This window comes from Macrobrachium nipponense, chromosome 2 (assembly GCF_015104395.2).
Source record: "Macrobrachium nipponense isolate FS-2020 chromosome 2, ASM1510439v2, whole genome shotgun sequence".
NCBI lineage: Eukaryota > Metazoa > Arthropoda > Malacostraca > Decapoda > Palaemonidae > Macrobrachium > Macrobrachium nipponense.
The window spans coordinates 98186367-98258455 of record NC_087201.1 but is presented as its reverse complement, the minus strand read 5'-3'; the positions used below and the strand labels follow the sequence as shown (position 1 = coordinate 98258455).

The window sequence follows — 72089 nt, the reverse complement described above, 5'->3', positions numbered from 1 at the left end:
GAGAGTAATAACAGTTAGTGCACATATTATATAACTTAAATTTCAACTATTGACCTTAGGTGGTTACAGTAGTCAGGTCCAGAGGGGTAAACACAAAAATTGAATGTAAAAAAACTTTAGCTTGATAGTAATCACAGTAATAATAAAAAATTAAAATATCAGCAATAAATGTAATAATGACAAAATCTGCAGATGACATCTTGCCAATACAGAGATTAAGTCCTTTAGTGGACAAAGGCCTCATTTTCCCATCTTTCCCACAATTTAGATTTTCTTGCTTCACTCCTTAGGATGCTTTGTATGAGCGAGTTGCTGCTGTTTCTCACTCAGGTTACCAGACTGGACATTGTTCGCCTAACAATGATTCTTAAATTGCCTAGGTGGTTTTCTATGAACATCTGTGAGGCAGAGTGGTAGTGGGGAGTGTTTGTGAGGCGTCTCAGAATGTTATTGAGCACAACAGTGATGCGTCTCATGGTCTCTCGGGTATAGTTCGTCCAGAGGGAACACCCATAGATACTGTAGCAGTACGAGCGGAAGAGCAGCAGTTTCAAGTCTCGGTGACAGAAGGCAAACCTCCTTGCAATCATGTTGCCACTTGCACATAGTTTACAACGACTTTGTTCAATGTCTGCCGTATCTTTTAGGTCGTCGGTGATAATGTGACCCAAATACAGAAATTTGTGCACAAATTCCAACCGATGGTTTCCGAGGAAAATTTGTGGTTCTGCTGCATATTGCACTGGGTCTTGGTTTCGTTGTAGATTATATCAAATTCCTCTGCATATTGGCGGCAAGTGTCGATGAGTCGTTGGAGACCTTGCACTGATGGGGGAATCAGAACCATATCGTCGGCGTAACAGAGGTTGTTTATAGTTGTTTCATTGACGGTGCATCCAATTGGGAGTGAGTTCAGTTTGACATTCAAGGCATCTGTGTACGTATTAAACAGCTATGGAGAGAGAATGCCCCCTTGCCGAAGCCCGTTTAGGGAGCCGAAGGTGTACGATAATACGTTACCCCATTTGACACAGAATTGCTGTGTGGAGAACCAGCAATGTAAAATGCCAATTAGATACAGGGGTTTGCCCCTTTTATGCAGCTTCAGGAGAGGCTGATGATAGGCAGTAGTTCAGCAATTCTTTCAGTATGTAGGTGCAGGTGTCGGATGAGTGGTTTGCTTTAAACCCGAACTGGTTGTCAGTGGTGTGTAGAAAGGGGAGAAGTCTCACTAGAAGAACTGACTCAAGTATCTTCAATATGATCATTGTGATTGCAATCGGCCAGTAGTTGCCAGGGTCAGCTGCATCCTTTAGCTTGTTTTTGATTAATGGTATCAAGTGAACTAAGAGTAGGGAGTCTGGAAGAAACCGGTGAATTATGCACGCATTGAAAAGGGCAGCTAGAAAAATGTAAATTGTCGGATGGCAGAATTTGAAAGCCTCTGCAGGAAGACCATCACCGCCGGGCGATTTATTATTAGGTAGGCTGTTTATGGCATCGCAGATGTTACCTGGCGTAATACGGTCTGCAAAATGAAATTGAATGATGTCAGTAAAGAGGTTATCTACATCCCTTCAGGAATCTTGATCATTTATGCAATTCAGGATATTGTTGAAGTGATCGCCCCACATACTTGCGATAGCTCCGTTCTTCGACTGCTTCCCCTACTCTCTGTGATAGCTTTTTAGTTTTGGGATTTAAGGACTGGATATCTTTCCAAAGACGAGGATAATCACCAGATTCTAAGTTTCTAGACATTGCATTGGCTCTTAGTTGTTTTTTATTTAACCTGCAGTGCTCAAGAGCAAGTTTGTTTGTTTGTATGGTGTTTTTACTTTGCATGGAACCAGTGGTTATTCACCAACGGGACCAACGGCTTTACATGACTTCCGAACCACGTCAAGAGTGAACTTCTATCACCATAAATGGCCAAGAATTGAACCCGCGACCACCGAGGTGGAACACTAATACCATACCAACCACGCCGCTGAGGCGTTAAGAGACTGCACTCTCACCTGTCTCATTAGTAATGCAGTGTGTCCTTCCCTGGGGCTACCATTTTGCCTCCACAGTAAAAACATTTCTCGTGAGTATGTATACAGATCTTTAACCAAGTCATTCCATCCAGGTATATTACGAGAATTACCTTGACGAAATCTATAGGCAGTCCTGTCCGAAGCAAGCATAGCGGAGATTATGTTCGAATAGAATTCATTCAGATCCCTCCTGTGGTGGTTATTTCTACAATTTGTGTTAGTACAAAGTAAGGTGTCTGCCGATTGAACTATTGACCGCAACCTGGTTTCCGTGGTTGCCCTAAAGTATCTGGTTTTCTGTTGGTTTTCAAAATCCCAGTTTACCACTGGTGGACGATCAGTTAGGGGGTTCACGGTAGGGAGGGATGGGGTACTGAATGACACCTGTAATGAGATGTGATCGTAGCCCGTTGCAAGATCATAGTGAATATTGCAGGTCATAACAGAATCATGAAGTTGTGGAGATGTGATGCAGTGGTCCAGCCAGGAGGTTGTAATAGCGTCTGCTCTATTATGTACATATGAATAGGAGGAGGGAGGGAAGAGCATTACATCACTAATTTGGAGAGCATGATTTTGACAGAAGCGAGTAAGTTCATTATAAAATTGTTTTGTGGGGTAAGAATAAAGGTCCCCAATTATACAAATATGATCAGCAGGAGAATCATGAATAATACTGTGTAACTCCCCTAGGATCATGCAGTAGTGATCAAAATTATTGTTATTTTTCCAAGGCATATAAACATTAATTATTAGGATTTTAGAGTTCCCTACTGTCACTTGAAGCCCCAGCAATCTGTCACTCCTGTAGGTCATCACCTTTATCATATCGTCTAACGATTTGTGCCACAGGAAAGAAAGGACCCCTTTCGGGCGACCGGCTATGATTTGATCTGTAACTTGCATCGATGAAGTCGAGAAGGTTCTGAAGTCTTCATGAATTGAATCGCAGATGGCAAGGTCATGTGGCCAGAGGAGCGTTTCTTGCAATGCAATGATGCCTTTGAAGTTTTTGCAGAACATGTTTAGGAGAGGAATGTTCCACTTGAGGCCGAAATTATTCCAAGAGATTATGTTTAATGTATCCATGGCTACTAATGAAGATGGGAGATGAATGCGCTGATCATTTGGGTGGATGGGGGGTTAGCCAGGGGGAGTGGGCAGTCACTCGCCATGGGGGGTTGACTGGCACTTGCGGTGGAAATGACCCTGGTTGGAGTGTCAGTAAGTTCCCCTGGGGGTGGTTGGTCCCGGATTAGTTTATATCTTGAAACTAATATATTAGGACCAAAATTTCGCCTTTAAAAACGTCAAGGTGTTGAAATAGGCAGGTAAACCTGTAAGCCACTTTATGTTTACTTATGCATGGAAGTTCGTGAGAGATGAGTGGGTCAGAGCCAGTGAGAAACTTGACTCTCTCCACTATGGCATCTAGTGTCACCGATGAGCGGAGATTGTGAATTACTACGTGACATCTCTTCTTTTCAGGTGTCGGGCGAGGTGACACAAATGTTGGGCTCCAGTCCAGCGGCCAAACGAGAGGTTCTTCTCTTCTTTCTGCTTGTTTGCATCTGCCAGCCGCCAGACCCCTCATGATCACTCATCTTCATCTACGATGGGGGTTTTGGGGGGGAGAGATAGGGTGGGGAGGATTACGAGGGCTGGTAATCATCACCGGACCAGCATCACCGGAGATATATCTTCCACCGGAGGCATTGGGGAGGGAGAAGAGGTTGGGAGATCAACAGTCCCCTCAGAATGGTCTACAGGTGACGGGGGCACTTCCGTGTTGCTGGGAGGAGAGGAAAAACTGGATGCTGCATTCATAGGAATCTGGTGGCTATCTGTGCGATTGTCTATCGATCCCTGCACTCCTTTGATCGCACCCCAGATCCGTGTGAGGTTATTTGTTTCTTGCCACGCCTATTTATGCCTTATAAATAATTTTGCCTTTTACCATTTGTCCTAATCTCGCCAGTGGTCATGAATGTAGAGCACTGGTATTCGAAATACGTGGTTGCAACCTGTATTTCGAGTTCGTATGGGGCTTTTCATCTTCCTGTAACTACTCGTACAAAAGAGACACTAGAATCTGCTAGCATCAATGAAAGTGACGGTAAGAATTCGCCAGGACACTGGAAATTGGATTTCATGGGCTAGTTGTTTTAGGACCCATTTTCAAGCAGTTGTTCTAGCAGATACTAATAGCGGACACTCTTATCAGACTCGACCCAGGTGGGTTTAGCACCATCTATACTGTTTCACCGTGTTTGGTACTAGTCCCTTGCAGGTCAAATGTGTTTCGCTGTGTTTAGTACTAGCTCCTGCGGGATCAAATGCACTTAGGGATATTTGATCCCCTGTGGGGTAGTACTAAACACGGTGAAATATAATTGACTCTATAGGGGCTAGTATTAAATATGGCAAAATACATCTGACTCCCTAGGGGCTAGTGCTAAACTCAGCAAAATACATCTGACTCCCTAGGGGCTACTACTAAACACGGCGAAATAAATCCGACTACCTAGGGGTTAGTACTAAACACGGCGAAATACATTTGACTCCCCAAGGGCTTGTACTAAACACGGCAAAATACATTTGACTCCGCAGGGCTGGTACTAAACACAACAAAATACGTTTGACTCCTTTGGGGCTAGTACTAAACATGGCAAAATACATTTGACTCCCTAGGCACTAGTACTAAAAAAGGCAAAATAGATTTGACTCCCAAGGGCTAGTACTAAACACGGCTAAATACATTTGACTCCCCAGGGGCTATAATGATTTCACAGTAGTTATGCATTTGGTGCCCAGCCCCGTCCCTTATGACGTTCCTGATTGGCTGTTGATCAGCCAACCAAAGAGCTAGAAAGTTGCAAACTTGTCAGGGCCGTTCTTTAGACTACCATATTCCGCTTCGATGAAGAGGCTCTTCATGAAATCTCTTCATCTGGCAGTATTTTAAAAACAACAACGAAGCTCTTCTTCGAAGAGGCGTTGTTCAGGAAGGTTGGTATGCTGGAAAAGGTAAACAGACCAGTGCCTCCACATTAGGTAAAATGCCCTAATTTAGGGTAATCATACCTCTCTTAGGGCCATATTTTGAAACTACCACCTTCTTTGTTCCATGAAGACCCTGCTCGTGAAATCATGAAGCGGTATTTTAAAAACATCAGCGAAGGGCTTTCACAAAAAGCAACTCTGCGGGAGGGTTTGTATGCTGGAATGATACACGAACATTTCGCATCAGCAGACAGCTGTTCTCCTTCTATCTCACTTTATATTATATTATATATATATATATATACATATCTATATACTAATATAATATTATATATATAATATACATACATAATATATATATATATATATATATATATATATATATACTTTATCACTTACACAATTGTTTTGTGCATTAATACAATTACTACAGCAGAGTGCAGCTGGCTTTATATAAAGCTAAGCCCGCCCACTGATTACGTCACAACCATTCCTTGAAGCTGATTGGTTGGAAATGGTTTCGAAAAGTTCGTGAATCTGTGGTTCTTTTCATCTTCATTTATTTTGCAATGGTTGTTTTGTTGAACTAAAATAAATTGTGCTGATTATAATATAATCCAAGAGCCAGGAGGAGGTGAAAGACGATTCTGTTACAGCTTTCTGAAGTTCATAAACTGCCGACAGCTAGGAACTTGGAAACGTAAGGTCTTTTAAGTACAATGACAGTCTTTTACAAGAATGTAAATAAGACCATATATGCATTGAAGTACTGAAAAATATGGACCGCTAAAATATTTGGCATGTGTTATACATTCCAATACTTACATTAGCTATGCGGTTCTCTTTTAATTGTAAAAAAAAAAATATACGAAGAGGTTAGCGAAGGGATGGTCAAGACCGCCTCTTCGTTTCCAATAATTTTCAGGCTTCGATCATCTTTGCCTTTGGCATGAAGAAACGCTTCAGGGAACAATAATACCATTTCGGGGACGAAGCGCTTCTTCGTCGAAGGTGGTAGTTTAAAAATACAGCCCTCAGTCTCTGAAAACGTCATACAGTGAACATCTACTCTTCCAATTTCATCACTAAAGATCGTCAGGCCCGTAATTCAAGGATTTTAATTATATATGAATTATGAACTTCAATAAATTTAATGCTAAAATATGTATAGTGAAATGAACACGAAATTTTAAGATAAAACTATTCTTTCATTCCTTACATGACATCGCAGTGCATTCATCATTTTATCGCCTTGTGTTTCATACAGTATCATATCTTAAATCTCATGGATGACAATGCTACCAAAGAGTTAGAGGTAGGGCTATCCAAGGTATATAGAGAAAGATGATTTTTACCTGTTTGTTTTTAAGTTTCACTATAATAAAAATAGCTTCGTAAGCTTAAACGAAAGTTTAGATTTTTTTCATATTCCTGAAACTGATGCTGTTAATGATTAAAAAAAAAAACAATAAAAAACAAGCCATAATTGAAAACTTTTTCTTTGTCCTGACTGGCTAGCTATGAGTGACATTACTAAGCTCCTCCCCATTTATACTATGCTTGTCGTCTTTCAGTAGTCAAAGCGGGAAGGCGGTCTTTTTAACTATGATGACATTTTAGCATAGCTAAATTATAGTGTCTTGTGCCACAAAAATCAGACAAACAAAAGGAAATTTGTACATTTTCATTGCTTACCAAGAAAGATTTCCGCAAGTGACGTCATATCTGTAGTATGACGTCTTACTCCGTTTAGCTGACGAATTTCCGTCAGTCAGGCTTGGAGTAATGACATTATGCTTTATGTCAATTACAGTTACAATTATAATTACCAGTCCCAAATCACAATTACAACTACAATTAATATTAAATAGAAATAAAGAATTATATTACCATACAAATGTGTAATTAATTACATTTCAATTAAATTAAAATTACAACAAGCTTGCTGTCAAAGCACAGCCCTAGTGTAAAGGGGGCGTGGCCAGGCAGGCAAGAGATGCCGACTAGTAAATTACCTTCGCTCCAGAAGCAACCGCCTCACTTATAACAGACCTTGGGGCTATCAATATGAAAATAACAAGCAAAAGATTAAGAATATTAATCTCTCTCTTGATTGATTGATTGATTATGGAATTTAGGGCATAGCCCAAGCGCTGGGACCTGCAAAGGTCATTCAGCGCTGCAGTATTATATGATTAAATGAAATGAATTAGATGAATGAATACATGAATCAATTAAAACCTCTCACACAAATGACCAACTAAAACTGCTATTAAAAACACCGAACGACACACAACAACCAGGACCAAGACGATCTCACATCACATATCAACCAAACCAAAATCATTCACTCTCACTCAAAACCACTCATACTGCAACCAAAGAATCCCACAGCCGAAGTCACACAAACACACACAAAACCAAATACATAAATAAGAAGAAAAACAAAACAAAAAAAACTGACATGCATACATCCATTCAACATCATTTAACCTTTATTAAAAACAGCAAATAAAATTTTTAATAATAATCAGGTACTTAAAATGATGACTATGAACAAAAAATAAAAAAATAAAATCAATATAAAATAAAATTAAATCAACAAAATAAAATCAATGAGTTAAAATTTGCCATCAATTAAACTTCATAAAAAATTTCAATACATTTTAAAAAACTCACTAGTGCAGAAATATCTGCTTTGTCATCTAGAACATCGGCAAGAGATTTTCCATCAAGGTGGAATCTCTGCTTCTGTTCTCTGTAATTTACACAATGCACCAATATGTGCTCCACTGATAAGGTTGCATCACATCCAACACATACTGTGCACTGCCACCTTCTAAAATAAATTTATGGGTTATCCTAGTGTGCCCAATACGAAGTCGCCCCAAAACAATTTCTGTTCTCCTCTCTTTTTGAAAAGAAGAGGGCCATTTTTCAATGCTTTTCCTTATCTGCTTATATTTTTTTATATTATTAGGCTAAGAGAGGGGAAGACCATCTCTCTTGCCATTTCCTCATGATGTACGACTTGATGGATCTCTTCATATCTATATGTGGCACTTTGGTTATCTGATACAAATTACTCACAGCCGCTTCCTTTGCATATCTGTCTGCCTCCTCATTCCCACGAATTCCAACATGAGCCGGGATCCAGCAGAAACTACCAATTTCCTGCGACATGAAATCCAAAAGAGCCACTCCTGGGCTTTTTGTACCAGAGGATGAATTGTATACAGCTGCTTTAATGAATCTAATGCACTTTTTGAGTCACTATATATCACAAAATTTTTCTTATTCGAGTTATGAATAATTTCTAAAGCTTTAACTAAAGCAGTGAATATGGAAGCTGACTCGGGCAATTTTGCCTCGTAAATTTCATTACCCATGCACAAACTGCACACCCAACTCCACTATCAGACTTTTGATCCATCAGTGTAGATCTTCACTTGTCCATCATGTTTACGGTCATGCTCCAGAAAATTCGCTTTTACCTCTTCCTCAGAATGTTGTTTTTTGTCTATTTTCTTAGAGCATAAGGAAATCTTGGAATAAGCCATGGGGGTACAGAGGATGGTTTTACTTCTTCAACTTTTTGGCGCTGAATGACCATGTCATTTAAACATTCCAACTGCCTTATTTGAAAAGGTTTGGAAGATCTTTCACCAAATTTTTTAGAGTCACACTCCTCTAAAATTTTCCGTGTGGGGTTCTCTCGAGAGCTTTTTAGTCGCATGGTGTACCGCAGTAGGGGAAAAGGGCCCAAATCCCCTCAAAACCAAATCGCCTCAAAAACCAAATCGCCTCATTTCCGTACATTAGCCCTTTTGAGGGGCGGGTCATCCCAGATAAGAGTATCTCCTTACGCGGGGTATATCTACATATGGGCACAATAATGAGATGGTAATAGTTTATCTCCTTACATGGGGTATCTTTTAATTATTATTATGTACTTACATGAGGTGTTTTTTATTTTTTTTAAAGAGTCTGACCATGACGTCACCATATATAAAATGTTTTTTTCACTTGGTAAACGTAGCTCATGCACGTGTATAAGGTATAATTATCGTGCCACTTGACACCGGTATGTACTCTGCTTTTTTTCTGCTGTCTCTCTCCCTATCTCTCTTCACTCTCTCCTCCAGTGACCGCAAGCTGACTGCCTATCACAAAGTTCATGTTCAAACAGGAAGTATCTGTCGCACCGCCCTATCACTGCCCCCCCGGGGTAGAGGAGGGGGAGGGGAGGAGGAGGAGGAAGGGAGGGAGGGGAGGAGATGATGAGTCTTATTTGTTGTCAACGTACAGCATTAAAACGAGATGAGACGAAAATAAAACTCGATATGGCAATTACAACAGGATTTTATTTGCAGCATCACAACGAGATATAACATATTGGAAAAACGAAGTTCATGTTCTTATATCTGTTGGCAAGGTACATCAGCATCACAACGAGATATAACATATCGGAAAACTGGCGTACATTTCATGACAGCGTTTCCACATCTGACGATTATACTTCCCGCCCGTTTCATTACATCCAGGACATTCAAGCAATATTCCCGGAGGATGCTTCCGGACTCCTTACATCCAACCATCTGGCTCAGTTGATGTTACAGGGCAGTCGATAACTAACACACTGGAATAGAAATTGTAGGCGTATAAATTCCGGGATAATATCATTAGGATAATATTAGCAAAGTATTGTATAAAGTATCTGAATACTGTTGATATGTGCGCATAAAAAAAAAATAAAAAAAATTAAACGTATTATTCCTATATATGTTACCTTTCACGCCTGAACCGATAGTTAACGCGTCCGAAACTATAGAAGAATAGGGTATAGGATGTGGCACCTATCCTGGGAGCGTCTGTCCCCGCAGCTTTAAACATTCGTTATAAGTTATAGCTCTTTTACTACCCAACTTCCAATCTGAACATTTTGTCTTTTTGAAATATTTGAAATAGTATCTCGTTACCCACCGATCATTCCTGTGTAAATGGTGGGCGGAAAAAACTTCTTTCATTCTCGATAGTATATTCCTTATTCCATGGTGACTAACACAGTGTATGAAAAATAGAACGTAAAAGTCCACACTTATACGAAATATCCGGTTTGTACCTGTCTTTTAATTTCGTAAACGGAATATTGAGAATGATTACGTAGAAATCTGGAGAACCCTTGCGAATAAAATTGAGGCCTAATAGCGTAACTGTCAAAGAAGATAATCGTATTTCTTGGTGACCTGTCCACGTAGAAACACACCCAGGGCCTCTTATTATTAACATCGGAAGATGACTCTAAGGTGTTAGATATAAAGACTAAAGGTTTATTCCTACTTAACGGTAATATAAACCCCCCTACATCATCTGAAGCGAATATTCCTAAATATCTAATTAAAGGCCCTAACGTGTCTTTTAAAGACACTTCTAATTCTCTAGTCCCTCCATCCCTTATTTCAGCCTCTAACGTCGCACTGAATTATCCTATCTGAATCAATTGATAAAATACCTTTCGTATCCCCGAAAAGCATTACTACGTGAGGCGCTGCCACTGGTCTGTCAACCTAATGTTATCCTCATACTAGCGGAAATTTCAACGGTAGCGAATCTTCCATATCCTCGGTCGTGAAACTAAAACAGTAAATAGATCTCCCCCTTTTAAAAGCATCGTAAGAGATCATGTTTTCATGTCCGGCCCCGATTGCCTTCTGCGTCTCGTAAAATAATTGCGATATTCTCCCGGGGAATGTACTCTGAATATTATATATAGTATTCCCGTTGATAGTGATATGTATATTACTTAAATCACAGTGTTCGAAATATAGCCCATTCCTGGCATATTCTCCCGAAAAATTCCTCATATTTACCAATGCAATTGTTAACTTCTCGGGAATGCATGTTCCAAACGCTTGATCGATTATATAGATTGATTCATTCGTTCCGATTATATACGTTTTATACAATGTTTTATCGAATACATAATGTAACGGTTTAACTAATAAAGCCTCATTCAAAGCGGACATCGCGTTATAGTGCGGGGTAACCCTATCAATCCATAATTTCGCCTTCTCCACGTCCAACTGGTTCAAGCCTCCATTTATATCCGTACCCAAAATCCAGCTGTTACTAGCCATTTCTAACCTAATTCTCAAATCTACCGAATCTAGTAAATACATGTCAATACTCGCTAGATTCCATCTGATTTAAGAGTTGTCGTGACACCCGTTTCCCACCTAGCAGCGTCCTGGAAGGTATTAGCAGTGAATGCTCTAGTTATACCAAACGTCTCATCATAATCGTCATTAAGAAAATCCACTCATACCTAACGTAGTCATTGCACTGGGTTTTATATTTTTTAACAATTTAATATATGATTGATAATGAAATATGGGGCATGATTCCACCAACTTCTCATTCAAAAATACGGATACGGATTTGAAAAGTGTGTTACTTATTCCGTTGGCAAATGCTATATTTTGATCAGCTGCTAAATTCGCGCCCTGCCTAGACACTCTAAGACATAATTCTAATGCAATGCTAGAAAGGTCCAAGAAAGAACCTACTACACCGTTGATACGAAACTCGAGATACCTGTCAGATAGAACCTGGTTTACTGATACATTACTCGGCATGAAATCAACTCTCTCCTTTGAGTTAATTGAACTCTCGATAATTCTCCGTCTATTCACATTCGGATATAATTCAGATATTCCGGCGATGTATGAAGGTACAGGGATCTTATTACCGGTCCCCGGCACATTCGGGATGATACCTGCCATTCTCCACTGTATATATAATAACAGGGTGTGGGTGTTACAGACAGATGTACGTACGGGATCGCTACTGCTATACGAATGAATTAAATGAGGTCATATACATCCTTTTTAACAACCCGTCGACATGTCTTCCTCTTCTTCTTTTTATCATTCCTCCTTGAAGCTCTATGCCTCTTCCTACCAGCCCCATTCAATAATCGTAGACCCGCAGTTTTAACAGCCCTAACACCATTCCTCTTTAGAGACTCCTTTAACGGGATTCTTTCACTTAACACATCGGACAGGACTGACCTCCCAAATTCTTTAGCTGCTGGTTTTAACAGCGTTTGAAAAGGAAGGGTAGCACTCTCCGGGCGATGCCCGACACTGTGGAAAATATACCGGCTCCTTTTCTGTACCCAGGATAGAATACAGAAATATCTTCTAAACCTCCACCTTTCCTTAACGGGTCTGCTAAAAATAGTTTTTTAAAATCAGCCTCGGAAGGTGGGATAAAAGTCACTCTCATCTCTATTACGGGTATTTCCTAGATGATTACTGGAGAGGAGAAATTATGTTAAAGTCACAGTAAAAGGGTGTGTATTTATCTAACTACCTCCCCGTACAGCTGCCAGAATGCGAATAACGCAAACCGAGGAGGAAATTATAATTTATATCCATGCATGTATTCACCGGGGTCTCACATGAAGCACGCAGTGACACTCGTCCCGTCGCTGAAGTGAATATCCCGGCCGTTCTGATCGGTAATGATAATCGAAATCTGGTCTAGAAAATTTGTATTCAAGGGTTTATATATCGTGTTATGTATACCTTTTCCTCTTCCATTCTCTAGACTGAAACAGTCCAGTATATTTACTAGATTACTTGCAAAGGGACTCGGTTGGATGACATCTGAATAAACGTACATATAGTCCACCCCGCAGTTGTCGAGTGGAGAGACGCGCGACTCGTGTCCTTTGCTTGTTCCCGACCCGTAAATCATACACACGTGCGAACCGAACCTTGTATTGTAACCGAGTTCTTGTAACAAAAACGCAAGTGTGGACGGTTCCTCGAACCCAACCCGAACCCCGAACCCGCGAGTTCGAGGCTCGGTTCGCCCTCCGTCCCGCCAATTGTCGGTTTTTGGGCCCAGCATCAAAGGGCGGTCTCTTTGAACGTTACGCCATGTGTGGACGGGACCTGTATGACACGCGTAACAACAGAGCGGTTGCTGAACTTGTTAACACCGACTATGAACAAGAACAAGACCGTCCATAGTAGAGTCCCTTGTATTGGTCAGTCAGTACGTATATGTCTACCATGGCTGATTGAAGTGATGAAGAGGTCCTTCAATTTATTAGCTATTACGAAGAAAAGACTTCACTGTGGCCAGAAACTTCTTGGAATCTCAAGTCAGCGAGTAATTCCCGACCACTGTATTCTACCCTTCTAGTATATAACCTTGATTGCCTCCATCTTCTTTTATTTCGCTTCATCTTCGTTAAATAATGTGTATAAATGTACGCGGCAGCTGCTACTTGCATGGTGGCCATCGTCGGTAAACAACCCGGACAGAGACAGACTGGTGATCGCAGTGGATTGAAATGAAGTTACGTGCTTAACGTGGTTACGGTTCGTCCTCTACATTTTGTACACCTTGTAACCGTATATGCGTAACTCGGTTACGCATACAAGGTTCGGCTCTCACGTGTGTACACACATTCAACCGTACTTACTCGAGCTGCTTTGCCTACTGAATGTGATGTGTACGAAAAGAATATCTCCCACCTTCGCGTCTCCACCTTTTACTCGATTAATGAGTATCCTCTTCCGATTATCATCCCACTCGAATATCCCACCATTTTTAATAACGGTTTTAAACCTTCTGTCCATAATACACTTCCAACTGGTCTGTAATATCACTATTAAGACCTGTACTAATTTCCCCATATCCCCCGCCAGAATCCCTGTCAACGGTCTATAAGTGAAGTCATGTTTACGACTCGTTAGAATTCCGCGATATACTGTGGTGAAATGTATAGTAAACTCGCTATCTCTCGATAATATAGCGTAATAAAGACTGGGGAACATGATGGAGACTAATCCCATTTCATATTCTACTCCATTTTTGAGAACTATAGGCGATGGTAGCCTGTTTATAAATCTGCACGGTGAGTTTTCTGGGTACGTGTCTAGGCACCCTATACTGCTCACATATAACGTGTGATCGCTAGCCATGTTCAACGTGAACTAGAGCCGTTACACTCATTACCTGATATATATGCATATAGACAAAATCTTGAGGAGTAATGAAAAAATATAATTTCGACAAACTGTTTATTCAATATTACATACATGTTAGAACATGGTATGATTAACAGGTTTAAAATTATAATAAATGATAATAATATTCTATTTAGAATCTGATAGGTTACAGTATACATCTCTATTGGCACCGCAAACATCCTTACTCACTTCCACATTTCTCGTGAAAGGAGATTCTCCCATCAAATCCAGCTGTTTTAACCGGGCGATTGACTTCTTCATATGCACATCATTCACGTTTCTATTTTCGAGTTCACTTAACACCTCTTTCCTGATCAAAATACAGGTTGTTTTTCCACACAGTTTCATCTCTCCGCTAAACGATAATAACGTTGACAAGTAATAATCCAGCCACACTCCATCGACTCTCCCACTCCTCGCTATTCCTGCGGGAAAGAGGATATATTGTATATGTTTATGCTCTTCCTTGCATAACTCATCTTTTAACCTCCTCATTGACGTAAAGAAGTTGATGATTCGCTGATCTTCCGTATCCTTGCGAAGCTTTTCCACGTGTTCCTTCTCTTGACAATGTTTAATACTACATTGGGCATATTCGTTCATTTCCACCGGTTTGCCGATGCCATATTGCGTTACCAGCGTAGCGACGAGTGGCAAATCAACTTCCTGTGTTTTTTCTCCTGCAATGAACGTCGGTGGCAGGTTTAATATGACCGTACCTTCCTCACTCCGGTCCCTGGCAGCGGCGTAACTCGCTCCCGGTTTAGAATACCTAAGTCCTGCAACATCTCCGTAGGGATACATCTCAGCAATGTCCTTCGCTAGTCCATAATTTCGACATGTTACAGAATTTGTGGCGGTAACCAGGCAGACTGACCCCGTCTTGAATTGAGGATCGGATAAAGAACCGAGGATGAGTTTACACGCTGATCCTTCCTCCATCTCGAATGAGTGCTAGCTATCACACGTCTACTTGGCAAAGTCGGATGATATTCTATCTCCTCCTATCCTCTCGACGGCTGTATATATACAGGTTCTCGCAGACTCATACCTTACCATGCTGAAGCATGTTAAAAGTAGCGTGTGTTGACATGTTATTAATCTCCTTCCTCCTCCACATTCTGACTCATCTGTTTACGCGAATGTACGGAACGCCGGGCGCACTGATCGGACATGTGCCAACCGGTTTCTTCCCGCGCGCATCGGCCGCATCCCTACCACCCGCGTGTACATATCCGAACATACGTTGACCGTTTTCATGCTATAACTCGTTTTTTTTTTCCTCGCGGTATTATACTCTAAAGTTCCTAATAAGAAGTCCATAAAATATTTTCTAATCCCCTCCCACACTCCATACCCTTTATTTTTCCCGCACCTCGTTTATACCCTTGTCGGATATTCAATTGTTTTTTTAAAGCGTTATTTCTTATCATCCACTCCTTGATACCTGCTATGTCAATCAAGTATTGATATTCCTCTATGTTTACTGCGTTAGTTCTTCTAGTTCCTAAAAAGTCTTTTACAATTTTAAGAATGTTCGATCCGCTAAGAGGGGGAGGTAGTAAAATTCCCTTCAATGTCCACTTGACAGTTCCTGAGTCCCGTAGATGTTCGATTATACCAGTAGCATAAGGGATCTGGCTCTCATTAAACGATATTTGAAATGATATTGCTTAAGGAAGGATTTCCGGGATCCTGCGTGACGTGTTTAATCGCGTTTAATGGTACAACAGCTCTCTCGTTTTAACTGGCTGGAGGAGGAGGTATAACTGATTTAACCACCATTGGAGCTTGATGTGTATCTCCCGTGTCATAAATACTGAGAGGAATCGGTTTGCGAGTTTCGCTCCTTACACTTATATCACTATCACCACCTGTACTATTTCTACTATTATTACCGATCACTTCCAACCTTCCTCCTCCCGCTCCTCTTTCTTTCATCAACCTTTCGAAAGTTATCCTCGGGAGTAGATAGAATTCCTTCATGCTATTTATTTGAAGAGATTCGCTATTAATCCTGCGGCTATGGGGAGTAACACGGATAAAATCGCACCACCTTTTCTACTTTTAAGTATTCCCTTCTTCTTCTGCAACGGAGTCTTCTTCAAGGAAACTTCGCGTATCTCCTTCTTACACCTTCTGAGCTTTTTCACATAGATTTTATCCTGCGTTAGATTCCCCTGAAGGAAGTTTCTAAAGATCTCGGAAATAGTACTAATAAATTCTTTTCCTAATGTGGGTATCACTCTATTTCTATCTAGAGGTGAAAGACGTGATAAAAATAGGAGGAAATCCTTATTTTTATATATTAATGCTCTTTTGCTAGGATGGTTCATACCCGAACAAGGTGAGATTCATCCAACCAGGAATTAAATTGTTTCGGGTATCCCCTCCACTTAACGTAGTACTGCGTCTTATTACCTCTTTTCCTCTTTTTCAAAATATCGATATCGTAGAGCTCCGGTAGATCAGAGGGGATTATCTCTTCTCTATAGAATAATCCTTTAAATAGGTTCCCCTTGCAAGTCCTCTAAATAATATATTGTAGGATTCTGTTTCCTGTCAACTTTCCTTATTTTAAATAATTCATAAGTGTTCTGCACAGTATATCCTTTCCTGAAGAATACATTCCTATTCTCATCTGCTATACGTATTACGCTACCGACTTTCAAAAGGGAACTGATAGATTCTTTCCGTGGTGATCTGTTTTTATACATCCTAGAAAACTGCTGGCTTATTTCCTCTCTGTCTACTAGCGTGTGAACGCGATTCGGGGTCTGTCCACCTCCTAATCCTCTGTGTGGTGTATTATTATTATAGCTGGGTAACAAGGTTTCCTGTAGCACATTAATGTATTTATTTGTATTGTTGTGAGTTAAGTATCTATATATTTTACTTTTAAGGGTTCTGATAACTCTTTCAGCTATTGCCGCTTTAATTTCTCTTGAGTGTACACTATATAATTTTATATTTCTGTTGTTTAGGTATTCCCTCACCTGCTTGTTATAGAATTCCCTACCTTCATCCGTATTCAAACGTGATACCCCCGAAAAAGCTTCTGATTCGAGAACCTTCTTCAAGGCTCGTTGCATAGTATTCCCATCCTTTTTCTTTATAGGGATAACCTGTAAATACCTCGAAAACTGATCGATGACTATTAAAAGATATTTATAACCTTCGTTATAAGGGGCAAGTTTAGTCATGTCAGCCAGATCACTGCTAACGATGACCCGAGGTTTCGGGGAAATCACCTTTCTTCGAAGAAATTTCTTCAGTGTAACTTTATGTAGAGTATAAGAGGGTTGACTCTGTAGGAAATTTTTGACATCATCTCTAGTTATATTCTTCTCAACCTTTCTCGCTCCTTGAATAGTGTATCGTATACCACTAACTGCTGGGGTATTTAACATTTTCGTATAACTTCTTCAACAATCGCAGCTGCTTCTTAGTCACCATTGATAAATAACTTGATATTCGGTTTCACCTATTATATTAGTCCTGAGTTGTAAGCTGTCGGGTGTGCTAGCTGCGAGGTCAACCAGTAGATAACCGTACTGGTTACGAGATAATGCTTTCTTATATATCTCAGAGAATTCTCCACCCTTCTGGCGTCCAAATAACTGACGACCCAAAGTTTCAATTTGACCTATGTCCCTATTCTTCATTAGAATGTAATGGGAACAGTTGAGACTGATGCTTCTACTGAATTTACCTGAATGGAATACATTCTGCGTTATGAATATAACGGAGATTAACGAATGACGTCCGGCGGTAAACGCCTCTGTGACGTGTTTATTATCACTTGCTTCTAGAAAACAGTCATCAAGAATATATAACAAACCCTTGCCAGTCGTCCCTTCATCTATATATTCAAAGGGGTTTAATATTTCTTTACTAACCCTGATCTTGTTCGCTATAGATGAGTGCTTCTGTAGTGGATGTTCATTCACCCCGCAGTAGAGTATAGTATGAAATTTATCTTCATACTCTTCAATTATTTTCTGGCAAATCACACTCTTTCCCGAATTACTGTACCCTGCTATGATTATTCGGGACGGATTTGCGAATAGATCTATCGCTTCTGCGGTGAAAGGGGTTGCTTGCATCTCAAAGGTTCCAATGACACTACATCGTAAACACTATTCACACATAATATAAAAACGCACACACACACATACACACACAAACACACACACACACACGCGCACACACACACACGGGTAAGGAAAAGAAAGGAGGAATGTGTAAAATAGTGTTAGCATATATTTTATTCACTTAGGATGGATATTACAAATGAATACATTTTTATATACACTGAATAGTCATCACATAATAAATTTATTTACATAGGATACAAAAGTACAAAGAGAATGGATGTAAAGTAATTAGTAAATATTTTTATTTACTTAGGACATACATTACAAAAAGCAAATTTTTTTTTTATAAACACTGAAATAAACATCACGTAATAAATTCATTTACATACAAAATGCTAGTGAATACTTTATTTACATAGAATATCCATGGCAGGAGGGTATATCACCAGGATAAACATCACGTGATGCTTCTCTTGTTTTACCAAGTAAAACCGTCATCTATAAGATCTTCAAGATCAGTATCGGTCTCATTGTCATCCTCACTGTCAGTACCATTCACACAAGCTTCGGATATGATAAAGGCACAACGCTTCTTCTTAACAGGTCCCATTTTACTATTTGACTTACGTTTTCTGGAATAACCCTTTCCCATGGGTATCCTGGGGGTTTCGGACATGATAAAGGCGCAACGTTTCTTCGTAACGGGCCCCATTTTACTATTTGACTTACGTTTTCTGGAACAACCCTTCCTCGTAGGTATCCTGGGGAAACGCGATACCTGAGGGGTTGGGATACGTGACGGGCCCGGAACAGGTTGAGGAGATGAACATGTGGTAATAGGAGGAGAGGGAGAGAGTAGAGTGGTGGGTCTCTATTCTCCTCAACCTCTGTACTATCTTATCGAGTTCACCTCCCCTTAATCGCATTGCGGGAGCTGAAGGTGTTGTATCTCTGTTAAATGGATTACTCATCTCCTCCTCCTCCCCCTCCTCTACCTCGAGCTCCTCACCCTCGTCTACGTTATCGGGGGTTATGACCTCGTATCGCTGTCTTCGAGGTGTAACTGCTTCTATATCAGGATGGCCATATGCGTATGAGTTATACGCGTCAACGTAGAAACGTTTATCCTCTAACGGACACAGCGGGCAGGTTTTTTTACTGCCTTTGTTAGGCAACCCAATTGTCCCTTTAATATTTTGTAAATTGTACAATTAGCGGTGTAGGTTATTTCATTCTCATCAACTACATCTTTTATAACTGATCGTGACTTATGCTTTTTTTGTTTGGACCTTTGCACACCTTTCAGAGTATTACAACGCTTTGTCTCGGTCAGGTATGAGTATACCTTAGGTTTTACTCCAATGAATTCTTTGATATATTCCGCCCCTGTTTCTATTTTCACTTAACCGAGATTTCCTTTCCTGGAGGAGTCATGTAACGGGTGAGATTTAGGGAAGTTACTGAAATCCATATGAGGACGCAATGGACCCTTCAACTCATGAGTGAGGTCTTCGGTTTCTAAAGTGAAAAAGAAACTATCGGTGTCCATATACAGCAGTTGTACCCTGTCTTTGTAATGCGCTCGTAGTACATCATAGTAGAATTTATACATTTTATCTTTAGCGAGATCTAGTACGCTGAATCCGATGTAAATGGGAGAGTCTGCTAGTACGGTCTCGCGGTTGTGGTTGATGATGAACCGTTCCTCGTTAATCATATCGAGCGACTTATACGTATGTTTGGACACGTTTCTAAACAAACTGGCTTCATTCGTTACTACAACATTTCTATTAGCGTAATTCAGGGAATTTTTTATGGTAACACCAAAAAGTCCGTTCATAAGGATTTTAATTGTATTCCGCTTATCCGGGTCACTTTCCTTGGCTCTTTGCGCTGCATTCTTCATTATGTAATCCCTAAGGTAAGTGTCCTGTCTGAACTTATAAACTTTTTTTATACATTCTATTTCAAGGCCCAGCTTCATGAGAGTCTGTAATAGTGGGAGGCATATTAGGTGATTCTTCATGGGCAGGTGCGTACCTACAAGTTTAACATTCTTTTTGGGGAGTTTTACGTTAAATTTTTTTAATAACATTCTCGTATATTGGGATACATGCTCATCTCCTATATTCATGTGATGTAATGCGAGGGGGAAAGCATCTGTATCTCTCGCTACATCATCCCGCACCTTTTTGGTATCTAAAAGTATAAAGTATCCATATTCCCCTTGCGAATCAATCGTGGTAATATCTCTTCCAATAAACTCTTCTAATTCGGGAGGCGCGAGTTCTGTTATCTCGTCCAAGGGCATCTTATATTCGACCATTGTTGTCGGGTACAATGATGTGAAGTCCACGTAGAGAATATACTTATCTCTAGCATTCTTATCTTTGAGGTGCGGGTTAACGTGCGGATTCGAGGCAATAGCATGTCTGTTTACTAGACTGCAAAACCCTCCCCTGATATTGGAAGTAATTAACTGGTATAACTCCCCATCGCTGATGAGTGGGAGCCGCACCTTCGATGAATGTAAAAAAGCATCTAAGGAGAGGGAAGTGGAAGTCAGGTAGTGCACAGGATCTAGTCCAAACTGTTCGTATGCGGCGTTCCGCCATGATAGGTATATGTCAGCGAGCAAGCCGACATCCATCAATAGGTAAAGGATGCTGTAATCCAGCAAGTTCTTACATTGGGAATTTTTTCCATACCTTCTTTACATGTTCATAACCCTCGACAGTTATTTCCTCACCTGAAAGTTTAGAATTGAAGGCATGCATTGGAGGAATTCTCGGCTCATTTAAAATTTCATAACCCGTCACGTAGTCATATGGATAATATTGTTTTCCTGTATTTAATACCAAGTCCTTACCCTCGTCGGGGTAGCTGGATAATAATGAACGCGTGATTTCCAGAGATCCGTTTTGAGCGATGTGGGTTGAGGATAAACTGGCCAGACTCCCCCTAATCATATTCCCGCTATCGGTGAATTTAATGCACCCCGTCCGTGCTGAGTAATATTTTCCTCCATCCCTCTTTAGTATATCGAAGTGTATTTTCGGGCAGGACTCTTTGAGGATGAGACATATGTCATATGAGAGGTTATGAACGAGAACGGTTAAAGTCTGGTTTATTTTTGGCTATTTTGAGGTTGCAATCTTACACAAAGCAGCCACGTAATTATCTCACGGAGATGATGCGCATGATGTCTGACTTTTATAACTTGCCCTCCAAATTTTACGTTACACACTTGACAGTGGGAGGTTTCTTGATATTTCTGCCAAGAGCGCGCAGTCATCTTGATCTCGTACATAGGAATATTATTACGTATCTCAGCCCAGTCCTTCTTTAATTGCCGCAACATCGTGTTAATGCAGTCATCTCCATGACCTATCCTGTGCATACAATAATCCCCACTTCTACCATCCACAATGGTGTAGCAATAGGCATATGCCTTCTGCTTAGCGGTAATTCTTGGATCCTCGTCCGCGTCAGGGTAGACATTATACGCTTCAAGATCGAGGAACGCTACATGAGATGTCTTATGCAGTGCACTAAGATTTCTAAAATATTTACATTTACCCGGGTCGGGGTATTTCACCGTAGTTTTGGCACTGCAGGTAGCAGTGTGAGCCTGCTTAATTTGAGGGCTAGTGAATAATGTCAAACAATTATAACATAAACCTAGCACCGGTTTTTTTGAAGTTCTTAATTTATGACAGAATGAATTCACAAATGAGATCATATCTCTCACTAGGACGACGTGATCATTATTAATGAGAAGTAGAGTGACTAGGTGTGAACTAGTTGGGTTCCCTCCCCTTCTAGCGAGGTGAATTGCCCACTTATCTCCGCTACCTGACTCCGCGCGGACCTCACTTAATTTATAGATGAAAATGTTGAGTTCATTCATCTTCTCTATATTTCTCACGGTCCTCATATCTATTTCTGTCTCGGGATCATACTTTACGTTAATCTTCCCATTCGCAATAGCGGTTAACACTGCTCGGGTGAGGTTATCCTTCCGTATATCGGGTTTCTTTGTGAGAATTTTATAAGCTAGGAGGCATGTTATAAGACAGTTATACCCTGAACGTATATTCACGATCTGATGATTACCGCGTAATCCTTTAGGATAATCTGTATAATTACGGATATTAGCTAACCCGCGCTGTGTGTGTTATCGCTAATTTATCTAAGGCATTGATACGCCATCCTGATCCTTCACAAGCACCGAGACGTTCTTCTAAAACGTTGGGGAGGTAATTAAGGACCGTGTCGAATAACTCATGAATCCTCTCTCTTTCTATGAGGACCACCCCGGAGTATTTATGTAAAAACGATTGGTTTCAGAACCGTTGACTGTTAGTTTTTCGAGACTTATTGTGAGGGATAGGTAAACGTTGCCAGAGTATGTACCTAATTCATTAAACATATTATTCACGTCCCGCGTGATCCTATCCTCACTTTGTTGTATCACTGTCATCACGTCAACGTGCGACCCTACAGGCGCGGAATAATCTAAAATATGTATCACTCTATTACCTTGGCGTCTTTGTAGTTTCACTGTAAGGGTCCTGTTTCCACTTCCCACTTGCTGCTTATTCATGTCCTGTCCCGATGATGCTTCCCGGTTTCCGATACGTTCCTGGGCTAACACTTCACCTGTAGGGGCTCGATCATCGACAATTTCTTGGGTTGGTATTCCGTGAAAAATATCTTCGAAAGGGTCCTCTTCCTCGTGAACATCTGTAAAGTAAGTAAAAGAATGAGTCGAGTGCCGGTAACGGAACTAGCTAAGGAGAGAATGTGATATATAAATGTTGGTATGTTATTTCACGTGTATTGGAGAATATATTAACTACTAAAAACATACCAGGATTTAATGCTTGTTCGTCAGGGAGTTCCAGAGTATCCAGTGCATGAAGGAATTCTTCATATACCCTTTCGTCGTCTCGTAGAGCCGGGGGAATCACTGTATCCGGGTTAGGATCATCATTATTAGATCTGTTGGCCACATCACGGATTTGATAGTGCGGAGACTTGATGGATACCATGATTCTACCCAAGCTTTCATCAAACATCTCATCGTCATCGTATTCATCACTGGGACTCGTTTTCGTCATCGACGGGGTTTTCGGGCGTTGATGTATCTAGTAAAAAAGAAAAATAAATAAATAGATAAATAAATAAAAAAATAAGTAAATAAAATAAATAAATAAAATAAATAAATAAATAGATAATTAAGTGAAATAAATAAATAAGAAATAAATAAATAAAAGTTTAGATATAAACTAAAACGAAGAAATAAATATCAGGAGTTGATGCTAACATTGCTATGAGAGACACTGTCACTGATATTACCATCATCGGTGGGAGTAGTTAGAGTTATATAAATACTTACATTGATAGTCCGGGGACTTAACGGCAATCATAAATCGACCCAAGCTCGCATTAAAAACATCATCTTCATATTCATTATCGTTGACAGGTTCGGTTCGGTTGAATTGATCATTGATCTCCAAAAAAAAAAAAAATAAATAAATTAAAAAATAAAAAAAGTTTAGTTCAACCTATACATCGTAAGCAGGTCTTATAAAGGTTGCTAAGTTTATTATTACTGATAATGTTATTACCAATATATTCAAAACGGGAGTTTATATAGATACTTACAGAGGGGTTTCATAAACTCGTCGGGTACAGAAGTTTCTTCAAGGTTAACATCATGCACCTCCTCATTGTTGTTGGGACCTTGGTAGAGGTGTACTTAAATCGGGTATGTCACGATTCTCCATTTGAAATGAATGAACAACCCGCTGCATGCTAGGGTGTACGGAGTATATACAGATCCCAGTCAAGTCCTGTCACCAACTTTTATGCTTCTTGGAGAGAAGAGGGTGGGGTGGGTGGGGAGGGGGGTGGGGGTGGGGGGGGGGGTAGTGGTGGTGGTGGTGGTGGAAGTATAATCGTCAGATGTGGAAACGCTGTCATGAAATGTACGCCAGTTTTCCGATATGTTATATCTCGTTGTGATGCTGGATGTACCTTGCCAACAGATATAAGAACATGAACTTCGTTTTTCCAATATGTGATATCGTTGTGATGCTGCAAATAAAAATCCTGTTGTAATTGCCATATCGAGTTTTATTTTCGTCTCATCTCGTTTTAATGCTGTACGTTGACAACAAATAAGACTCATCATCTCCTCCTCCTCCTCCTCCTCCTCCTCCTCCCCCTCCTCTACCCCGGGGGGGCAGTGATAGGGCGGTGCGACAGATACTTCCTGTTGAACATGAACTTTGTGATAGGCAGTCAGCTTGCGGTCACTGGAGGCGAGAGAGAGAGAGATAGGGAGAGACAAACAGAAAAAGCAGAGTACATACCGGTGTCAAGTGGCACGATAATTATACCTTTATACACGTGCATGAGCTACGTTACAAGTGAAAAAAACATTTTATATATGGTGACGTCATGGTCAGACTCTTTAAAAAAAATAAAAAACACCTCATGTAAGTACATAATAATAATTAAAAGATACCCCATGTAAGGAGATAAACTATTACCATCTCATTATTGTGCCCATATGTAGATATACCCGCGTAAGGAGATACTCTTATCTGGGATGACCCGCCCCTCAAAAGGGCTAATGTACGGAAATGAGGCGATTTTGGTTTTTGAGGCGATTTGGTTTTGAGGGGATTTGGGCCCTTTTCCCCTACTTACCGCAACCCAAGCTCTTCTCTTCGCAGATCTCAAGGAAGTTCATGAGAGTCAATGTAGATACTCTCAACGGGAGATGTCCTAAAAGCACCTGTACACTATCCTTAATCCCATATTATGTACTACATCCAATTCCTTTAACCTGGACTTGCAGGCAGATGAATATACCTGACAGCCGTAGTCCAGTTTTGATTTACATAAGGAATCATACAGCTTCAATAAACTTTTCTTATCAGCTCCCCAGTCGAATCCCGATACCACCTTTAAAATATTGAGGGATTTTTTTAACTGTTTTTAGAGAGTCAATGTGACTACGCCACGTTAGCTTGCTGTCAAATATTATGCCCAAAAACTTTACTTCTTTTTTGTAAGGAATAAGACAATCCTTCAGTTTAAATTTCATTTGGGATAGTTTCATTGCGGGTACATCTGGTGAACCGAACGGCCACAGTTTTAGATGAAGAAAATCGGAAAACCATGTTCATCAAGCCCAATTTTACTGATGACATTTATTGTCTTTTGCAGGTAGTTACAGGCTGATACAGCGTCGTAGTGGTGACATAGATGGCAAAAGTCATCCACAAATAGCGAAGCCCTAACTGGAGCGGAAACAGATTTCACAATATTATCAATAGCAATGGCAAAGCAGGTAACACTCAATACGCTGCCTTGTGGGACACTTCTTCCGTCTCATAACAAGAAGAAAACTATTCCCGACTCTCACTCTAATATATTCGGTCCCTTAAAAAGGAGTTGATAAAGTTTAACATATTGCCCCTGATTCCCATTTCATTGAACCGTTAACAATGCCAAATCGCCATGTTGTATCATAGGCTTTCTCCAGATCAAAAAATACCCCTACTGTTTGGCATTGATTGGAAAATCCCTGCTGAATCTGATTTGATAGTCTCAGTAAAGGGTCCAAGGCTGAACGATTTTTCCTGTAGCCGAACTGAAACAGAGGATAACAATCTGTTTTTCTCTAAATGCCACATTAGACGAGAGTTCACCATTTCTCAAATAATTTACAGACACAGCTTGTTAGTGAAATTGGTCTGTAACTAGTGGGCTGATATGGATCTTTGTTTGGCTTTATGACTGGAACTACTATGGCTATCTTCCAAGATGGGGGAATGATGCCCGTTTCCCAGACCTTATTGAGTATTTTCATTAGATATATTTTAGCATGTTCTGGAAGATGTTTAATCATGTTGTAGGTTATGTTATCTGCACCAGGGGCTGTTGACTCACAAGATGAGAGAGCCTCTCGTAGTTCCCTTAGTGAGAACTTAGCATTATATGCTTCATTATTTTCAGTGTTAAATCTAATTGACACCTTGGCATTTCGAATCTTACTGAACTGTGGTGTGTAATTTTTGGAGCTTGATATGTCAGCAAAATGCTCACCAAATTTTTCTGCAACATCAGCTGGATTTGAAATAAGCACATCATTGATTTTTAGAGTAGGAGCAGGTGATGGAACAAATTTCCCACTTAGCTTTTTAATCTTTTTACCATACTAATCTTTCTGGTGTTTTAGAATTGATACCATTTATATAGTGGAGCCAAGATTCCTCTTTTTAGCTTTTCTAATATATTTTCTTTGTTTGGCTAAGGAAGGCCCGTTGGTATGTAGTTTTCGTTGTTCCTGAGGGTTTTGCCTTGAATTGCCTATAGCATTTTCTCACTATTCTTCGCAGTCTGCCACAGGTTTGGTCCCACCAGGGAACTGCAGGTCCTGCTTGGTTTACCCTTTGTTTTTGGGATATTTCTCGGCATTATCCAATATAGTTGCGGTCCAATATAATCATATGCATTCTAAGTGTGACTCAAATGACTCTACTTCCTGATGTAATTGAAAGCTTCCTTCAATACTTCCTCCAATCTGCTTCATTTTCTTTCCACTTTATAAGAGATTCAGAAGGTATGTTTCTAGCATACTTTAAAATGTATGGGAAAGTGATCACTTCCGTGCAAAAGTCATCTACAGACCAGTTGAAGCCCAAGTGGACTGCAGGTGAACAAATGCTTAAATCTATAGCTGAAAAGACATTGGTGTAGATGTTATGAAACGTCATTGAAACCATCATTGTAAAGAGAGAGATCATTATTTAAGATAAAATCATCGATGGTTCTACCTACAGCATTCAAGGTATCACCTCCCCATAGACTATTATGGGCATTAAAATCTCCCAGTAGTAAGAAAGGAGGAGGTAGTTGATTAGCTAGTGCCTGAATATCATTCAAAGTAATTTCTGACCTAGGGTGGGAGGTAAATAGAGCAAATAGTAATCTCTTTTTCAAAGCATGCTCGAATGGCGACTGCTTGTAGGTTTGTGTTCAAGGAACACTTTTATGTTGCAAAGACTTTTTTAACAATAATTGCAACCCCCCCCATGAGCTCGATCACCATCTCTGGGGTTCATCACAAACATTTTATAATTTAATCCTGGATTGTATAATGAGTTGCCTAACTTAGTTTCTTTGAAGGCAAACTACATCTGGATCATGATGGTTCAACAGTAATTTTAACTCTTCAGAACGAGTCCTAAGGCCTTTGCAATTCCATTGCAAGATATTAAATTGGAATTTTAACTTTGATTCTTGTGCCCAGCCAAGTCATTATTTAGCTGGGTTTTCAGAGTAACACAGCTGAATGTTTTTGGATTTGAAAGTCTCTTAAGTCTGGTGCCTGGGAGACTTTTATTTTTATTAGATGAGGGGAAGTTTGAACATTTTTCCTGCACATCCTGTTTATTCAGTTTGAGATTAGATTTATCTAAATTTTTAACTAATTTAGTGAGTCGGCATGTTTCCCTCCATTTCAGAAGTAGCTGTTTCTGCATATGATTGAGGGGAGAGGTCTGTCACACTTAAATTTGAGCAGGGACCGAGACATCTTTTCCAATGGCTTTGAGGTTTGATAATGGCTGGGAAGGGGTCATCAGTGATTGAATCTATTGGAAATTGGAGTTTTAAACTCTATAGGAGAGGCTGTTCTACATTTCTTTGACTTTGGGGTTGACTGAAAACTGTCATAAGATTTGTTAAGATTTCCTCTAGATTTTATTTTTTCTTTGGGCTTTACCGAGGAGCTCAACTCTGAGACAGCATTTGCTTGCAGGTCAGGGAGAGGTTCATCAATCACAGCTTTTACCACTTTACTTTGAAGTTCATTACATTCCACAGAAGTTGAAATATCCTGAAAGGGTGTGTTATTTTTAATGATGGTTTAGCATGCTGATGGAAGACATTATTTCCCATAACAGTGGAAGCAAATGAGGATCCAGCACTTTTGTTAGCACCTCGAACCAAGCGTTTGGCTTCTCCTATGTGATAAAGTTATTATGAGCAGTGTTTACAACTCCTTGTTGGAAAATATTGAGGACAGCCCCTCCAATTGGGAGAATAATTGCCAGCACAGTGGAGACAGTATTTATCAGCTGTGCAGGTTGTCCTTTACATGTTCACCAGAGCACACAAAGCACTTTCCTGGTTTTGTACAAGAGTTTGATAAGTGACCATATTCAAAGTATTTATAACACTGGGTTGGTCGATATTTGAATGGCTTAACCCAAACCCGAGAGTGTCTATATCAATATATTCCGGTAAGTAGGAGCAGGTGAAAGTCAATTCAATGGCATGCCGAGTGCCTTTCAATTTTCTCATTTTAATGACATAAGTAGGACACATTTTTAATATTTCCTCCTCTTCAAACTCATATAGGTCTCTGCTATAAACTATACCCCGTTTAATGTTAAATGATCTATGAGGAGATACATCTAAAATATTACCATCTTCAGTTGGTTGGAATTTTGAAAGCATCTTAATCTGAATATCGTTATTTGCTTTGATCAAGACTCCTTTACCATATCTTTTATATTGCCTTTAGGAATGGCACCAATCTTCCTCTGTAAATACTTGCATGCTGTTAAAAAGTTTTCTTTGCCCTGTTTGTAATTTGCAACATGCCAAATCAATTTTGGGTCATCTTTTGCCAGGTGTTTTTGGCTATCAACCTCAAATTTGCTGGGCACATAGTCTGTCTCCTCCTCTTCCAAATTGTTTATATTAAACAACTTCGCATGGCAAACTGAACCAAAGACATTTCACCATCAAGATTTTCTAGAGCTTTGGAGGCATATTCAGCTTTGCAAAAGGTTATGTAGCTTTCATAAGAGATGGGACTTTAACAATTCGTAATTTTATTCTATCTACCTTGCCAAACTGTTTCATGTAATTATGTAATATGTCAAAATCGACTCTTTATCACTTATATTACTACAATATACAACTCTTAGATTTTCATTTACACCACCAGTATTTACACCCTGGTGTCCCGGTGTTTGGTCGAGTGGAGAGCCTAATGCGGAATCCTTAATCAGGCGAGAGTCATCAACAGAGGGGGTTAAATAAAAATCCATCAGACTATGGTGTGAACATTCGTCCAGGTGGCCCCATACCCACCATCGAGCCACAACTTAGAGGGTGATATAGCACCCTAGGAGTCCTACCCAGATATACACCCCACACCCAGTGCCTTGAGGGTCGTCAGTCCGTCGAGATCAGACCCAGCACTGAGTGCAGAGTTTAACATAAAAGTTTCCCCTCGCTCGGACACGTCAGGTACTCCAGTTCTACGGGTGAGGAGGAATGCCGTCCAACCTCACCCTCCATCAAATCAGAAGGACTGTCAAAGCTTGGCCAAGTCCATTCCAAAAGTCGTCGACAAAAGCAGTCCAAAAAAAGTCAAAATTTAGAGGTTGGAGAGAAGGGTTCAGGAAAGAAAGAAAAGAGAGAAGGATTAAAAGTGAGAGAGAAAGGGTTGTAGGATGTTCCGTCAGGACCCGGGGCACCTATAGGAATGCATGAACATTCCCATAGAAGCCAGGGTCCCTTATCCCCTCACCACTAGAAGGAGTCCTACTCGAGGGGAATCTCTCTCTCACCTTCGTGTAGTCACTGCCTGGTCACGTGATCAGTCGATGACATCATCATCGTGATCACGATCCCTCGATAATTGAAATAGTCTTATGGGGAAAAAGAAAAATAAGGCGTCAATATCAACACTATCATTATCACTCTCACCCTCTTTCATCTCCATCCTATAATGGAAATCTCTACATTAAAAAAACTCATAATATATAATATATAAATATAAAGGAATAATGAGAGGGATATAGGAGAAAAATAGAAAAGATTGTATTGATAGGAAAACCGATGGGATGAATGAAGTTCTTCCATCAATATCTCTCTCTCTAAGTAACGATTTTTTTTTCCATGTAGAGATTTCCAATATAGGATGGATATGAGAGAGAGGGTGGTAGCGATAATGAAGTTTTATTTTTCCCCATTGGACTACTTCAAGTATCGAGGGATCGTGATCACGATGATGACGTCATCGACTGGTCACGTGACCTGGCCGTGACTAAACGACGATGAGAGAGAGAGAGATTAATATTCTTATTCTTTTGTTTGTTATTTCATATTGATAGCCCTACCTATTTCCTATTGATAGCCCTACCTATAACTCTTTGGTAGCATTGTCATCCATGAGATTTAAGCTTCGATACTGTATGAAACATAAGGCGATAAATGATGAATAGCACTACGATTTCATGTAAGGAATAAAAGTCGGCATCATCCCTATGGAATGATCTGAGACATGGCGCTCATTGCATTTGAAATTGAAAGAATTTCCAGCCACGAGGAACCATTCACACTCATGAAGCAAATTAATGTTATGTAGTACAATAATTTCAATATACTCTGTCAAACCACTTATTGCCTTTTGCTCCATTTTTTAAGACTCTCTGTACACCAAGAAACTGTCCCCTCCCTTTAACAACCAAACTATCCGCAGTCCATTACACATCGTATAACCAAAACCACCAAGATACAAGGCCTGTTCGATGTTTTGTGACGTAAGCAAGGAAGGTCCGAGCTGCTAGCACTGACTACGCTGCCACAACAATTATTCAACAAACGCTATGTTTTTCTGTACTATACCCTTCATTACTTATTAAGTTGCATATTTATTATTTAACCTTTGACCTTTGAACATTTACATTCATGACTGCTCACCACATGTAAAATTTTGACATTCTGCATCCTGAATAAAAAGGCACAGTGATTTTTTCCAAGAGTTAGTAAAACTTGAATGAGATACTCATTTAATATATGTAAAACTAAATGAACATTTTGTTGCTCAGAGGTGTAGGGAGATAACGCTTTTAAATGACAGTTTATATGAATGTTCAAAGAGTAAACATCTATATCATGAAGTTTTTCAAAGGGCTGAATGGTGCATAATGAATTTCGTTTTCCAAATTATTTACATAAAAAAATTAAATTGAGGGAACTTCATTGTTTTATTTATAATTTTCTGGCCATGCCAATTACTCCATTTACATTTTAGCAAATTTACTGAAACATACACGAATAAATGGGTTTGTTACCCTGAAATGGGTGGGATACACTATATATAGACAGTTGTGGAGTGCTAGTAAAATAGGACATTGCTTTCCTAATGATAGCATTATGAAGTTACAATGCAAAACAAAACACGGTGAAAACTATTTTTTCTAAGCCCACACTTACTTTCTTCAGTGTGCAGCGCAGAACATCAGCTTTTATGCTTTTAGTGTTAATTTGTACAACTTATTTCAATATAGACTTTACCTGTTCACCATAAAATCAAATGCACTTGTTGCAGCTTCATTACTGTCAAAGGCTGAACCGGCGATGGTTCTGCCTTTTTAATGAAAATATGGTTTTAATTGAGTTTCAGCCACCATCAGTATCACTATTTTCTCACTGGGTAGTAATGATTTACATTACTCTTAATGTACATCAGAAAATTTGAGTCATTTTGTTCTGAAGCTGAGCAAACCTATTTGGAAAAACACTCACCTGATGGTACAGTAACTTTAAGGGGAACTACTATATAACAAAAACACAATATTACTAGCTCTGATAAATAATCAAATTTATTCAGTCATTAACTACAGCTGTTTAAATATGAACTTCAGCATAGGCAACGTTTGAATGACTGCCCATCTAAAATTATTGGCAAAAATGAAACAACTAGTTTTGTAACTGCAATGCTATTGGAGTTTTAGAAATACATTCAGGAGTATCAGCTCTCTGGAGTCATTGAATATCTGCTTAATGATATTTGCATTATGAACCTCTGTAGGAATCTTGAAATCTCGTAAGTGACGTACTTCAGTGGCATGAAAAATGCATGTACTGTACAGTTATGGTAAAAATTATGAATTGACAGTGAGGATTTAAACCAAAGACGAAGAAAATTATTGAGTTTAATAAGTGAAATTATAAATGTTGAACTGCCGTTTCTCGTCTTGAGAGGAAATCACCCAAAGCAGCAGTCTTCGGATGTATGCACCACCTTCTTCTCCACAGTAACTCATCTACCATATGTAAAGGACCTAAAATAATAAAAAGAATATACGCTCTTGAAAAGAATCAATTTAACGTAAGTAAATCGACGAATTTAACGAGAAGGGAAAGAAATTCAGCAAGCTAGCTTCGTGAAAACGTAAATTTCGTAAATGAACACTCGTTACTAAATAAGAAAAAATATATTTGAATTACGTTCGTAGTTAATCTTAGTCAAAATGAAACTCTACTGGTTTATAAACCAAAGGCACAAGTATAATGGTAATTACAATGATAAAATCCTTTACTTTAATTTTTCGACGTGTTGGCGACCATAATTTAAACTATAATAAGCGTAAATTATATCTAAGAAACAGATCAATCCTTTTGAGCCTGCATAAGGTCTCTCAACTGACTTACGTTTCTTTAGATCCTGGTCTTTCGTGGTAAGATGATAAGTCCAGTTACTCGTGTTGCCTCTCTCCGAACATGAAATCCTATTGCTCGGCCTAGGTGGAGTTTATCGCTCCATGACACTTGAAAACTCCAGGGTAAAAAATAATGTCAGAAAATCTCAAAGGACTGGTGCCACTCCACTCCACCGATGCTTTCTGTGCTGTTCTCTGGACTGGAATCCTGACAATCCTCCGCTGGAAAAACTGTCCTACTGGCATCTGCCTCTGGCCTGGATTCTGGACCGCTGAATATAAATACTCAAAAGGCAGAGTGAGTGGATATTTAACTGTCAAACTGTCAGTTTCAAGAACTATTCAGGCTCAATAGTAAACAAAGTCGCAAATTATCCTATTACCATAAAACAAATTATCATTAAACAAATGCCCATAGTTCCAACCACCACCAAAGTAAACAAAAGACATAATGTACTTCTCAATACAAACAGAAATCTACGAAAAGCATAAAGATATTTCTTTACAACAGTTAGGTATTAACTATGAAAAATGCATGTACTGTACAGTTAGGCTTAACTGTAGGTAGGGCATTGTGGCATACAGTATGGTATTTCTTTAATCTGAACTAAAGTTTTACCTGTGGAAGAAGAAAGATGGTCTTTTAATATTTTTACGTTTATATATGAGCACTGAAACCTAGTAATGCAGCAAGGATAGGTAAGGTTAGGTTATTGAAATTTCTAATGTAGGCTCCTGTTTTGAACCTGTAACTCTTAGAATACTATGCCAGTCTACTTTTAGTCACCTTAACCCATCTAGGCCCAAAAGGTTTGTCCCTTACCTTTGACTATTGTCAATTCAATGGAAACTTGCTATTTCCCCACCATTATACTGTTATTAAGTTATGATGAACCTATAACTTCTATGTCTGTGCTAATGTAACTCTTACCTTGTCTGAAGGTTCTATCACACAGTTAGGTATCATGTTTGCAACGTTCTTACCTGACACAGGGCCCCTGTCCCAATCATTGCAATAATGCTCTTTTACCACATAATAGGCTACAGCATGCTTTGCTAAATTTCTTCTGGGGGTTTTCAGCACTTGCAGTAGGTAAGTTTACCCTTCTTTGGTTTACTGGTTTGATGTGTTTGCATTTCTTTGCTTGTTGGTAACTCTTTTTATATGCTGCCTTGCCTTACCTGACTACTGCTACCATTATTAGTCTTGCCTATTATGACATTTAAATTGTTTTTTCCAAAGCTTTATAAGTCCTGAACTGGGAGTTGTTTGGCATAGGCTACTCTGGGAGTTGTTGGACACAGGCTACACTGGGTGTTGTTGGACACAGGCTACACGAGGTGTCGTTGGACACAGGCTACACTGGGTGTTGTTTGGCATAGGCTACACTGGGTGTTGTTTGGTATAGGCTACACTGGGAGTTCTTTGACTTAGGCCAGCCTATACCTATTTGACTCTTTTTAACGTTTGGTTGACATGAATTCCTACTACTAAAATTCAATGTAGGCTAAACCAGTCTTTCTTTAATTGCACCTTACCTTGTTGCTCACATCACCTGCCTAAAATGCAGACTGTATTTATATTGCAGTCGAAAGTTATTCAGAGAGAAAAGTCAAATAGGTAGTACCTGTTGCAGTGAACTTATTGCTGAGTTTATCTACTTACCACAGTAAGTTCGATGTATCCATGGCTCGCTACCTCATGATGCCATATAAGTTATATGTTCCAGTTCATAAATAAAACAATGGAACCAAGAAAAAAAAAACTCGTGTCCAAGTGATGTAAGGGAAGCCAGCTCGAGAGTCGAGAGAATGAATCACCCAGTCACTTCTATTCTATCTCGGTGGTCTTGCTATTACTCACATAGCTCTCTCTCTCTCTCTCTCCCTTTTTTCTGACGTCGTCTTTCAGTATTCCGTTGGATATCAGTTATAGCAGCTGCAAGCTCTGTACAGGAAGTCTGCCAACACCTATTTTGGGGCATTTTTTTTTATCTAAGTCGTTTCACAGAATAATGCAAATTTTTCAATTACTTTTAGCTTAAAATCACTGTAGTTTTTATCTTATATTTGGCTTAATGACTGGTCAGCTATGTTACTAAATTCATTAGAATTATTACTTATTATAGCATATTGTTTCTAATATTGTAAGAATTAATTTTGTTGTAGCTCTGACGATGCGAAGGAAATCTAAAGCGTTGGCATAAATAAAGATATGATTTCCGGCCTTCTCGCTGTCCTCTTTATTATATATGTACACACACACTTTATATTATATTATATTATATATGCTGTTTATATTATATATCATATATATATATGTATATAATAATATATATACATATATATATATATAAAGTGTGTACACATATAATAAAGAGGAAAGCGAGAAGGCGGGAAATCATATCTCTTTATTTATGCCAACGCTTTAGATTTCCTTCGCATCGTCAGAGCTACAATATATATATATATATATATATATATATATATATATATATATATATATATATATATATATACTGAACAAGACCACAGCTGATGGTCGAAACCTATAAGTTCCTGTACAAGAAATATATATTTTAAACTACAGAAGGATTTTACATCATTGTGGATTGTATCCCCATTTACTTCAGAGGTAATACATAGTACTTAGCTTCTGCATAGATATAATTATTATTATATATAAAAATTACACACACATAGTATATACAGATGACGTATATATATATATATATATATATATATATATATATATACATACACATATATATCACTTGTGGGTAAAGAGCGACAAGGTATGTCCTGAATTCTTGGTTCCGTGGTTCGAGCCCATGAACCGACGAATTTGTTATAGAGTAAAAATTTCCCCCTCGGTTAACATATATGAAAATATATTAATTTCGAAGTAGAGCGAATCAGTAGATATTAAAGATATTTGTGGCTTTGTGCGTGTATATGAATCACGGTGATGTGATAAAATTCATATATATATATATATATATATATATATATATATATATATATATACATACATATATATATATATATAGATAGATAAGTGATATAGCTAGATATAGATATTATATATATATATACATATATAATATATATATATATATATATATATATATGTATATATATGTAACTTTTGTCACTCCTCACGCATGCTTTTTTATATGCCAATATAATTTACCATCGAACTTACTATACCGTAGGAATAACTTGCATGTTAATGGGAATTATAACTGATAAGTACTTTGCGTCTGCGGATCTGACCCTGGTTTAAAGACAGCGATAAATAAGGTTAGATTAGGATAGATGAGCAGAAATATCTATCACTTATAATTCTGTGGGTGTAAGTTATCCTTCTGTTGCCTTTAAGTATATATGCTTGTGTGTGTATATATATATATGTATATATAGTATATACAGTACATATATATATATATATATATATATATATATATATATATATAGATATATACACGTATATATATTCATAATTACATTAAGAAATCCTATACTTCTTTGTGATAACATCATCACGTAAAGCAACACGACAACATGTGAACGATCTCACTCAATTGCATCACTCTAACGAAAGGGGCGAATTTTCCTCTTGCTCTGTTATGTTTGCAAGTCTCAATTTTGTTCCGGAAGTACTTTGCTTGATTGTCCCTCCAGCCATTCCACCAAGTCATTTAGTCTTCAAAACTGTAATGAGAATGACGCACTTTTCGTAAAGAAAACGAAAATAAGACATCTCTTGAAATGAATAGATAGCAAAAAACTAAAATTAAAATTCGCCAATAAAATACTGTTTGGCAACTGTTAAGTAGCCCCGAACGTTTTCGTTGCATTATCGTTCGGGTATCCTAGTCCCTAGATTTAGTCACACTGACCGAAGAACAAGAAAAGCCAGCTGGCTGTTCACAGGTTTCGTTTTCTTTTCGAAGAAAAAAGACTTGTGTCTATCCATGGAAACGGGTGTCAGTTTGGCGATTAATCGTTAGAACCGTTCTCTTCACGTGGATTGATCGTGTACGGTACAACGAAAAGCCATCGGAAAGGAAGTGGTTTCACACTTTTTCGTCTGTTTTCATCACGTATATTTTTACCAGTGCATTGCTTTAACATGATGAACCCCATGAAAAGAAGTTAATCATACAAAGACCAAAGCTGTTAATGATCACGGAAAACAGAGACGTTCAGATATACGTAGTTAAATGAACTTGACCAGTCAATCAATAGCAAAAAAGGCTAAGACCGTGTTAGTTGCGGGAAACGATTTTAAGCACCTCGAAACCCTCTTGTGCCATTACTGCAAGGTGGCCGGGAAAGACTAGTAGGTGAAACCGATCTGTTGTGAAAGCCGTCGAAAACCATGGAAGATTTCCGACTTCACCCTGCTTGGAATCCAATGCCGTGTGAAGAGGTAAGACACGTTGCGTTGCGTTTCCCAGTGAGCCACTAACGTATATAGAATCTACTGGTCACTTTTTACCAGATACATATGCAATTCAATAAGTTAAGAGGGTATTGTGGCTATACAGTTGCATATATATATATATATATATATATATATATAGATATATATATATATATCGTAGAGCTGGAGGAATAAATAAAACATGGAGTTAACCAAGCATTTCCGTGAAAATAACACGAAAGCGCTTGGTCAACTCATTTCATGCCTTCCTCCAGCTCTACGATAATATAAAATATCGCAAGTTTTAGCGATAGATCGTCGATACACACACACACACACACACACACACACACACACATATATATATATATATATATATATATATATATATATATATATATATATATAATGTGTGTGCGCACCCATTCAATGAAGTAGTTTTTGATTCACTGCCATTTTTTTATTTTTTTTATTTAAATCGTCGAGGGCTCCTCCAACGAGCGCCTTGTCAACGGACTTCCTGTGACGATTATCAAGTCCCAACACATTAGTACTTCCTGTCGACTTTGCAGTCACTAAGCTAGGTTGATATCATTAATGATAATAATGAAAGGAAACAAAGTAAAATAAGGATAGTTGTGAGCATAAGGACGATGAAAAAACTGATAATTACGGTAATAGCTATGAGAGTGAGAAGAGGTTTTGTTTGTAAATTAAAATAAAGAATGACAGAACCAGAAAGCGTCGTAAAACATAAACTGGGTTTTATTTCCTGTTGAGTAATACAAGAGGGCTGCTGTAACCCCCTAGAGAGCTATAACGAAAAATAAGGGACATATATAAAGTCTAACTCAAATAACTGAAGTGGAACATGGCTTGATTTGCAACACAGTTTCCTTGTTGGCGGAGACCCGTTTTCTACATGAATTACAATGAGAGACCATCCCATTCGCTTAAAGCGCACCATTGCACGTGCCATTTGTATTTATTTGAATAACATGTCCTTCATTTCCTCCTACAAGAGTCTGAGTTTTCACATTATTTTCAGTTCCTGGGGACAAATTATGGAATTGAGATACTTAGCTCACGAAAATCTTTAACATTCCTGTGACATACCAGGTTGCGATTTTAGCTCAAAGTACGCAATTATGTTATCTTGGATGTATGTCTGCCTAGAAGTATAAGAGTGAGGTCAAAGCCACCTCTATAGCGGTGGGGACAATCCCTTTAGCGGATAGAGAACTGATAGACCGATTGCAGGTTATCTAGCGTGACATTACTAGCATCAATAACGACGCGAGTGAAAAAATCTAAGTAGTCTCTCTTTGCCTGAGCATCGAATTTGGATCTTGGTGGGGATTTGGCTAGATGGATCCATACACACACACACACACATATAATATATATACATATATATATATATATATATATATATATATATATATATATATATATATATATATATCACCACGTCTTGGGAAATGGCTAATGTTTAACAATGTTTAACATTATCTTGAGTATATATTAAACATATCTAGTAGTGCAAACATATAAATGTAAAGGTACGTGTACACTGTAGATATTTTTGCTACGTTTTAAACAGCAGTGAGAGTGCTCTAGGTAGACTTAATCTCTGATTTCGGCAGAGTTCAAGAGTTGTTACAGTCTAGCTAGTGTTGTAGTGGACACGAGGTTGAGAGCACGTGCCCAGACTGCTCTAGATCTATTTGTGAACTTTAATAGATTTTTTCGATCTAGGGAGAGAACTGCTGTAACACGTGGGTAAAATGACCTCCAGTGAAAAATGGAAATGGGATAGTGATCACAATGTCACTAATACAGCAATATGAAAGGTTTTCAGAACTCTGGAATGTGCCGTTGGTGCATTACCGTAATAAAGAAAAGAAGGCAAGTGCTATAAAAGAAATAGCAAAGACATTAAATATCCATGAATCAGAAATCACACGAAAGTCTGACTGAGAGACTTCCTCGGTCAAACACACTCCCGTGTACAATAACGGTAGAGCAGTCTCAGTATATTTAATCTACCACCACTCTATACCGAAGCTCTAGGTAGAGCAAATTATGGTGACATGTACACACGCTTTAGGCTAAGTCTCACTAGAGCAAGCCAGGTCCAGCTCGATTTTAATGTACAGTGTACACGTACCTTAAGAGGGAAAAAAAGTGTATTTCAAATTACATCAAAGGACCCTGGGTAACATCCTGCAGGACGAACGTCCTCTTGTCACAGGAGCAACAATAGGACACTGAAACAGGAAGAACAGAGCTATTTCCGTAACTGATACGGCCGTTTGTTTCTTACGTTTTGCCAATTAAAACGAAACGCAACTTGCACTCCTGTGTGATGCAACAAATGTTACGATATACCGAAATGGGCGAGCGTGAGGACTGCTGCACTGTACAGTGGCGGATTTGGGCGGAGGCCATAGTTTATGGCCGGGGGTTGGGGGGATGCAGGCCATGGCCTGGGGCCCAGCACTTCAGCCAAACAAAAACAAAATAACAATAATAATCATAACAATAATCTATAGGTGCTCAATTACATAGAACATAAATCACAGAAACCTACCTCCGCCCCCAAATGCTAAGGCCCATTTTGCTTGCCCAGTAATGAGAGGGCCCGAACACCCTAAATCCGCCCCTAGCCCCATTCCAATGACTTTCCTGCAAAAAAAATCAGAGAAAACAAAACGCTTTGTCTTGAGGATGTTGATTCTATGGGGATGTGATGAAGATAAGAAATGTGATCATTTGGGGCACAACAGCCGGAATGGAAAACAATTAGCAGCGTTACAGCAACACAATGTAAACCACAATCGCATCTTTACAGCAGTAACTTTATTGGAACAGTCTCGAGAACAAAACTGGATTCTTGATCAGTTTAGTTTGCCATTTCTTTAATTTGCGAGTTAATTTCTATATACTTTAAAAAGTAATTAGACTAATAAATGTTTATATATTTCTAACCTCACTTTAAAAAATCAGTCGAACTGGCATAAGACTTACGGTAACTCTTCAAAAGATATGATATGAATGACTATATAAAAGATATCTGAATGTTAGGTAGGATGAGACAGGAAGACGAACCAGATTCGGCTGCAACTCTTGTCATGACCTTGGATACTTGCAATCGTATAGCCTTCGTAAAACTTGACGCTAACATTCGAGTATTCATTTCCCTGCTTTCTGGGTAATGTATATATATTTGTGTGCGTGTATGTATGTATTGTTGGCTGGAAAAAGATGAGACACTTTTTAAGGTTGATCTTGAAGAAGCAACTTATATTTTTGGTTTCATGGTCAATATTTCACAGAATACAAAACTTTAAAAACTTGTTGGAATCCCTTCCGTGGATGTCATTGGCCGAGAGCTGCTACAACTATTGAATAAAATGTGCCTAGTAGTAGTGGGGGAATGCAAGCAGGGATAGATAGGTACATGGGGATGCTGATGACTCCTCTGTGTAGGTGTATAAAATGACCATTGTTGTGAAAGTTTCTTGCAAAAGGTTCACCCTGTACCCACTATGACATTCACCTTTATCTTGGGTGTGCAATAAACACAGCCGTTCTGTTCTGAATCTCTTCCACCCCCTGCTACCCCCGTATTTGCAACTTTCTCCAATGCAAATACTTTACACTCTTTCTCTAAATTCTTCAGTTTCTGTCAAATATTCCAAACAGTAGTGTATCGGTTGCAAACATCAGTCAGTTTTGCGTGCCTTCATCCCCTTGTTCCAAACACACCTTTCCAATAAACCAGTCACCATGCTGTCCATTTCTTGTTAAAGATGCTTCTCTTGCATCCTGAAAATTTGCAACCAACCCACCCCAACAAATTATTTGCTACGCTATATATCCTCCGCACCTTCCATATAGCATCTTTATCAGTTCTATCAAAAAATTCATCTGTATCCCCAAGTGCACCACTTTAAACTACTGAATTTTAAAGCTATCACATAACTCCCCACTGTTCTCCTGTGACTCCTGTATTCTCTCTTATTTCCTGCCACTTAAAGAGCTACTCCTTCGTAAACTCTATCTTTTAGTTACACCAGATACAACCACTCTCTGAACATCCCAGTCCTGCTGATTCACCTATGAGAATCAACTGCCATATATTTCTTCTCTTTATCATCACACTCATGCACATTCATAACCTCAAAACATAGTACTATTAGTTTCCTCTTTCATTTGCAATATCAGTGGATTGCATGGGATTGTAAATACGATACAGTGATTTTCATGCCACACAAAACACTGGCAATCTTATTATTTTCATTTCATTGCAGTCCACAAACAGGAGTGGAGTGTGGTTGCTATTGACCCGAGGAAAGGAGATTCATTCGCCATTGATGCGTGTTTCGTAACACCAATAAGTTCAAAACTTTTCTGCCTCAGGCCACATTATACGTGTACCTTAATAAGACACTGGCAATCCCAATGGCAGCATTGTCAAGGGTGTACCACTTACCACCAGCACAACAGAAAATGGGGTGACTGACCAGACGGACGTGATTTCTGTTGGCCTCGAGAAAGGCTCATCTCCCATTTAGGGAATATTTCCTCACACCAAGGGATTCACAACACTCCATTGGTCATCCTCTTCTTCTACCCAGGGGTATGATGCAGTATATAAGAATTCAGTGCAGTAGAAGCCAGTTTTAGTAGACCTGAAGCCGTGAATTATGTATCGAAACCAGGAAGGAGGGCACCTTTTGGGGTCACTTCTCTTAGGTAGTTTTTTGCGACCAGTACATACACGAGGGAAGACAATAGTAAGAATACAGACCTCGGGTACAAAGCTGCCATAGTTGGAAAGTTTTAATGCATCTATACTAACTTATTTCAAATTTCTTTTTTACATCCAAGTGAAAACAAACTGGACATTTAATATAGTTGAAGTGTATTATAAGAGCGCTGATTTATATAAAAATATTGTCATAGTAAATATGTACACTTGTTGACATGGAATGCCATAAGTATACAAAGGAACCTGGAGAGATTCAGCGAAATGGGTTTTATCGCAGCTAGGTTGTGTGAAAGTTTCGGGTTCAACCCATTTAGAGGCAAAATTGGGACTGATATACTGTTTTTCAACAGATCCTGAAGCCAGTTAATATTTATCTAAGATCTCTTTTAAATAATTCGTATAAAGCAATTCTCGTATTTATGTATCTATTCATTTACGTATTGTGAAATGACAACAATGTTAGAATACTGTTAAGTATGCAAAAGGTATTCAGAACGAAATGAATTTCAACCAATACTGTACAAAAGAAATATAAAGACTAAGGAAAGTAAGTCAATATCACTGAGTTCTCTATATTTCCCATCATCTTTATCCCTCAGAATATCCTCTGGCCCTCTGAGGATCTTTCCATCTCGGGGTACGTACCACTGACTCCTGACGTGACGCCTCACCATAGGGACTCGGGTAAGGATTACTCTCACAAGTTTTTATGACTAGGTCTATACTTCATGTGAAATGCTTCTGTCTGATGAGTCTAATTGGCTTCTTCTTCTTCATCTTCTGATAACAATTCTGCCAACTAGTATGAATATTTTCATTAGCAACACATAGGGCACTTCCACCAATGTAAGGAAGAGACCAGAACTGAATACTGTATTTTGTTGAATAATTTTGTTTACCTAACGATGACTACACTTTATGCTGTAAAGAGCTTGAAAGCTCGGGAAACACATAAGGTGGCATAAAGTTCTGTGCACTAATTTTTAAAATATTTTTTCAGTAGATTCTAGTGTCCTTATCGCCCAAAATGATCCTTTCCTGTGGTCTGCTGCTGATTACTGGTTACTGCCCAGCTCCGGCCAACCGCTAGCTCACCCAGGAAATGAAGATGGTAATTAGATAGGATTCGGTAACACACACACACACAAACATATATATATATATATATTATTTATAATATCTATATATATATATATATATTTATATATATTATAGTATATATTACATATATATATATATTACTATATATATATATATATATATATATCATATATATATATATATATATAATATATATATAATACCAGATAGTGCACATATTTGAGAGAGAGAGAGAGAGAGGAGAGAGAGAGGAGAGATAGAGAGAGAGAGAGAGAGAATTAATTTGCAAATATCTATTTCTTTTGATTAAAAGGTGCTTTCATAATAAATGAAAAGGAGATTCCACGGCCCCTTTTATCCTTCACTAAACAACTAACCAAAGTATTAGAATATCTATGCATGACACGACCAAATACTTCTTTTGACTTAATGTTTGAAAAACGATAAAAAGTTACACCTGTTGATTTTTCAATCTTCTCTGCGTTGGAAACTTGTTTTATGGGCTAAATTTCTCTCTCGTCACATCCCAGTCAAAACCCAGAAAGGTTTTTGATGAAGTTTTTCCTTGCAGGAGCTACAGAGAGTCACTCTAATGTAGAAGGCGCAGTTGGGGATTCTCCACCTTTGGAACACCTCTATGATCCTGAATGGTCCTCCCCAAGGCACGAGGATGTCCAAGAAGGCTTATCTCCGACTGAATCCGTCTCTAATTTCTCCGGCAGCGAAATTTCAGATTTAGAAACTTCTGGATTTGACGGTAATTATTCTTATGGTGTAGTACTGTGTGGGCTTAGCATATGGGGCCCCCATACACTGAACGATTGTCGTTATAGACAAACACTCACCCTATTCAGGCAGCATGAACGATCTCCGCGCCGATTTCAGTATGAACAAAGATTTTGTGTAGGGGAGACATGGCATCATCTCTAGAAGAGACTTGCGCGATAGCGTTATATCGGCAGACAAACACATACATTGAACGACCTGTGTATGGCAGACTTAAGTCGCAAGCCAGCAACCTTGTCTTGACAGATTCCCGCTGAGACCGTTCAGACCACGAAACTCTGCCCACTTTTGCATTCAGACAAGCCAATACACTGTTTTTGCGAACGATACAGACGATTGTTCAGTGTAAAGTCTTGTTTGACCTCCTCACTCGTTGATTGACACTGTATTTACGAACTTGGTCATTCTAAGGGAGAGAGAGCTCAGTTCGAAGATATTTTTTATCAATGAAATGTTTTGACTAAACAATATAGGGAAAGAGGCTATGGTCAAATGAATTTTTTGGCTGGAGAATATAGAAAAGTGTGTAAATAGTGAAGTGCAGGTAAGATAACTTGAAAATGTACCGAAACTGTGAGAAATTTCTGTCTTATGTTTTTATGTTTTACGCAGAAAAGTTTCGCACGATGAACGTAAACTCGTAAACAAAAGACGGTAAACGTTATCTCAACAGCACTTCACCATAGACAAAAGCCTCTTTCCCTATATACTTCAGTCACAAAAGTTCATTTGGCAATAAATCCGTGCTGAGCTTTCCTTAGAATCACCAAGAAATTTTTCATATATTTGGCACATCAGTGGATAGTGATAAGTCGATACCATAATGCATTAAAAGAATGGAATCGCTTTTTTAATTCTTTCTGACACCTCAGAGCCCTGGATTCACGTCCTCATTTTGGGGGTTGGGGTTGGGGGGGTGTTGGCAGTTTCTTTGCCATTCCAATTGTTACAAGTCAGTTACATTCGAAAATACTCGGCCAGATATTATGACGAAATTCGGTTGTATAATTATTTATAAATTATAAAAATAGAACTATCTGATTTAAAGATATATGGAACAATTTCAGAAAAATGAACAATAATATTACGATAACTTTGAGTTTCCCCGAAAAATAATGTCTTTATGAAAACTGTATATCTATTGAATAAGAATTGAACAGAAAATATAGGTAAAAGTCTTATAAGACATTCTAGAGTAGGGAGAAACCGCCTAATATTTTGAGTTGCGTCACTGATTTTCCTTTAACGGAAATTTTATATTGAAACAAATAAAAGAAATCTTTGGCAATTAACCCGTCGAGCATTTAAACCAAACGGAAAAGATTCCTTATGACTGATAAGAGCAGAAAGTGGGTATGACCCCGGCGGTGTGACACCCGAGAGGCATAGTAGACACGATAGCCACCCTTGACCCCACATCTCGAATCCCGTTAGAGAATCCCTTCAAGAGACCTCTTCGTAGGGGTTAGTGTCGTCAGCGCATCTCATGCGGTGCACTTTAGGCATTGCTTAAGGTGCTTTGCAACTACCCTTCGCGCTCTAAGTACAACCCATTTCATTCCTTTACTTTACCTCCGTTCGTATTCTCTTTCTTCCATCTCACTTTCCTCCCTCACCTAACAATTATCTCATAGTGCAACTGCGAGGCTTTCCTCCTTTTACACACTTCAAACCTTTTGCTGTCAATTTCCCTTTCAGCGCTGAATGACCACATAGACCCCAGCGCTTTGGCCTAGATTTTACGTTCCACTCCATTTCATCCCTAACCAACCCCGGGTCACATGATGTTCATAAATAACAAAAAGCTTGAATTTGTTTTTGCATTTCCTCTGAAATATTCGTATAAATCGAGGACTTAAGTTAGAAATCTTGCAACTGGTACACTTCCAGATAGTTCAGGTTGCATTACTATAGTAGACTCACATCAACCGTGCCTTTGACATCTAGGCCAGTCCCTTACAACGCTCCTGATTGGCTGTTGATAAGCCAATCACAGGGCTGGAAACTCAGTCTCTCGAGAGAGTTCACATAGACTGGATGCATGTGCCACCTCTCCTGAAAGATGTATACCTCAGGAGAGATGGAACATACATCATGCCTATGTGAACTCTCTCGAGAGACAGTTTCCAGCCCTTTGACTGGCTTATCAACAGTCAATCAGGAGCGTCGTAAGGGACTGGCCTAGACATCAAATGCACGGCTGATGTGAATCTACTATAGTGAACTGCTTTGAGGTACGGAGAATTATGCATGTAGTCCTTCCTTCGGTCTATAGAATTAGACCTTGGTATAATAGATAGCTGTCCATCTCAATAACGGGCTTCTCGTCACAGTACCGAGTCCCGTCTGGCGTTCGGATGGAACAGACGTACCTGACGACGTGGAGACGACCCAACCGGTCTCGCCGATTCGGAGACTCAGGCGAAGTTCTCGGCTTCCCCGCAGGACTGAGAGTAAGACTGGCTTCGCTTTGTTCAAATGTTGAGTATCACTCAGAAATTCTGGATCTCTCCTAGATAGTGACTCCCAAGGGTTTCAACCCGGTATGTATCCACCGTTGTGACGTGTTTAGCACTAGCCCCTTTGGGATAGCCTGATAACATAAACAAATAAACAAAAGACTGTAAATATCGTAATGATAATGACCCCAAAGAAATATGAGTCCTAGATAAATACTCCCAAACTTGGCGGGGGTCACTGTCTAGGAAAGATCCAAAATTTTAGTGGATATATACGTTTTAGAAAGGAAAGGACGATGACTCTTGAGCTGGAATAGTCAAGGGCAGCCTGAAATTTTGGTTATATGATTTTGATAAGATGTATTTTACCTTCACATTCTGTTAAGTCCAAGAATGCACTGAGATACATTCACAGCAACTATTACTGCTGCGACACAATGTCAGATTTTTCCAGCTGTGTTACTCCAGTCTCAGAACATGCCCTCTAATCTGAAGCTCTCGAGCCATAATTGGTCATTTTATTCTTTTCCCCCACTAGCAGTCACGTGACATCCATCATCGTTATTAGTCCTTACAAGTTAACAACCATTCTTCTTGCATTCAGTGGTAGATAGTTGAGTAAAAAAAAGGAAAGCATGAGTGGTGATAACACATATTAATTGTTTGTCTTTAATTTTGGTTAATGTTAGTGTAATTTTCAATGTGGTCTGTTCTCTGCCTGTTGGCTCGAACTTGATGTGTAATCCGTATCAAGGTAAAGATTACGACGGCTATTGCTATTTTCTGTCTTTGACATCACTGAATTATCATTACTACAACTAATACTACTACTACTATTGCTACTCTGATTATTTCCATATCATTATTCCTGTCAAGGACTTTGCACTGAAGGCAGACGTTCCCTAGATCTCGACACTGAATGTAACGCCAGTCCTGAGGCGGTACATTCCGAGTATTTCTCTCCCGTACAAACTATGGACGATCCGCTCACCAGAATTCAAAGCACCACTAGAAGTCGAGGTAAGCATATGAATACTTTATTTCGGTGATGGGAGATTGTTGGGAGGGATGGGGGGGGAGTGACGCGGGAGCGGCGGGTCTAGAACAGACTTTCCTGGTCTTCCGAGGCTATACACGTAATTCTTTTTAGCTTACTTTATATTTATCTTATCACTTGAGATGGTTCTGAGAACTCGAATTTACATCCTAAGAATCGATGAAATTGAATAGCATCATTATATTTCTACTACCGCATCATGTTGATTATCACTAGCTTAGAAAAAAATAACTTCTCCGAAAAATTTAGCTCTTTAGGTCAGCATGGGCAATTCAATGTCAGGAGTTCCCGCAGTTTGGTCTTTAATTAAAGAGTAATTGTTACTCAGATTTTTCAAGGTTACTATTAACTAGCACTAACCTCATGGCTAGACGGCAGGTTTTTCCATATTCTTGACTAGTGTTGTTGTGAAAGACTACTTGTCTGCGTTCCTTTCATCAGATCGTGGACCCAAATCCTGGGAATTCCTAGTGAGGCTCCTCAAAGACAGCTCCAGCAACCCAGCGCTCGTCTGTTGGGAAGACAAGGAGAGATTCACATTCCGCATCAAGCAGCCCAGAATCGTTGCTCAAATGTGGGGAAGAAGAGTAAACAAACAGATCACCTACGAGAATTTTGCAAGAAGTCTTCGGTAAGTGGCTGTTACATCGTGCAATTAGTATCGGAAGTCCTGTTTTAGACATATTTTATAGTCACTCATATAAGTTCATGGATGTCTCCAGGCATAAAGCTGAATTCCATCCAACCCCTTTCTGGAAAACAGGTCTGTACAGTAACGTAAGACGGGCACACACCGAAACTTTCTACAGCAGAGTTAGGTAGTTAAACATTTGGCCAGTTTTGCACTCCCAGCCACCTGTCATCCAGAGAGGGGTGAAATGGAAATCTCTCTCAAACACCCGGACATCCATGAACTTATACGAGTGACTGTACATGAGTGAAACACGAATTGGGGTTGGGGCCTTTTAGTCAAGTCCTTGACAAAGCGAAACAGTAAAGAAAACTGCTTGTGGGCCTTCCATACTCTCACAGTAGGCACAGACACATCTTCCGGCCAAGGATTACTTAGTTTTATTTGAATATTTTCCACATATAAAACCAATAATAAGAACCTCCCCCCTCCCCGATACATTTACGGCATTTTTACAATCATAATTTCGGCTAACCATCAACCACTTCATTTACTCTCAGGTACTTGTACGAATTAGTCACTTCCTCTCTTCCACCGCCCTTATAAACACCATCTTATTCTTGTTCATATTTGCTCTCAATTTATTCTGCTTGTAAACACTTTCAGACTCTTTTGCTATCTTAGGCAGTTTGTCTTCATTATCCACAAGCAACACTGCATCATCTGAAAACTTCAGTCATCTAACACTCCATTCAAGATTAGTTTTCTTGTCTCCGACTCACTACACCTGACTGGTCTCCCGCCTCACTTCAATCACTACCACTCCATCGACCTAGGACTGCTTTAACTTCAGACAACATCTCTTCATTTGCATTTTTTATTCTAAGAGCCATTTGCTCAGTAACCTTTTCTTCTCCCTAAAGTTCTTCTTTACCCTTTTCTCTTTATGTTGAATGCTTGCTTTCTGTTTTTCCTTTTTCTTTCACTTTCCTCTTTACTACCATATCAGACTTCTTGTAACCCTGTGAAAGATCTTTTATGATAAGTAGCTGCATCTAAAATGATATTTTTCCTTCTCTGAACCTTTTAATTCCTCAAGCCCACCATTTAGATATATATATATATATATATATATATATATATATATCATATATATACATATATATATACATACATATATATATAAGCATTAAGCAACAATTGTCCTTTTAATATCCCCTTCATTCTACCTCGGAAATGCTTTATTTTCATATATGTTAACCGAAGGGGAATTTTTTAGATGAAAATAAGTTCGTCGTCACATGGGATCGAACCAGCGAGTAGACAAGATCTCAGGACTGCAGTGATGCCTTAAACCACACGGCGCCAACAAGTTGATATAAGTTGATACCGACTCCCACCCACAAATCACTGTCGAACGCAGATATTGTAATAAGAATCGATATCAACCTAACTTTGCCGCACGTAGCCATATTATGAATGAATTTTATCATATTTGTAGCTTAATGCTTGTATATGAATCACGGTGATGTGATAATGGCTACATGCAGCAAACGTAGCATATGTTGTTAACCGTGTGGTTTAAGGCAGCACTGCAGTCCTGAGTTCTTGTTTACTCGCTGGTTCGAGCCCATGTTACGACGAACATATTATCAGCTACAAAAATTCCCTCCAGTTAATATACATGAAAATATATTATTTCCGAGGTAGGATGAATTGGATGTTAAATTAAGGACATTTGTATCGAAATGCTTGTATTACATGAATCACAGTGATGTGATAAAATTCATTATATATATATATATATATATATATATATATATATATATATATATATATATATATATACATATACACTATACACACAACACCACACACACACACACACACACACACACACACACATATATATATATATATATATATATATATATATATATATATAATATAAACCAGAAGGCGTTGAAGAAGGCAGCATCAATCATGTGTCGCTTTATTCGTATCGCGACGTTTTGAGAGCAAGTAATACAAGGAAAGTTGAACATTGAAATACAAGTTACTCTAAAAAATGAAATGAAATAAAACAATATATAAATAAATAAAAAGGCAGTATTAAAATTAGGAAAAGTTAAAAAAAGACACCTTGGCTCAACAACGGTCGGTTGCTGTTTGCAAAACGCGTCGAAAGTAAACAAGAAGAAAGGAAGGGCGTGGTTTAAGCTACGTACAAGGGAACAGATGGAAGAGTGGTTGTTTAAGGTTGGAACTAGTTTCTTTATAGCTAGAGATTCTAAAATTGGAAGATGGTGTTCGTATGGACTTGATAACAATATCTTGAAATCCTTATAGTTTATACTATTTTTAAAAATTTTCCAATGATTTCTAATATGAGATAGTTCTGGGTTGGACAGTTTACACCCTGTACGGAACCTAATGCCCATTTTGTGCATCACATCTTACCTAAGTCTGCCTATTGCATCGGCAGCAAGTAGAAATATAGACAACGCCGGATTGCATTAAGGGAGGTAATCTCTCTTTATGACGCAGCATATTACCGATAGTCCTAGGGTTCATTAAGACAAACTTAACATCAACGGCTGGAAATGATTAATTAAAATTCCCCTTAAGTGAGGTAAAAAAGAGGAGTCATGCATATAAGGAAATCGTATCTAAAACGAGTTTCTGGGCCAAATGTATGGCTGCTGGAGGATGAGATGAAATTTCCAGTTTTTCTGACATATTTCATAAAGAGATTAGGAGGGTAACAATTATATATATTATGAATTGTAGTGGATGTGCATTCTCAATTCCAATGAAGACATGACTGAACACCTATCCTTGTTCCACTCTCGACAGATACCACTATGGGAAAGGCGGCCTAGAAGACGTGCGTGAGCAGAAGCTGGTGTACGGGTTAGGCGAGAGAGGCATCGCTTTCCTAAAAAGGCTGTGTTCACACTAACGGGAGAAGACTTAAAATCGTTTGCAATAGAAGACGCCGTCAGACGATCTCCCAGCACACCTTCGCAATCACGTGTTGCTTGCGCTTTGTGAAGCGCTCTCTACTAAATCGTTTTCGACAGTACGGCTAGTATTGAAGCAAAACTTTTAATGTAACATAAAAAAAAATATTTAATATCTAGTGAAAATAATTCACTTGGAAATTGGGCTAGTGAATTGCTTCCCATCTATAAGACAGACTTCTAGAACATCACCTGTTTGAATTTCTCTGTCTGCATATTTCTCGTTATTCGTTCACTGGTATTTTTTTTACTTTATTTTCCTCATTGAAAAACGGAAAATAACGTATATTCTGTTTATCAATAGAATATTAAAGTTCTCTACTTTTGTGGCAAATAATTCTCTCAAAAGGATTGTCCTATTCTATTATGTGCGACAAGCCTCAAAGGGTTCAGAAGTGATTAGATTTTTAATGTAAATTAACCGCTCCCCTGTAGATAGATAGATAGATATGATAGATAGATAGATATTACATTTAATGAATAGAAAGCGGTTACCGATTACCGTACGGTTTGAAATTTCGGAAGCATTTCAGTGTCGGATATCTACAATGCATATTTGTATAAATGCTTCATACCTGACTTTTTATAGTAAAGCATTACATATCACATCTACCTATTATTTGCGACATTAAAAGCTGATACGATAATTGAATATTGAATTTAATTGAATAAGCAGAATTTAGGCCAAAGGCCAAGCACTGGGGCTATGAGGTAATTCATGCAGCGCTGAAACGGAAATTGACTTTGAAAGGTTTGAAAGGTGTAACAAGGGGAAAACCTTGCAGTTGCTCTCTGAATCAATTGTCAGAAGAGGGTGGAAAGTAAGATGCAAGGAAGACCATATAAAAGGAGGTGCAGTAAAAGTAACGAAAGTGTTTGCAGCTAGGTAATGAATACTTTATATGATAATAAAATCAGATCAGCTCTGCGGTATCAAAGCTAACTTTATTGCATGTGTGATTTTGTTGATTTAGCCTACTTCCATGGGTAGGCTACAGTGCTCATACTCTTCCCTTTTCATAAACCACCGTTGAGTGAAAACCGAAGTTTGATATGGATGCAGAAATAGTGATGTGAAGGAGCCTAAAAAGTTGTGGAGATTGAATAATGAATCAAGAGAAAAGGGTTCGATGAGGTGCCGAGGAAACCTGTCATGAGGCGCCTGCATGAAAGGTTCAGTTAAAAAAGATCTTTGCGGTAAACCAGTCGCAAATTAAACTCTCTTCATGAAATAAATAAAGAATTTTCTGCGTCCCCAGGCATTTTCTGTGGTGGTCAGTTGCCGAAGGTCAATAGGTAATTTATCTAATAAATAAGTGATTTGCATGAAGCAAAATAAATGAATTAATAATAACGGTAGAGTATTCCTGTTCTCTCCCCCAACTGACAATAATTCACTAAATACTCTCCAGTTACAGTAGCAGGTAAGGCTAATCAAGAAGCCGCCCTAATACAACCTCCCCCCCCCCCCCCCCCCCCCCCTCCCACCAAGACAGATCTTATTTTCTAAACATTTAAACCTCTTTTTAAGTTTTTGTATTAACTACCCAACTCTGCACTTTCCGTGTTTTTTTTCTCCTGGTTTTTCGTATTTAAAGTATTAGATGATCTGAAATCTTTGTTTTAATTATATTTTTTCTTTTATTATAATTATATATTATTATTATATCCTGCCGGACCAGGCCTGCCGACTGAACGATGATATTAGGCTTATAAAGATACTGAAAGCTAAATGGAATTTGAAGATTGGTTTTGCATTTACTGTACTTTGTTGGGAGTAGCACTGGAGAGAAACTAATGCATTAGTCCGTAGCATTTGCAACTGTTACGTCTGGCAGTGAGGTATGGCCTTGGGTGTTGCCGGAGTAAAGCACTGAACCGCTGATTTTTTTTTTTTTAATATGGTAGTAATAAGCCCAGGCGAGCCGTGCATAGCGGGAACAGAGGATGCTTGCAAAGAGAGCGCCAGAGGAAGTGTGACGTATTTAAGAGGTGGTTTATACACATATCGCATGTGCAAGGATATAGCGAGCTGAGATGGAGGCCAAGGTCTAGACTGTCTAGAGCAGGGTCAAAATATACAGGGTCTGCTCACGAGGCGGTACTAAAACCTATCCCCGCCCCTTGTGAAACGTCATCAGTTACAAAAGGACCATATCTTTATGAAACTATATTTACGATAACATTTTCATATAACTATTTTTGCGATGGTGTTTTTTATATAAATTTTCCTTTTATTGCATGTTGCCGTATACTACGTTAAAGTACAAAGAATGCTCTTTCAAATTATATATAGCACATTACAATTACGATTACTTTCAAACCCACAAGCGCGCACAGAAAAATTATCTACGCACACAAAAATGTGCAATTACTTCATCCGTCAACCTACATACATTCACGTTTCGTAGCGTATCTGAGTCAGGGATGATGATAGAAAGAAACTGAAAAATTTATTAGAAAGCTGATAAAATTTACTATATAATGCATAAATAAAATTGATAGGTGTTCTCTGAAATTTTCGAGAAATTCTAAGTCAAAGGCGGACTAAATTTTTTAAATTTTATGTAAATATTTACCACATTTTTCTTACATAATTTTTCATCTTATCACGTTTTGCCATATACCATGTAAAAGTACAAAGAATGCCATTTCAATTGGTATACGGCACATTACAATTACAATTATTTTCAACCCCATAATCGCGCACAGAAAATATTATCTACGCACGCAAAAATTATAAAAAATTAAGTGTTCGTGAGAGATCTGAAATCTAGCCCCGCCCCTTGTGAAAGGTCATCAGATACAGCCAGTCAGACTGACGAATAACTTTTTGTACTCTTTTCGAAAATATTATAATCGTTTGAGGCATGCATAATTAATACCTTTATGTATACAGTTTGTGTTATATGTAAAATTATCTGTTCGGAAGTATATTTATGTGATATGAAGTGCTAATGAGAAATTTGCTGGAAATGAGTTCCCTGTATCATTGTCTTCATCATTTATACCTTTGATACCTTATATCGCATATGATGCAATTGTTATACTTTTGATATTGTTTTCTTTTTTGTGGCCAAGTCGTGCAAATGCAACTGCCATTTTTGACACTGCCGGTATCCACATTTTCTTTGTATTTATTACATAACAATAAGTATTCACAATAATATTTGGAAAATATAATTAATCTATCATTCTAACCTTTATCATAAAAAAATTTGCTTTTCAAAGTGAGGTATGAACACAGTGACAGAAATAAATACATTTCTTAAGAATTATTTAAAATCTTGATAATATTACTACCTGAAAGAGAGAGAGAGAGAGAGAGAAGAGAGAGTTGTCATGTTAAAAGAAATGGACTTGAAGAGAATACAGCAAACCAGTATATAGGTAAGTAAATAAATAAGTAAAGAATAAACATATGAAGAAAGCTGGAGTAGCTATGTGTGTTCAAACTGGTATATTTTGTCCAATAAAACAAGGTTTGGTGACTAAATGAGAGAATGGGTATTAAAAAAATCAAACGTGTGACCTCTAAAGATTTTATCATCAAGATTTTATGAAAAACACCATGCGATATGGATTAAATGTATAAAAACTAAGGGTTCTTTAAGTAATTCAGTGGAGAAACAAGTGCGTGTTACTCTTGTGACGTCACAGTATTAGCTCCGCCCCCACTGCCGAGTTAAGCAGACCCTATATACTTTGAATGGTTATTAAAAAACATCAAGCATGTGACCTCTATACAGGTTTTATCAGATTTTATAAAAAAAAAAATCCATGCGGTATGGATTAAATGTATAAAAACTAAAGCTTCTTTAAGTAATTCAATGGAGGAGCACGGGCAGTGTTACTCTTCTGACGTCACAGTATTAGCTCCGCCCCCACTGCCGAGTTAGGCAGACCCTATTACTTTGACTCTGGTCTAGAGCAGTGGTTCCCAAACTGAGGGTAATTTAACAATTTTTCGGGGGTAATGGAGGGGTGACAGAAAAAAATTTGAAGAATTTTGAAAATCAAGAAATCATTGCGGTATCTGGCATTAGGATTGATGTTAACTTAGTCTTAGTATGTAAAGTTGTAAAATGAGCCTACCATAATTAAGTAATAATGTTAAACAGAATAACAATGAACACCTGAAACTAATAAACAGTATTAGAAAAGAAGAAATATGTATCTAAGTGTGCGGCAAAAAAAAAAAAAAAAAAAAAAAAAAAAAAAAAAGAGGACTCGCTTGAACGTTGCAAACGATGGCAGGCTGGCACTTCAAGCTCGAAGCCAAGAATTCCTCTTAGAGATGCACAATGTTCAAATACACCAAAGAAAGAAAATATCTCTCGTGTTTTAGTTTCGCCGTCTATGAGGCCGTTCAGCACTGAAAGGAAATTGAGAGTAAGAGCAAAGGTGCAACGGGAGGAGAACCTCGCAGTTCCACTATGCAACAATTGTTAGATGATGGAAAGATGGAATAAAGAGAATATGTAAGAAGGTAGGCTACAGTAAAAGGAATGAAAGGGACTGCAGGTATTGGCCGAACGGACGTTTAGGGACGTTGCAAGGAACCTTAAGTGATGCCTACAGTGCATCGCGTGAGGTTCACTGACAACGCTACCCCACTACGGGGGCTTTTTAATTAAGATTTAATGCAAATCAGGCTAATGTGTTTACCTTTAACGCTTCCTTCTTTCTCGGCATGAATATGAGTACGTGGTAGAATCCCTCGTTGATATACTATATTTCTAAATGTCTATCATCACACACTGATTAGTTTTGCCGCTACATGGTTGTAATATTCACTAAACATACCTTCAACAATACATTAAAAAGGTCTTTTTATCCTACATATTTTCTACCGTGATCGTCCATCATATGTTGTTGACGATGATGATGATTATCAACTTAAGGATAATAATTATCTCGTGGGAACCTGAATCTTGCAATAATTGTCAAGACCCTTGCTATATTGTGCTGTACGGGAGACGACTTCCGACTGCTACAGAGAGTCGTTATCACTCGCGACCAAAAAATGAAGAAGGCATCAAAGGTTGTTTCATAGAAAACAAAAGCAAGTGCCCATATTAGTGTAAGACAAAGTTACAAACAACATTGGGAGGCCTCAAAATCGCCGAGTGTTTTGGGGGATTAAACTAAAAATGGAGACTTTGTTGCTTTGTTTTGATTTGATTAAAAAAATTTAAATGGTTCGGTTATCTTGATACCCACACAACACTTTAAAACTGTCGAAGTATTTCAAGGTTCGATATATCAAATAAACATTGATAGGCAATGCAACTATGGCAATTAATAGATACATTGATAAAAACGGCAGAGGAAAAATGAAGAAAAACATGGAAATAGATCAGGGAGCCTTGGAGAAGCATTTCAGGCTCTCTCGATTGAATGCCACCATCGCTAAGGCCATTGTTATATGTATATCACTACTGCCATATGCACGTGTACGATTTAGAAGGGTTAACCTTTTTTTTTTTTTTGTGAATGAGTGTATGATTTATATAAGAGTAGATGTTGATATAGTTCGTACTACACTTACGCTGATCATCTGATATTGAAGTGTAGTGCTAATGACAGGCATTACTCCTCTATGTGACACAGCACTTTTGGAAGTTCTGTGTACGTACCGTTGCTGATACTACATCTATCACCGGACGACTTGAGTTTATCCTCTCACGAGGAGCGATTCGGTTCCTCACCCACAACAATCGACGTTGGTTGTTTCCCAGATTTGGGGGAAAGGCCGTCAAGTTTCTTTTTTACCGAAGTATTATGATGCCGAAGCACATCAACAGAATAAGGATGCTGGACTCTGCAAATAAGCAGTACAAACCAACTCTAGACTGACAAGCAATGAAATTAGAGAGGAAATTCTAAAAGAAATAAAATACTGAATAGATTCAAATATGTTGAATCCTTCCAAAATTGCGACGCAAGAGCATTCGAGATACGAAGCAATCTCGCCCATGCCAGGATATATATTCCTAAGAGAGATGACATTTAAATTCTCAAAAAATGACTGATTTGTTGTCACAGAATCCAGTAAGCAACTCATTCCCTTTTAAAAGACTGCGTTCTCCTGAAGTTCAAGAATCATGAAAATAACCGTAAAAACCGGTGAAGATTCGAGAATGTTATTGGTAATGTTGAATAATTCAGATGTCAGTACTAGCATCGGTTCATTGCCAGAATTGCATTCATATGACGGCCGTCATATTTCGTACTGAAAAACTTTTATGGGTATCATTTCTTTAACCAAACCAGTGTGAGTGAGCCACACTTTGATTCCTTCAGACTACCGGCCCGGATTAAGTATTCTCAGATGAGAGCCGAAAATCGGTGCAAGATAAATACTGGGAAGTTGAAGAAGTTGGACAGCTCACTGAGAAGAAACCAAAGGAAACTACTAAAAAAATAAAAAAATAAAAAAAAGCCAGACAGCGAGGCTGTCGGGGCAACAAGGGCGCCACAAAAAGGCATCAGTACTATGACACATCTGCAGGACATGCTGAGGGCGCTTTGTTGAGTGATGCTGTCAGTAACAAAACCCATCTTAAAATGTGCTGAAATTCGAAATGAATTTTGTTTTCTGTGGTAACCAAGGTTACCTACTCCAACTCACCTTTGCATTAAGCAAAGTTTGGAATTTTCTTTTGCCAGAGACGGTGGTTTATTATAGAGTATAGGTATAGAATTCATGCCAAAGACCAAGCACTGGGACCTATGAGGTCTTTCAGTGCTGCAACGGAAATTGACAGTAAAAAGGTTTGAAAGGCGTAGCAGGAGGAAAACCTCGCAGTTGCACATGGAATCAATTGTTAGGAGAGGGCGGAAAGAAAAATGGAAGAAAGAGAATATGAAAGGGGGGTACAGTTAAAAGAAGGAAAGGGGCTGCTGCTAGGGGCCGAAGGAACGCTGCAATGTACTGCCTATAGTGCACCACATGAGGTGCACTGACGGCACTACCCTCCAACGGAGATAATTATGGTTTATCTTTACTATTACCGAATCGTCAAATTTTACAATTCCCATCCTCTTTATATGCGTGCAATCGTTCTTTTCAAAGTAGCGCGAATTCCTCATCGAAAAACAAAGTGGCTTCTTGTAAGTTAGGAAGCATCTAAAGTTAGAAAGTACACATGGCAGCGTGACCTTTTACTAGTTTTATCTATACAGACTGTCGTCAGAAACAGCCTTCAGAGTTTCGGTGAAGACGACGCAACTTCGCCAAGTCTTATCAAAACGACGTCGGATGTGCTTCATAAGTCTATACATAGTATGACCTTTAGCCCGTTAGCAGTGCTCAGTTTTCCTTTCGGAAATCGATGTTAGGTTAAACTTCAAGAATAAAGACACGCCTAGTGACGCTTCGGAGCACAGGACGGTCAGCAACGAGAGAGGGAAATATTGCTGTTTATTAAGTAACATGATTAATAAACAAGTAATTGACACACATACTCTCTCTCTCTCTCTCTCTCTCTCTCTATATATATATCTATATATATATATAGAATATATATATAACTCATACATACATATATATATTAAATATATTCAGATATATATAATATATATATATATTATATTATATATATATATATAATATATACATACCTACAGATACTAGCCTGTGAAGCGGCGGGCAACAGTGTACCGGCATTGTTTGAACCGTACTATCATACTTATTTTCCATTGTGAAAGAAAAGTAAGACCATATTTGGAATCCTCCTGAAAATTTCCGTCAGAATAATGATTCATTTTACTCAAACAAATAATAATAAAGAAACTAGCAAGGCCGGATATCCCGCCGGATGTCCGGATCAAAACGGCATCTAATTAAAAACCATCTCCTATAAAATATCTATATATATATATATATATATATATATATATATATAGATTATATATATATATATATATATATATGGTCCGACTTTAGTTCAATTCAGTCAGTAGTTTCGCCATACAAAGCGAATATACACGCATACATAATCCGATCGTCAGATTTTATATATATGATATATATATATATATTATATATATATATCATATATATATTATATATATCTATATATATATATATATATATATAATATTATATTATATATATAATATATCTATATGGATAATATATATATATATATATATATGGAAAACAGCGGCGTCAGTAATAGATAACTCACAAATTACATTTATGTTCCTGATAATGCCTTTTTCATTAAGTTTCGCAATGCAATACCGACCACCAACAACAAGCAACAAGTCTTGTAAAGGAATGAGTTACAGAGAACTTGATTTTAGAGCAAGTTGTTCACTGTAACCAAATGCAAACTGAACATGACTCGAATGGTGCTGGGGCCGAGTGCAGGCCCTTCAAGTGCTCTCGCCATAGAGAAGCCGGATTTTCGGCGTGGTTTTGAAAATTATTTTCGGGGGTAGATTATGGATTGAATTTGGGGGATGATGTTTTCTTTGATATATAGAGGTCAAACAGAAAAAATAACAGTCCATGGATTGGCTAAGTTTAGGAGACGATATATCAAGTTGTTACAGAGATATTTACGGTTTTGGGTTGGCATTGATATACTATAGAACGAGAAGGATGGAAGGCTGGCTGCTCCCAGCCGCCCCAAGACTGGAGAAGGTTAAACATGATATTATGAGAAAACGACACATTGTTTGCAGCAGTGTTGAATTCATTCCGCCTCTTTCCTTTGTCAATTCTATCTTGACTAACCTCATCAATGTCAAGAAACCTGCTTTTCTCTCAGGGGAAAGTAGAATCACAAACGTCAGTTTAGACTATCAGGGAGGGATGGAAAGTTCACAGTCATTTTTTAAACTAAGGAGGCCTCTCATAAAACTTTCCTTTCGAAGGGGAGTTTTTCAAGTCGATCAAAAATGGAGTTACGCTTTGCCTATTCGAAAACGAACATGGGAAGATTGCTATCATGCCATCTCAGAAAGCTTTGCGCGTTTAAATGTAAATTGATTTAGAGATGAGAATGGCTCAATTAATTACCGGAGATGAAAGTACGCTGATGTTCGTTCAGCATTGAATTGGATATAGAATTTAGGCCAAAGGCCAAGTACTGGGACCTGTGAGGTCATTCAGCGTTGGAACGGAAACTGTCAGTAAAAGGTTTGAAAGGTGTAACAGGAGGAAAGCCTCAAAGCATCGCACTATGAATCCATTGTTAGGAGAGGCTGGAAAGTAAGACAAAATAAAGAGAATTTGAAAGGAGGCGCAGTAATAGGAACGAAAGGGATTGCAGTTATGGGCCGAAGCCACGCTGCAAACAACCTCAAGTAATGCCTACAGTGCACCGCATCAGGTTCTTTGACGGCACTATCCCCCTACGAGGATATTCATTCAGTACCCCATCACCAATAACTAAAGTAGTCTTCAGGAATATTACCCAAAAATGACCATCCACTTCACACTGGTCGGTCACCCTGGACGGTTTCCTGAGTGTGTGCCTTTTTTCAGGTCCTCATCATAAGCTGGATAATATGATCGTTTGGCATTCAATCTTGCTGCGATGGTGCTAACCATTCAGAGTTACTATGTCAACGCTTTATTTTTTTGAGTTGAGAATGCTTACCAGCATCAATATTAAAATCTTGTAAGCAACGATGATTTCGGTTTATCTCAGTATCACTGGGCACTTTAACAACGTCCCTGTTTTTTTTTTTTTTACTTCAAAGTATTTGGGATCCAGACTTATGTGTCGACACTTCCCCAAATGGTGTCGAGTTTGGAGGCCCAGAGCTTTTATCCCGGCTGCCCTCACTATTCGACGACCGGCTTGGAAGTTTTACAAGAGAGCAGCCACGTCAGACCAGCGATGGTTAAGGAGCCGAGAGGTGGCCGATGGAGTAGTTCCGGGGACGGAAAATGGGTTCGGGAGAAATGAGGATGCTGAGATGGATGTGTGGAATCGCAAGAAGAGGCAGCATCAGAAATGAATTGATTAAAGGAACAGTTACGGCATGGGAAGTGTCGAAGAAGGCCCAAGAAAGAAGACTACACTACACTGGTTTGGTCAAGTCATGCGGAGAGAAGAAGCTCCTGTGTGTGAAAGGGTCTTTAAGAGCATCCGGGTGGAGGGAGGCAAGAGAAGAGGAGGCCAAAGTTCAGATGGAAGGATAAAACATCAAATGACCTGCGGGAGGGAGAAAGCTTTAAGGAGTCAGGATGAACTGGACAGAGGAAGAAGAAGAAGGGTAGCGATAAGAAACAGCGACCCCATATAGAAATGGAAGAAGAAAAAAAGCAGAAGAATAAGAAGAAGACTATTCACTTGTCTGGCAGACTCGCAGTCTTTGAGCACATAAACCTGTTCTTCTGCGCGTAATAATTCAGCATTGTTTGTATTCTTAGTGTTTATCGGGTGATACGCCTGCATAGTCACACCATCCGGGTGTCGTGCCGTTGTCCTTTTGGCAACGGGCTGGACAAAATGTACCCAATAATAATTAAAAAAAAAAAAGGTTCCACAATCCCGCGTATGAGGAATGGACAAATGATATAAACAATTGTGTGCTTTTAATGTAATACAAATTTCTTCTGTTGGACGTCAAATATGCACGCTTAAAACAAGTAAGTGGAAAAGGACTAACAGATGGCGTGACTATTAACAGGGGGAATCTGTGTAAGGGCATGGTTTCGTTTAGGTCCTCAGTAAAGGAATTGTTTCAACCGATTAGAGCTATCCAGTGCACTTAGCAGATTTCATGATAGGTTTTGTTTCATTCATTTGCCGACCCTAATACTATTCCTATCTCTTCTATTATTTCCACTTCAAATATTATATCGCCGTCTTTCGCTGTGACCTCAAGCACTTATAGATTCGAATCCATTCCACGGTAAGGACAGTCTCGTCTTTAACGTTAGTCTGAGTTCTCACTAATCAAAATGTACGTTTCCGCATAAACTCTTACGAGTAAGTAGCCTACAAATAAAAAAATAAATAGATAAAACTTATAAAATTTGGTTCTAGAATATTCTTGATCTTTGAGAGAGGGTGATTATCCCAATCTACAAATGGCTTAAACTAAATTTATCATCTCCTTTGAGAGCTGGCAACCAGCGTTCAGGCTGTTCTTGAAAATATCAGACAACATTGTTAAAAAAATAAGAGAGAAAAAAAAAAAGATAGACTGCGTAGTTGTATAAATGAATGCGTTAGTTTGAAATCCAAAATTAGAATACAAACAGGAGTTGCTTATCAGACTGTGAACATCATAGTTATACGTATATGTAAGAAGTGCGTTAGTATATGGCACATTACGTTACCATGATCTAAGAAAGAGAGGTTTTTCTTAGACCATGCTAAGCTACTATAGCTCTTTTCGCCAGCGTGTTTCCCAGGCCAAAGTTGCCTCTCGCTAGTTACTGGCTTTGTTTCCACTCGTGTTTGTAACGCTGCCACCAACTCGCCACACAGCCCCAGATTTGATTAAGGAGTAAGTGGTGATCTTCCCTCAGAAGAGATATATAATTTTTATGACGCTGAGAAAGAACCAAAGTTTTCACTATAATCCATATATGCAAAAAAGAAAACAAAATCGTACTTTTCATAAGCTACCTGCGTCCCAATCATGTGATGAAATCGAGACCATCTTACCTACATAATTCAGAATGATTACAGTTAATAAATTACCAAGGAATTAATTCTAATTTTACAAAATAAATCCCTTTTATATATGTTATTCAATGTAAATCAAAAATGCAAAAAAATACAAAATTAGTGAGAGAACCATAACATAAATTTGAAACCATAATGATATGGCAACATTATCGTACAGGGGATTATAATGGTCCAGCTATACCTATTAACAACCAAGTATGCGAATCCAAACAGACAGGGGTAAAAACAGGTAAGGGGAAATTGGACAGTACAAACGTATAAGGGGGAAAATGAACAGGAGTGAAAATGGATAGGGGGGAAAAGACAGGGGAAAAATGGACAGGGCGAAAATGGACGGGGATCAAAATGAACGGGGTAGGACAGGGGTAAAGATGGATAGGGAGAAAATGGATAAAGAAAAAAATAGGCAGGGGAAAAAATGGATAAGGGGGAAAATGCATAGAGGGAAAATGGACAATGGTTAATATGGACAGGGGTAAAATGGATAGGGGGAAAATGAATTGGGGTAAATTGGAGAGGGGGGGAATGGAAAATGGGTAAATGTATAAGAGGGAAATGGATTGGGGGAAAAATGGTCGGGTGCAAAAATAGACAGGGAGAAAATGGAGGACAGGGGGTACAAATGGATAAGGGGAAAATGGATAGAGGAAAAATAAATATGGGAAATGGAATGGGGTGAATATGGATAGGGGGAAATTGATAAGGGGAAAATGGATGGGGTGAAAATGTATAGTGGGTAGGTAAATGGATAAGAGGGAAATGGATGGGGGGAAATAGGCAGGTGTCAAAATGGATAGGGGGAGATTGGACAGGGGTAAAATTGGGAAGTGAATAGATGGATAAGAAGGAAATAGATCAGTGGAAAAATGGACAGGGCCAAAAATAGATAGGGGGAAAATGGAGGACAGGGGTACAAATGGATAAGGGGGAAAATGGACCGGGGAAAATAGATAGGGAGAAAAATGAATAGGGGAAAATGAACAGGGATTTAGAAATGTACCGAGAAAATAATGAATAAGGGTAAATATGGATAGGGGGAAAATAGATACGGGATAAATGGACAGGGGTAAAAATGGATAAGGGGAAATGGATTGGGGAAAAATAGACGTGTAAATATGGATAGGAAGACCTGCCCGAGGGCCGCCATGACCCCCATCTCGGCTGCAACTGAGAGGCCTTTGTCGAGTCTCAGGTGTACTAGGAAGTCTGCTATCTGTGGAATCTTGGCCTTTAGGGGGTTGAGGCCTCTCTCCCTTCACCAAATCCTAAAGGTCACCCATTTGGCCTGATAAATAGCAGTCAAAAGACTTACTTAGATAGCCCAACATCTGGGAGACTGCTCTCTTAGAGAAGCCTTCCTAACTCAAGAGCCGCTCGATAGTCTCCACCCATGAAGGGAGAGGGCCTGGAGCCTTTCGTTAAACCTCTCGAAGTGGGGCTGCTTAAGAAGGTCCAGTCTGAGGGGGGAGCCCCCAGGGATCTTGCACTGCCAGAGCCTGGAGGTCCGGAAATCACTCCCTGTCTGGCCACATGGGAGCTACCAGGGTCAGATGAGCGCCCTTTGCCCGCCTTAGCCGGTTCAGCACCTGCCTGATTAACCTGAAGGGCAGGAACTCGTATGTGTCCATCCCGTCCCACTGGTGCTGGAAAGCATCCTCCAGTGCTGCTGCTGGGTCTGGCACTGGGGAGCAGAACACTGGCAGTTTGGCGTTCAACCTTGTTGCGAACAGGTCCAGGGAGGGGGAACCCCACCTTTCGATCAGTTCCCTTGTCACTTGGGGATGCAGGGACCACTCAGAACCTACCACTCGTCCTCTCCTACTTAGGCCGTCTGTTATTACGTTTTTTTTCCCCGGAATGAACCTTGCAGTCAGTGTCGTTCCAATCACCTCGCCCCACTCCAGGATCTCCTCTGTGAATTCGCACAGGTGATGGTACCTCAGAGTACCCTGTTTCTTGATGTACGCCACCACTGTGGCGTTTTTGCACATCAGCGCCAATGCCCGGTTTGCGATCTTTTGCTCAAAACCCCTCAAGGCCCACTGGACCGCTAGCAACTCCAGCCTGTTTATGTGTAGTGACCTTTCCTGCTCCGTCCAGACCCCCTCCCTCGTCTCGGATTGTAGGTGGGCTCCCAAACCCTCCTTTGACATATCAGTGAACAGAAGCATTTCCGGAGGAAGGTCTGAGAGGGGTACTCCCCGGAGCATGTTCGCTCTGTCAGTCCACCACTGGAGGGCCTCCCTGGAGGCTTGAGAGGGCCGAATGAACGTGTGTAAGGGTTTTCCTGAGGATACCAGCTCTCCTTCAGGTTCCACTGGATGGGTCGCAATCTTCACCTTCCCCGGGGTACTAGCTTCTCCAAGGAGACCAGATGACTCAGGAGTCTGCCAATCCTTCACTGGCCTAGGAGTGTTCTGGAGGAAAAGCAGGGCTATGCACTGCAAGTTGTCCAGTCTGTCCACAGTGAGGAAGGCCCTGACCACCTTTGTGTCTAGATCCAATCCCAGGTACACCATCCTGGTGGTGGGGACCAGCTGAGACTTTTCCCAGTTCAGAATGATGCCTAGTTCCTCACAAAAGGCGAGGAGCTCGTCCCTCTGCCTCTCCAAGGCTTCCCTTGAGGAGGAAAGCAACAACCAATCGTCCAGGTACCTCAGGAGCCTGATTCCTTACTTGTGGGCCCATGTCAACACGAGGGAGAATAGCCTAGTGAAAACCTGAGGCGCTGTGGAAAGGCCAAAGCAGAGGGTCCTGAACTGAAACGTCTTGCCCTCCCACCTTATTCACAAGTATTTCTTGCTGGATGGGGGCACCGGGATTTGGAAATACGTATCCTTGAGATCCAGGGACAACATGAAATCCCCTTCCCCAAAGGCAGCCAGGACCGAACTCTGGGTCTCCATCTTGAAGGGCACCTTCAAGATGAAGGTGTTCAACATCAAGAGGTCGATGACCAGTCTTCAGCCCCCGGAGGACTTCTCCACCAGGAAGAGGGTGCTCTAGAACCCAGGGGAGTTGTCCCCCACCGGTTGGAGGGCTCCCTTCTCCAGCAATGACTGGACTTCTGACCACACAGCCTCCCCGTGTCAGGCGTCCTGAGGCATAGATGAGTGGACCTCCAGTTCCCTAGTCAGGGGAGGCTTCACGTCCTGGAAGGATATCCTGTAGCCATCCTTGAGAACATGAATAGTCCAGGGGTCGGCCCCGTAACCCTCCCAGTTCTGCTAATGATTCGAGAGGCAACCCTTCACCTGAGGTGGGAGAGGAGGAAGGGGGCCTTGTGTCCTACTTCCTCCTAGGGAAGCGACCGTTCCGACCCCTGCGGGAGGAAGACGGCCTGGACCTGAAGGAGGCAGAAGGAGGCAGAAGGGGCTGAGGGGGCCCTGGAAGATAGCTGCATTCCCTGGCCCCCCCAGCCTCCAGAGACTGGTTCTAGATTAGCTGAGGAGCTCTGTGTCCCGTATCTTTGTTGCTGCTTAGGGCGGGGAGCTTCCTGTGCCCTATGTTGGGAAGGGTGTCTGAAGGAGAAGGCCCTGCAGACGATGGAGTCTTGGCTTGCCTTGCGCCAATGTTCCAGGGTTTCCTCTACAAGGGCTTCTGGGAGGAGGGATTCCCCTCGTAATCGGGGCGTTCCTTAGGAGCTTAGCTTCCCTGTCTGGAAGCCTTCTGGGCAACCTGGCCAGCACAGTGTCCCTCCTGTGGAGAACCCAGTTAGCCCACTGGGTGATCAACTGCATGGTCAGGTAGTTAATGGGCTTGCCTCCGGACAGGACCAACTCCTTGAATTGGGCCAACTCGGCTTCGTCCTTCAGGTTGTGGTCGATGGCAAACCTGGCCACCTCCCTTGCCCAAAGGTCGAGCCAGGAAGTCGCGCGAACAGCCACCCAAGCCGTGGTCTCCATGCCCATGGCCTCCTGCTGTGAGAAGGAGACCGAACTTGACAGGAGTCTCTCGTCTGAAATGCCCGGAGCGAGGGAAGTAATATTACCCTCCACAGCCCTGGGGGGTAGAAGAGAAGCCTTCCAGGGTGTAGAATCTCCTTTGTTTGGCCTTTGACACCAGAAGGAGCTTCAGGGAGCCGTGGGACCACAGAGAGTTCTTTGGCCCTGCAATAACTTAATCCCTGTGAACCTAGGCCGCTGTGCTCCTAGCTGGAGGGAGGCTCAGGGAAGGCTGGGCCTCTTTCGGGCATCCCATCAGGAAGTCCACCGAAGAGGACCTCTTGGCGTTGGGGGCAGGCATTGGGTCTGCCAGGCGATTCTTGCTCTGGATGAGAGCCAGGACCCGCCTGTACATAGATCCCTCGTCGGTCGTGCCTTGCCCTTCTAAGGCGCCCTGCAACCTGTCCTGGATGAAGGCTTCATACTCATTGTCCACTGAAGGCCGAGAGGCCACTGCCTCGGGAGGAGGGGTGTACAACGGCGAGGCAGGCTGGCTCACTATAGGGGGTACTGGCGGTATGGGAGCACCACCTGGAGCGGGGTTGCTGGGCGTACCAGCGAGGCCATCATGGGACTCCCACTGGCAGAGGCCTGGACCACTATCCTGAACGGAGAGGGTGAACGGCTCAGCCACCTCCGTAGAGTGGATGGGGGCTGAGGGTCACCCTCTGATGGGGCCTGTGAGGTACAAGCAGCCATCATGGGCCCGCTGGGACCTTGGCCGCCACCACCGGAACCAGATGAGGAAAAGCCGATGGAGCGATGGTGCACCCCACCTGTGGGACTGTCATGGGAGCCACGTGCATGGGTGAACGCCACGGGGACCACCTGGCCGGGGAGTGGTGAAGCCGGTGATGGTGTCACCTGTCACAGTGGCTACTGCTCCTACTCCAACCCCTCCGGTCACAGCTACAACATGGCAAGCGGGAGCCACGGTGAGAAGAGGAGGAAGCCGAACGGGCCCTACTCCTCCTAGCATAGTGCCGCTTCTTCACCCTGTGCCTCCTACTGTGGGAGGGCTAATCTGAGGAAGAGGAGTCTGACGATGAAGACATTTCTGAGGAAGAAACCTTCCTTTTCGAATTCTTCCTCTTCTTACCAGGTCCGGCTCTGGAGGACACCACTAGGGCCTGAAGCCTAGCTTGGCCCGCCACATCTAGCGGGAGCTGCGGGGACATGCCCCAGCAAGTAAAAGCCTCTTCTCTCAGTGGGAATCTGAATGGGGTGCCGGTCTAAGACCGGGTCTGGCACACTGAAGAACCTGTCAGTTCCCGCTGTCTACGGGGTACACCGTACACATCCAGGGATGTGAACGTGAGTATCAGCAAAGGGGAAGGAAACATGTTGGTAGAGCTGGTAGGCCCAGGAGTCAGGTCCACTAACCCAAAGTTCAGGCCCGCTACAGGGGCTACACGCATATGGGATCTACTGCGGGGGGGGGGGGGGGGGGTGGGGGGGGGGGGGGGGGGGGGGGGGGGGGGGGGGGGGCTGGACCAGGAAGCCCAGGCAGAGCACCCAAGGCTGCCCACGCAGACAGCATCTCGGCCAACAGCATACTCTGCAGTTTGAAGCGGTCCCACACCTCCTTTCAACTGATCCTCGTCTTGTGGCAGGGGGCAACTACCTGGGCAGGCAAAGACATGAACAGGTCTTCAGGCTCTGCAAAGGGCAGAGACCCGGCAACGGACTCACCTAGACAGGGGAAGACTTCGGGGGAGAAGATGGCGACAACAATGGTCTGGCAGACAAAAGCTCTGCCGAGCGCAACTTCTTCAAGGGAGACTTGTCCTTTTTAGTCTTCTTCCTCTTCATAGCCAACTTAACCCACTGCACGGGAGGCCAATCCACACACTCCTTGTACATGGAATCCTGTGAGCATGGACCACTATGACACTTGATACACAAAGAGTGGGGGTCAACTGCCAACATGGACAGAAATACCCCACAAGACTTTGTCTCCAAAGGACCAGGGAACCGACATCGAGCGAAGGGCACATACGCACACAGGGGAGGGAGAGGCTAACACACAAAAAGAAAGGGAGAAGTTCAAGATCGGATCGATACAGCGGGAGATGAGCTCAAATGTGTGAATGGGTTCGCGACCAGAAAAGCACTGGCGATCCCTGACTCAGGTCACGTGGCCGTTGACCCCCGGAACATGTATCCTTCTGCTACGGCATGGTTTGGGTGAGGGTTTGGATAACCGGATTTTTCTGGTTGGTATCGGGATGATATCCTAGGTTCTCCTATTAAAGAAGTTCGAGGCAAGTATACAGCATCAGAACAAACGGATAATGGGTAACTGGATAAGAAGGTAATGGATAGGGGAAAAAGGATAGGGGAAAAATGAACAGGGGTAAAAATAAGTAGGGGGAAATGGATAGGGGGAAAATGGACAGGAGTAAAAATAAGTAGGGGGAAAATGGACAGGGGGGAAAATAGACAGGGGGAAAATGGACAAGGAGAATTTTGTACAAGGGAAAATGGACAGAGGGATTTTTGGACAAGGGGGAAAATGGATGGCCAGGAGTAATTTTGGACAAGGGGAAAAAATAGGGAGGAATTTTGGGCAGGCGGAAAAATCGACATGGGGAATTTATGACAGGGAGAAGAATGGATAGGGGGAATTTTGGACTGGGGGGAAATGGACAGGGAGAATTTTGGACACGGGGAATTTTGGACAGGGTGAATGGAAAAACAGGGGTTGGGGAAATTTTGGACAGGGGGAATGGACAAGGGAAAAATGGACTGGGTGAATTTTGGACAAGGCAAAATTTTGGACAACAGCAAAAATGGCCAGGGGGGAAAAAATAATGGGGAATTTTGTACAGAGGGGAAAATGGACGGGGGAGTGTTGGACTGGGGAAAAATGAAAAGGGGGAATTTTGAACAGGGGAAAAATGGACAGGTAGAAAGATGGACTGGGGGTAAATTTGGACAGGGGGAAAATAGACAGGAATTTTAGACGGGGAATTTTGTTCAATGGGGAAAATAGACAGGAATTTTAGTCAGGGAATTTCGTTCAATGGGGAAAATGGACAGGGTTAATTTTGACAGGGGAAAAATAGCGAGAATTTTGGACATGAGGAATTTTAGACCGGTAAAAATGGACAGGAGGAATTTAGGACAGGAGGAAAATGGACAGGGAGAAAAATGGATAATTGTGGACAGGAGGAAAATGGACAGAGGGATGATTGGACAGGGGGAAAATAGAGAGGAAAAATAGTAGGAATTTTGAACAGGGGAAAAATGTACAAGAGGGATTTAGGACAGGGGGGAAAATGGACAGAGGAAAAATGTGTAGGGGTAGAATGGATCAGGATAAAAATGCATCAGAGTAAAAATGGATCGCAAGAAAAATAGATTGAGGGAAAAATGGATTGGGGGAAAAATGGTATGGGGGAGAATGGATCGGTGGTAAAGTGGATTGGGGCAGAAATGGTTAGGGACAAAAATGGATCGGGGTGAATATGGATCTGGGTTAAAAACAGATTGGGGAAAAAAAATGGATCTTGGGGAAAAATGGGTCGGGGAAAAGCTGGATTAGAGTAAAAATGGATTGGGAGTGAAAATGGATCGGGGTAAAAATGGAAAGGGGGGGGGGGGGGGGGTGGGGGGGGGGGGGGGGGGGGGGGGGGTGTGGGGAATAGATCAGAGTCAAATGGATTGGAGAAAAAATTGATTGGGGGTAAAATTGGATTTGGGGAAAATGGATCAATGAAAAAATGGATCGAGGAAAACTGGACAGGGGGAAAATGGATCTGGGTAAATATAGAAAAGGGAGGGGATAATGTATCGGGGTATAATTGGATCGGGGGAAAATGCATCAGGGGAAAAATGGACTGGAGGGAAAATAGATCTGGGGAAAATGGATCGGGGGTTAAAGATGGATCGAGAGTGAAAAGTGAATCGGGTGTAAAGATGGATCGAGAGTGAAAATGGATCGGGGGTAAAGATGGATCGAGAGTGAAAATGGATCCGGGGGTAATCAAGGTAAAAGTAGATTGGGAGTAAAACGGATCAGGGTACAAACGAATTTGGGGTAAAAATGGATCGAGGCAAAAATAGTTTCTGATAAAAATGGATCCGGATAAAAATACATCTGGGGTAAAATTAGCTCAGGGTAAAAATGGATCGTGGTAAAAATTGATTAGGAGAAAAATGCATCAGGGGTAAAAATAGATCAAAGTAAAAACGGATCTGGGTAAAAATGGGGCAGGGTAGAAAAGGATCAGGGGTAAAATGGATTGTTGGTTAAATATGATCGTGGTAAAAATGGATCTGGGGTAAAATTGTTTCAGGTAAAAATGGATCTGGTTAAAGATAGATTGCGGGGAATCATGGATTGGGGGTAAAAATGGATCAGGGTAAAAATGGATCCGAGTCAAATGGATCGGAAGAAATTTGGATTGGTTTAAGAATAAATTGGGGATAAAAATGGTTTGGGGTAAAAATAGATTGAGATAAAACATGGATCAGAGTAAAAATAGATCAGTGTATAAATAGATCGGGGTAGAAATGGATCTAGGTGAAAATGCATCAGCGGGAAAACTGGAACAGGGGTAAAACTAGATTGGGGGTAATCGGGGTAAGAATGGATGGGGTTAAAAATGGATCAGGGGAAAAAATGGATCAGGGTAAAAACGGAACAAGGTGAAAATGGATCGGGGGTAAATATGGATCAGGGTAAAAATGGATCTGAGTAAAAATGGATCAGGATAAAAATGGATCAGGATAAAAATGAATCAGTGGTAAAAATAGATCAGGGTAAAAATAGGTTGGGGTAAAATGGGATCGGAGTATTAGAGGTAAAAAGTATCAGGGGTAAAAATGGATCAGGGCAAAAATGGACCAAGAAAAAATGGATCAGGGTTATAAATGGATCAGGGGTAAAATGGACTGGGTTAAAATGGATCGGGTGTAAAAATGAATCAGGGGCAGAAAAGGATCGAAGTAATAATAGATTGGGGGTTAAAATGGATCAGAGGAATATGGATTGGGGGTAAAATGGAGTAAGGTTAAATGAACCGAGGGTAAAAATGGATCAGAGGTAAAAATGGATCAGAGATAAAAAAGGATTGGGTGTAAAATGGGTCGGGGTAAAAATGAATAGGAATAAAAATAGAGCGTAAAAATGGATCGGGATAAAATGGATCAGGGGTAACAATGGATCAAGGGTAATCAGGGTAAAAATGGATTGGGGGTAAAAATTGATCAAGGTAAAAATGGTTCTTGGTAAAAACAGATCGATGGTAAAGTGGATCTATGTAAATATGGATCAGGGTAAAAATGGATCAAGGGTAAAAATGGATCAAGGGTAAAAATGGATCAAGGGTAAAAATGGATCAAGGGTAAAAATGGATCGGGTAGAAATGGATTGGAGAATCGGGTGTAATAATAAACAGGGGGTTACAATGGATCGGGGGTAAAATTGGATCTAGGGTAATTGGGGTAAAAATGAATCAGGGTGAAAATAGATTGGGG

The 72089-nt window shown here is 40.1% G+C and overlaps 1 protein-coding gene across 3 annotated transcripts; it reads left to right on the top strand.

Moving 5' to 3' along the window:
- The first annotated feature begins 36629 nt into the window (after window positions 1–36629).
- LOC135220835 (ETS-related transcription factor Elf-3-like) lies at window positions 36630–54186 on the top strand. Of its 3 annotated transcripts, none has more exons than XM_064258393.1 (8): window positions 36630–37167; window positions 42538–42622; window positions 42942–43049; window positions 43611–43796; window positions 46159–46278; window positions 47161–47304; window positions 47783–47972; window positions 50829–54185. In XM_064258393.1, exons 1-8 carry the CDS (start codon window positions 37117–37119, stop codon window positions 50932–50934), a joined length of 990 nt encoding a protein of 329 aa, XP_064114463.1. In that variant the 5' UTR covers window positions 36630–37116; the 3' UTR covers window positions 50935–54185. The 3 variants fall into 3 exon arrangements, with proteins under 3 accessions (XP_064114463.1, XP_064114462.1, XP_064114464.1); XM_064258392.1 differs by having other exon boundaries at window positions 42939–43049; window positions 50829–54184; XM_064258394.1 differs by lacking the exon at window positions 46159–46278 and having other exon boundaries at window positions 42939–43049; window positions 50829–54186.
- Window positions 54187–72089: the final 17903 nt, after the last annotated feature.

Coding starts and splice junctions, on each gene's coding strand:
- LOC135220835 (XM_064258392.1), top strand. CDS start 37,117: ATGGAAGATTTCCGACTTCACCCTGCTTGGAATCCAATGCCGTGTGAA. Junction 43,797..46,158: donor AGAAACTTCTGGATTTGACG/GTAATTATTCTT, acceptor TTCTCGTCACAG/TACCGAGTCCCGTCTGGCGT. Junction 46,279..47,160: donor GCTTCCCCGCAGGACTGAGA/GTAAGACTGGCT, acceptor ATTCCTGTCAAG/GACTTTGCACTGAAGGCAGA.